Source organism: Triticum urartu, chromosome 6 (genome assembly GCF_003073215.2).
Source record: "Triticum urartu cultivar G1812 chromosome 6, Tu2.1, whole genome shotgun sequence".
NCBI classification, from domain to species: Eukaryota; Viridiplantae; Streptophyta; class Magnoliopsida; order Poales; family Poaceae; genus Triticum; species Triticum urartu.
This window is the reverse complement of record NC_053027.1, coordinates 150,337,167-150,409,255: the sequence shown is the minus strand read 5'-3', so window position 1 is coordinate 150,409,255 and position 72,089 is coordinate 150,337,167. Positions and strand designations below refer to the sequence as shown.

The following is a 72,089-nucleotide window of genomic DNA, read 5'->3' as shown; positions in this document are numbered from 1 at the left end:
GATACCGCACTACGCATACCTTAAGCTCGAAATGCCAGGCCCTCGAGGAGTAATTACGGTTAATGGAAACACCGAACGCTCCCTCCGAACGGAGGAGCACACGGCGGCCCTTGCAGCAGAAGTACAAAGCAGCCTCTCCAGGCAGTTCTCCAATCCGGCCATTAAACGACCGGACACCGTCAAGCGCGCCCGGAGTAACCTACAACAAGACCGCCTGGCACGATCCGAGCAGGCGTAGCAATCTGGCCCCAACCCCAGCCCTCGCAAAAAGGCGACGCCAGTGCTTCGCATACATAACCATCACGGCACGCCCGAAACACGGCTTAAACCGCACCAGGGGCTGCCGATTTTTTTTAATTTTCTCTTACTTTCAGGACTCCATTCTTCGGAAGGCCTGTTCGGCAGTTCAATTGCCGCACAAACGATGGAAGAACCAGGGAAGCAGACAAGACACGCCGCATTACGGAACTCCCAGGTGGTCTCTATCACGAGCAGTATACCTGTTTCGCATACCATTCCGCAGACTGCCCCTGGAACGGACATGTTAAATAGTCCAACCTTTTGCTTATCGCATTATTTGTATCGTTCTGCTTTGATCACAGCCCTTTTTAATAAACAATGCATAGCTTTTGTCTATTTTCGCATTACTCTTTATATATATATGTGTGTGTGTGTTCCTTAACGACATGTTGCACCCGTACACTTTGGTACGGCCAAAATACGCCAGGGGCTTTAGTACCCCTCAATATGGTGTGAGAAGTCCGAACACTTTAACAAGTGCGGCACCCCGAACTTATAGCATTATATGCATTGGCTCCGAATCATGTCTTGGGTCAATAGTTGGGTTTGCCCGGATCCTATGTTTTGGTGCCTTATGTTCCGCTATATCGGCTAAGGTAGCACTAGGAAAACCACTGCGATTGTGCCCCAGTTGAGCTGGGTCGAGCACCTCAGTGGAGAAAGCTAAAACTGACTGTTATGATGAAGCGAGAGCTGGTCGCTGTTCGAGAGGTTTTTCGAGTCCCTAAAGACTTATGCCGCTTAGAGCGAGGAGTCGACTCTGTCCGGCCAAGGCGTGGATAGCGCCCCGAACTCGGTCTTCCGAATACCAGGGGCTTCGCCGAAATATAAAATTATAGAATTCTATGGCTAAGTGAGAGTGTTCACGCATTATAGTCTGATTGCCTTGTTCGTTGGGCTGAGCGCCTCCCTCGAAGGACCCAAACATGGGAAAAAGAGCGCTCAGGTTTATCCCCGAACACCCCAGCACTAGCGGCACGGGGGCAGAAGCCGACGACTCACCATCTCTCAGAATTTATAAACAGCCGCACAGAAGGTAATATTTTAAATTCCAACAGCATTGCTTAGCGCATATGAACAAGTTTTCAGCGCACAGGACAAAATGAGCAAGTTTCACTCAAAAATTACATCCCTAGAACATTCATCCGCCACAAGGCAGGCACCCTTCAGAACATCCTTATAATAATTCTCGGGCTTGCGATGCTCTTTCCCCGGTGGTGGCCCGTCCTTCACAAGCTTCTCAGCATCCAGCTTGCCCCAGTGCACCTTAGCACGGGTAAGGGCCCTACGGGCACCTTCAATGCAGACGGAGCGCTTGATGACTTCGAGCCTTGGACAGGCCTCCATCAGCCGCCGCACCAGCCCAAAATAGCTCCCAGGCAGAGCCTCTCCAGGCCACAGCCGAACTATGAGGCCCTTCATGGCCTGTTCGGCCACCTTGTGGAGCTCGACCAGTTGCTTCAGCTGGTCGCTCAGGGGCACGGGGTGTCAGGCCTCAGCATACTGAGACCAGAACACCTTCTTTGTCGAGCTTCCCTCCTCGGCTCGATAGAATGTGGCGGCATCGGACACACTCCATGGAAGATCTGCGAACGCTCCTAGAGAGCTCCAGATTCGGGTAATTAGCAAGTAACTCACATTTATGTGTTTGCTTTGCATAAAGAATGCCTTACCCGCCACTATCTTCTTCACCTCATCCAACTCCCGGAGGGTCTTCTGGGATTCGGCCTTGGCAGACTTGGCATTTTCAATAGCCGCCGCGAGCTCGGACGCTCGCGTCTTTGAGTCAAGCTCCAAACTCTCATGTTTTTTCATGAGAACCTGGAGCTCTTGTTGCACCTTGCCAACCTGGGCCTCGTACTTCTCCCGCTCGGTGCGCTCCGTGGCCGCTCTCTTTTTGGCCTCGACCAGCGCTTGCTTAAGGGTCGCCACCTCAGACGTGGCCCCTACAATAGCCACGATAATCCTGTCATTTTTTGCAATTGCACCTTTTTATATATATTTAAACAAGGTATTTCTTACCTTCATTGTCCTCGAGCTGCTTCTTGGCACGCCCGAGCTCTTGCTCGAACCGCTTGAGGTTCTGCTTTAGCGTGTCCACTTCCACAGTCAGTGCGGCGGACGCAAGCATAGAAGCCTGCATACGCATATTGACTCCTTTTTGTTAGACTCCTGCGAATTTTATTTGATCCTCTATTCGGCTTTTCTTCCCGAACGCCAAACAGAGCATCAGGGGCTACTGTCTATGCGGTAATATTATTTACACATTCTTTACTTACCTCAAAGCCTGTTAAAAGGCTAGTACAAGCTTCAGTCAGTCCGCTCTTGGTGGACTGAACCTTCTGGACCACCGCACTCATAATGGTACAGTGCTCCTCGTCGATGGAGGCGCCTTGGAGCGCCTCCAACAGATTGTCCGGCGCCTCCGGTTGGACGGGGGTCACCGGCACGGTGGGCTTGCTCCTCTTGGAAGGAGGTCCCCCGCCAGACTCTGGAACCTTTGAAGGTTCCGGAGCAGTGTCCGGCCTAGAGCCGGACTTGGAGCCCTGGGGGGTTTCATCCCCTTTACTCCTGGAGTCCGGGAGGTCGCCTTGCAGCGCCTCCAGGACCACCTCCTCCCGGCTTGGAACCTATTGGAACAACACTTCGGTGTCGTCCGTAGGGCGGGGGGAGGAAGCCGTCGGAAGCGAGTTCACATCCGACGAGTCTAGTGAGCCGCTCGACGACGCGTCGAGCCGGTCTTTGGGTAGGCTGCATAAACATATTCGACATAAGGGAAAGCTGTGCAATAAACGAATACTATGAATTACTCTGGTATCTGGATACTTACGATTTTGCCAGGGGCTTGGCCCTGAGCGGCCACTCCTCTCCGTCGTCGTCGGCGTCGGTGGAGTAGTCCGGAGGAAGGGTTTTCCCCTTCTTGGACCCTTCGGCCTCCCCAGTTGGGGCGGCCTTCCTTTTCTTCCCTTCCCTCGCTGGAGGGGGAGGGGTCTCTTCTTCCTCCTCCTCGTCTTCATGGGACGAGTGCGTCTTGGAGTCGTCGGATGAGGGATCCGACACCTCCAGGCGCCGGGCACTCTTTCGAGTCCCCGTGGCCTTCTTCTCCGGCACCACATGGGGTGCCGGAACCAGCAGCTTTGCCAAACGAGCGTCCGCTGGGCCTTCGGGCAAAGGAGCCGGACAGTTGATTTTTCCGGACATCTCCTGCCAATCTTGTCAAAGGTAAGGGAGCTTAGATCCCGCATGGAGTCAAACTATGAAAAACTGATACCCTGTAAATGGAAAAAACAGCTTACTGCATGAGTGTGACGCTGCGTACTGAATCCGCGATCCTCGGTAGTGGATGCGGGGGCCTCGGCGCCCTTGAAAAGCACCTTCCAGGCATCTTTGTACGTCGTGTCGAAGAGCCTGCTCAGAGTTCGGTGCCGCGCCGGGTCGAACTCCCACAGGTTGAAAGCCCGTTGTTGACACGGGAGGATCAGGCGGATGAGCATAACCTGGACTACGTTGACAAGTTTGAGCTTCTTGTCCACCAGGGTTTGGACGCATGTTTGGAGTCCGGTCAGCTCTCCTTTTTTACCCCACGACAGGCCCGTCTCCTTCCAGGAGGTGAGCCGCGTGGGGGGTCCGGATCGAAACTCGGGGGCTGCGACCCATTCGGGGTCGCGCGGCTTAGTGATGTAAAACCACCCCGATTGTCACCCCTTCAGGGTCTCCACAAAGGAGCCCTCGAGTCATAAGACGTTGGGCATCTTTCCCACCATGGCGCCTCCGCACTCCGCCTGGTTGCCGCGCACCACCTTCGGCTTGACATTGAAAGTCTTTAGCCATAAGCCGAAATGGGGGCGGATGCAGAGGAAAGCCTCGCACACGACGATAAACGCCGAGATGTTGAGGACAAAGTTCGGGGCCAGATCGTGGAAATCCAGGCCATAGTAGAACATGAGCCCCCGGACAAATGGGTAAAGAGGGAAGCCCAGTCCGCGGAGGAAATGGGGGAGGAACACCACCCTCTCATGGGGCCTAGGGGTGGGGATGAGCTGCCCCTTTTCGGGAAGCCGGTACGCGATGTCGTTAGACAAGTATCCGGCCTTCCTCAGTTTTTTCATGTGTCCCTCCGTGACGGAGGAGACCATCCACTTGCCTCCCGCTCCGGACATGGCTGGAGAAGGTTGAGGTGGGGAGTGCAGACTTGGGCGCTGGAGCTCGAGTGTGCGAGAATGGATAAGCAAGGGAGGAATAAGGCGTAGGTGAAAAGGTGGATCCTTATCCCTTATATGGGTGGACGCAACTACGTGTCCCCACCAGCCTGGTAAAACTCGCTTATCTCCAAGCGCCATAATCAATGGCGCGGTTGGGTTACCCACGCCCATATTGATGAGAATCCCGGAATAAGGGGACACGATCTCTGCTTTAACAAGACGTGCCAAGGAAACCGCCTCGCATGACGCGCTGAGGTGGGATAATAAAACGACTCGGATAAAGGCTTGGCTGTGGTGTGTCACACTATGGAATACGTCAGCAGATTAGATTTGTGTAAATGCTATTCTCTCTATGGCAATATGTGGAAACTTATTTTGTAGAGCCGGACACTATCTTTGTGTTCAAAATCTTCTATGAAGTACTTGGAGGAGGAACCCGCCTTGCAATGCCGAAGACAATCTGCGCGCCGGACTCGTCGTCATTGAAGCCTGTTTCAGGGGCTACTGAGGGAGTCCTGGATTAGGGGGTGTCCGGTTGGCCGGACTATACCTTCAGCCGGACTCCTGGACTATGAAGATACAAGATTGAAGACTTCATCCCGTGTCCGGAAGGGACTTTCCTTGGCGTGGAAGGCAAGCTTGGCGATACGGATATGCAGATCTCCTACCATTGTAACCGACTTTGTGTAACCCTAACCCTCTCCGGTGTCTATGTAAACCGGAGGGTTTTAGTCCGTAGGACAACATACACAACAATCATACCATAGGCTAGCTTCTAGGGTTTAGCCTCTCCGATCTCGTGGTAGATCTACTCTTGTACTACCCATATCATCAATATTAATCAAGCAGGACGTAGGGTTTTACCTCCATCGAGAGGGCCCGAACCTGGGTAAAACTTCGTGTCCCTTGCCTCCTGTTACCATCCGGCCTAGACGCACAGTTCGGGACCCCCTACCCGAGATCCGCCGGTTTTGACACCGACACCCTCTATGGAGCCAGCCACTAGTGCCTGAGCTTTATGCCGGACTGCTTCCGAGGTGGTGCACCACCCCGACTGCGGGCCGATTTTTTGTCAATATTTTTGATTGGTGCAATTTATTCTCTGCCGAGATATATAGTCAGTAGCCCTCAAGGTGTGTATCGGTCTAAAACCCGAGATGCACCTAAAGGATGACATAAGACCGCTGATCCCAGTAGCCCCTGAGACTCAGGTTGATTCACAAAATCGTCCTGAAGATCAACTCCTAGCTCGGCGGAATACTTCGGGACACAAAAGGCGGTGTGCAAATTCCTCGAGACTCAGGTTGGGTGCGGCCGACCAACCCGAGGATCATAATCTCCTCGAAAGCTATATTGCACTTTAAATTTTCTGCATTGGATTGTTAATGCAGTAGACCCCGAGACATTGGTCGGGTGGCAACACCAAATCAGGGGATAGATACGCCCCTTTCAATATTAGTGAATGATAAGCCCGAAGCCCAGTAGCCCCTGAGCCTTAATGTGGGCACGGGTGGCCGAATTAAGGATTGATATCCAGAGTAAAACCACAAATTATGTGTAATGATTCTACGTATCCAAGTACTTTACATCATTAATGCTCGGATCCGCATTGTACAAAACTTTGTTGACCGACCATCAGCTTTAACCTCCTCGGCCAGAAGCCGGGGAGTGTTTGTCCTACTTTATAAAGTCGTTATAAGGGCAAAGATTTATGGAAAACAAGGCAATCCGGCCATACGATTTTATAAACAAAGGTACGCGAAGAGATATGTTATATTACTTAGTGTAAGAAACATCTTCCAAGGAAAATAGTCCCGCTATCGGTTCCTTTCTTTGGGTCGTCACGCTTATCATGATCATGAAACCTAACCTCCGATCAATGTGGGAGGAAAATATTGAGGATTTAGTTCGGGGAAAGTTCCCGAACTCTGTGGTATTAATGAACCAAATTTTTTACTTCCGTCGTTGCCGACCAATGTGATCCTTTAAGATTGCTAGCTTTCGGCTTCAGCCAATCTGAGGTACTAACTCGGATGACCCGGTAGTAACAATCACAGAGGTGCTCCCTTTACCACCTAGCCGAACAATCGGGAACGTAGGGGTAAGCACAGGAGCCAGGCAACCCAACTTGGCAAAAAATCTGAAGTCAAATTGATGCATATTTATGGCTTTATAACGATGATTACGGAAGGCGGCAATTTGTATATTGAATACAAAGGCTGATGATGTATGTTTATTTGACTATGTTGCGACCGTTTATCATTTGAAAGTGGCCCATCGTCGGCTTCCACCCCTTTGTAGATGGTATGCAGGGTGTTTCCGCAATAACAAAACAACCCTTAGCCGACGTCTGGGCTCCCAGAGGCGGTTGTGTTAGCGGAAATAAGGCAATCAGATATGCGGTCTTTATAACTTTCACTTAGTCATAGGAGCTTAAAGTTGGGAGGCTAGTTACTAGCCCCCAGTTAGTGTTCGGCGACAGCCGAGGTCAAGCCGTAAACACTTTGGCCAATGTTATGAACGGCCCGTCATTTAACATAGTCATCGGATTGCTGACCAGTTTACGCTTATTGTGACAATTAGTTTTCGGCTTTCTCCACTGAGGTGCTTAACCATGTGAGTTGGAAGCACAATCGCAGTGGTTCTCCCTTTGCACACCTAGCCGAACAAAGCGAAACGTAGGAGGCAAGCGCAGGAGCCGGGCAACCCAACTATTGATCGAAGACACAATTCGAAACCGATGCATATATAGCAATATCCGAGAATGTTTTTGCCAAATCTCTAAAGGTGTCCGACACTGCACTGCAAGACTTATGCTGGAAACACACAAATAGTTTGAAAGTGCCATAATCTTGGAACCAAAATATGTCAGTAAAAACTTGACGTCCGAACAAGATCAAGTGTTTGGTGCCAATCCGAAAATTGGAAAAAAGAAAAAATTGTGCTTTTGTCATGCTTTAACATGACACATCTGATCTCAACACTTCAAGCGGGCCAGCCTACAACTTCAAGCTCCTTATCCCAAAGGCGGAGTACTTCTTCGAGGCCAGTTTAGCGAACTAAACTTGAGCGGCTTTTTAGAGAGAAGACAGGCTATCCGGCTGTTGACCATACACTCGAGTCGAAAAAGGAGCGGTAAAAAAAGACTTTGCAACGACCAAGAAGAAAACACATTTACTATAAAACAGCTCAGATAAATTTTAAGAGCCCCCAAGTGACTTGGGTAAAAGAATTTTATGTATAATGATTGTATGCACCGATGTACTTATATCATATCTATGTTCACCCGAACTTTAAACGTGTCTTAACCGACCGTCGGCTTCTCCCTCTTCGGCCAAGGGCCGAAAAGTGTCATGTACTCCACCTGTCGAGAGTATCGACGGTGTTTCCGATGACCAGGCAATCAGGCCATAAGGCTACAACAGACAAAGCGCGCTCAAGGAACTTATGCTATATTACTAACGAAGTGTAAGAAGCATCTTTGAAGAAAATAGTACCTCCACTGATACCTTTCTTCGGTTGCTCATTGTTACTATGAGACTTGTGCAATAGATTTTTTTGTACTCATGAGTTCCGTTGTATGCCGGCCATAATTGAAAACAATAAGAGCGCTAGCTTTCGGCTTCACCCAGTCTGAGGTACTAACTAGGATGACCCGGTAGTAACAATCACAGAGGTGCTCCCTTTACTCCCTAGCCGAACAATTGGGAACATAGGGGTAAGCACAAGAGCCAGGCAACCCAGCTTGCGAAACACTTAAGTCAACATGGTGCATATTGTGGCGTAATACACGAACAAGGAACGAAGCCATACAAGTATAATCATATGCAAGAGGAAAGGCTTCATAAAGGGAGCCCCTAAATAAACGGGGTATTTGAATTTGTGTGTCACAAACAAAGTTTTGACAAGGAATTTTGTCACAAACTTATTGCCAAAAAGTATAATGCTTGGTCGAACCGAACAAAATTTAAAACTGAAAGTTTTTGAGCATGAAAGCGACTTAGCTCGTTAATGTGCTCAGTATTGATGACGCAGTCCGAGCTTACGGCGGGATGAGCTCCCAGCCCCCAAGCCGGTCTCGAGGTGGCAAAGCAAAGAGATCGACGCTCCGAAGTGGCGACATAGCACGGCCAATGCAGGCCGGCAGTGTGACGCCGAAGTACCCGGCGTGGGTTAATGAAGTGAGGACGAAGCCCCCAGTCCAGCCGAGGTGACGTGGTATGTCTGTGCACCGAGGTGACAACACTGCCCGACCCAGATCCTTTACCTGTGCACAGAAAATAGTGCAAGCCAGAGATAAATAGGAATAATAAAAAAACATTGTTGCATAATTAATAATTTACGCAAAGTGAGTAATAAAGGAAATATGACCCTTGTGCCGAACACTCGATGGGGTAGAGCTCTCTCAGTGATGTCGAATTCCCCAAGGCAACCGAACATGTCGGTATGGCGATTCGACCAACAAGATGATCATGCGAGCCGATTTATGCCGATTGGGACAACAACGTCGGCTTGCCAAAGTGATCGTGTGATGTAGTCGAAGTTGATCACCTACACACACAAAATAGTGCGGTCCAAAAAGGATAATTGCTTTTCGCAAAAATAATTTATTGAAAGAGATGTGGCCTGGCGCCGAAGTCAATGTCGATGCAGGGCGTCGGCGTGACGCGGTGAAGGCGTGGCAAAGCCTGAATTCATAGGCCGGTCTGAGTTCCGGATGCGACATTCGCCGAACTGTATACGGAAACTGACCGAACCACCACGCGACCATTGTTAATGCGGCCACCATTTGATAGACCTGTGTACAGATGATGAAACAAATCAGAGTAATAATTCCTTGGGAAAATAAACCCAAGCAAGAAAAAATACTAGGATTAATAGCACCTGGTTTATCTGTTGTAGCAATCTGAAAAAAGGTTACTCCCAAAATTGGGTCTCGATCCGCACACCCATTGCCTGATGGGCGATAAAGCGATGGGATGGCGATGCTGGCAAAGGTGGGCTCGCCGAGGCAAAGCCCCCAGTCCAGCTAATGTGACGAAGCTGGTCGGCTGGTAACGCCGAAGTCACCGGAGTATGTTGATGAAGAAATAACAAAGTCCTTGGTCTAGCCGAGATGATGGAGCGGGTCAATAGAGACGTTGCAGCTGCCATGTCAACCGAGGTGTTGAAGCAGTTCGGCGTGATGGACATCGGCTTGAAAAAGCAGCAGAGCGGCCATGCCGGATTGATGAAGTGATCGAGCGGCGATGTCGGCGCGCCTGACCCGTGCAATCCATGGGGCGATGGTGTTGGTGATGATTTATCCTTCGCGATGCCGAACTCTTGTTCGTCTTGCCGAGCTGATGATCTGATAAGGTTAGGCTCGGCTCGATGAAGCGACGATCTGTCTAGCGCAGGTCGGCACACGTGGAGCAATGTTACCGGACTAGTGTGACACCAGCACGATGGTGAAGAGTGCCTCAAAGAAGCCTTAAAATTTTATGGACACGTGTTAAAAACAACGCACAATACCATAGAAGAAAATTTCTTTAAAAAAGTTGTCCAATATCACGTTCATAAAGAAACATGAATTCTGGTCGGATCCGTATTTGCGCAGAAAACAGATCCGAAAAGTGATGCACTAATCGGAAGGTTCCCAGAGTTTGAACGGTTGGATCGAGCTAAAATTTTGAGGGGCATTAGATATAGGAATTCCGCAGCCGATCAACGGTTGGATCTTCCAAAGGACGTCCGAGCTAGGTGCTGGAGACCACGCCCTAAACTCATCCATATTCCCGTCCAGATTTGATAGGGCTCCGATATATCGTAGATTGCCGGAGATTCCTCCATCGGAACTTGACGAAATTTTGCATGGTTGTTGTAGACTCAATTCCACACAGTTCCACCAAAGGAATCGTCAAAGCGATGCTCAAGGAGGTGGTGGCAGCGGATACAAGTTTGCTGTTCAGAAAAACAGCACGGTCGCCCAAGGGCAATGTTGACGTTGAGCCCCCGAACTCCATGGATGATTCCTCCATGATCTTGATAGAGATAGGAGTTGATGTTGATGAAGGCCCCCGTTCGAACATGATGATCGGAGATGGAGCACGGTCCTCGGTAGAGCCAAGGTGACCAGTCGAGTCGGCGATGAAGATTCCGGCGTCGCAGTTGATCTGCGGGCGAGCCATTGATCCTTTGTCGATCACACAGCGGAACTCTCAATGAAAGCACCAATGTCGGTGTAAAAACTGGCGGATCTCGAGTAGGGGGTCCCGAACTATGCTTCTAAGGATCGAGGGTAACAGGAGACAGGGGACACGATGTTTACCCAGGTTCGGGCCCTCTTGATGGAGGTAATACCCTACTTCCTGCTTGATTGACTTTGATGAGTATAGGGGTTACAAGAGTTGATCTACCTCGAGATCGTACGTTGTGGTCTAAACCCTACAGGTATGATGAGTAATGTCATAATAATCTACCGACTAGCTTGGCCTCGGCTTATATAATGTACGAGAGGCCTAGGATAACAAGAGTCCTAGTCGAATACACCGGTGGAGAGGAGTCCTTGTCTTGATCACCAAGTCTTGTGAAATCTTCCTCGTGTATACATCGGCTATCCAAACTGGCCCATGAGCATATGGCTATGGGGGTCCTCGGCCCAATCCAACTGATAGGGAGACAACGTGGTGAGTACCCCCTAGTCCAGGACACCGTCACCCGTAGCGATGATTAAGTCTGTCCGAATCATGTTAGCAATTGCCACATTTTATGATTATGAAATTTGGCAAATGGATGTCAAAACTGCATTCCTTAATGGATATCTCAAAGAAGATTTGTATATGATGCAAGCAGAAGATTTTGTCGATCCAAAAGGTGCTAACAAAGTGTGCAAGCTCCAGCGATCCATTTATGGACTGGTGCAAGCCTCTCGGAGTTGGAATACACGCTTTGATAGTGTGATCAAAGCATATGGTTTTTATACAGACTTTTGGAGAAGCCTGTATTTACAAGAAAGTGATTGGGAGCTCTGTAGCATTTCTGATATTATATGTGGATGACATATTGTTGATTGAAAATGATACTGAATTTCTGAATAGCATAAAAGGATACTTGAATAAGAATTTTTCAATAAAAGACCTCGGTGAAGCTGCTTATATATTGGGCATCAAGATCTATAGAGATAGATCAAGACACTTAATTGGACTTTCACAAAGCACATACCTTGATAAAGTTTTGAAGAGGTTCAAACGGACCAGTCAAAGAAAGGGTTCTTGCCTGTGTTGCAAGGTGTGAAGTTGAGTCAGACTCAATGCCCGACCACTGCAGAAGATAGAGAGAAAATGAATGTCATTCCCTATGCCTCAACCATAGGTTCTATCATGTATGCAATGTTGTGTATCAGACCTGATGTGTGCCTTACTATTAGTTTAGTAGGGAGGTACCAAAGTAATGTAGGAGTGGATCACTGGACATCGGTCAAGAACATCCTGAAATACCTGAAAAAAACTAAGTATATGTTTCTCGTTTATGGAGGTGACAAAGAGCTCATCGTAAACGGTTACGTCGATGCAAGCTTTGACACTGATCCGGATGACTCTAAGTCACAAACTGGATACGTATTTATATTGGATGGTGGAGCTGTCAGCTGGTGCAGTTCCAAGCAGAGCGTCGTGGCGGGATCTACGTGTGAAGCGGAATACATAGCTGCTTCGGAAGCAGCAAATGAAGGAGTCTGTATGAAGGAGTTCATATTCGATCTAGGTGTCATACCTAGTGCATCGGGTCCAATGAAAATATTTTGTGACAATACTGATGCAATTGCCTTGGCAAAGGAATCCAGATTTCACAAGAGAACCAAGCACATCAAGAGATGCTTCAATTCCATCCACGATCAAGTCAAGGAGGGAGACATAGAGATTTGCAAGATACATACGGATCTGAATGTTGTAGACCCGTTGACTAAGCCTCTCTCACGAGCAAAACATGATCAGCACCAAGACTCCATGGGTATTAGAATCATTACTATGTAATCTAGATTATCTATACCAATATAAAAAGACCAAGTGGGGCAGATCCAACAGATCTCGGCCATCCATTAACATTAATACGACAGTTCTTATTGTCTTAATGGTGAGCAACTAAACACGTTTAGCACTAAACGCGTTTACTGCTAATCAATCCTTTTTCTCCCTGATGATTCCCTTCCTTACGTACACCTTTCACAAGAAAGGAAACTGCCACAACGAACCGCCCCATGATATAAGTAAGGAAGGGAATCAGGGGGTGATTCTCCGTTGGATTAGTACAATTTTTAACCCATTTGTAGGAAGACATGGACCTGTCGTTGATGGTGTTTACACAAACAATTTATTTTGATGCTACTTTTGTAAAGAAAATTCAGGTGTATCTTCAAGCCGAATTAAGATTACACATGCGTTACACGTGCGCATTTACTGGTTGACTCTACTACAAGTGGGAGACTGAAGGAAATATGCCCTAGAGGCAATAATAAAGTTGTTGTTTATATTTCCTTATATCATGATAAATGTTTATTATTCATTCTAGAATTGTATTCACCGGAAACTTAGTACATGTGTGGATACATAGACAAACAGAGTGTCCCTAGTATGCCTCTACTTGACTAGCCCGTTAATCAAAGATGGTTAAGTTTCCTAGCCATAGACATGTGTTGTCATTTTATGAATGGGATCGCATCATTAGAGAATGATGTGATGGACAAGACCCATCCGTTAGCTTAGCATATTGATCGTTTAGTTTTTCTGCTATTGCTTTCTTCATGACTTATACATGTTCCTCAGACTATGAGATTATGCAACTCCCGAATACCGGAGGAACACCTTGTGTGCTATAAAATGTCACAACGTAATTGGGTGATTATAAATATGCTCTACAGGTGTCTCCGATGGTGTTTGTTGAGCATAGATCGAGATTAGGATTTGTCACTCCGTGTATCGGAGAGGTATCTCTGGGCCCTCTCGGTAATGCACATCACTATGAGCCTTGCAAGCAATGTGACTAATGAGTTAGTCATGGGATGATGCATTACAAAACGAGTAAAGAGACTTGCCGGTGACGAGATTGAACTAGGTATGATGATACCGACGATCAAATCTCGGGCAAGTAACATACCAATGACAAAGGGACCAACGTATGTTGTTATGCGGTTTGACCGATAAAGATCTTCGTAGAAAATGTAGGAGCCAATATGAGCATCCAGGTTCCGCTATTGGTTATTGACCGGAGATGTGTCTCGGTCATGTCTACATAGTTCTCGAACCCGTAGGGTCCGCACGCTTAATGTTCAATGACGATTTGTATTATGAGTTATGTGATTTGATGAACCAAAGTTTGTTCGGAGTCCCGTATGAGATCACGGACATGACGAGGAGTCTCGAAATGGTCGAGACATAAAGATTCATATATTGGAAGTCTACATTCGTACATCGAAATGGTTCGGGTCGTTTCTGATAAGTTTCGGAGTACCGAGGGTTACTGGAACCCCCCGGGAAGTTAATGGGCCATCGTGGACCTTAGTGGAGAAGAGAGAGGGCCGGCTAGGGGTGGCTCGCGCCCCCCTGTCCAGTCCGAATTGGACAAGGGGAGGGGGTGGCGCCACCCTCCTTCCTTCTCTTCCTTCCCTCCTTCCCTCCTTCTCCCTCTCTTGGATGGAAAGGGACTCCAACTAGGATTGGGAATCCTAGTTAGACTCCCCATGGCGCGCGCCCCCTCTAAGCCAGTCTCCTCCTCCTCCCCTTTTATATACGTGGGAGGGGGGCACCCCAAAGGACACACAAGTTTCTCTTAGCCGTGTGCGGTGCCCCCCTCCACATTTACACACCTCGGTCATATCGTCGTAGTGCTTAGGCGAAGCCCTGCGCCGGTAAACTTCATCATCACCGTCGCCACGCCGTCGTGCTGATGGAACTCTCCCTCGACCTCAACTGGATCAAGAGTTCGAGGGACGTCACCGAGCTGAATGTGTGCTGAACGCGAAGGTGCCGTACGTTCGGTGCTTGGATCGGTTGGATCGCGAAGACGTTCGACTACATCAACCGCGTTATTAAACGCTTCTGCTTTCGGTCTACGAGGGTACATAGGCACACTCTCCCCTCTCGTTGCTATGCATCTCCTAGATAGATCTTGCGTGATCGAAGGAATTTTTTTGAAATGCCACATTCCCCAACAAACGCTTGCAGGATTTGTGCTCAGGTATCGCGCCAGTATCTTTCAGCCGGCCACCCCTATCGTTTTGGTGATAGACATGTTTCTATCCCGAATCATGCTTTCCGACTCGCCGCGTAGGCAACCCTTAGTGATCTTTGTTATCAAAAAAGGGAAATACAACAAGCCTTGTTTTTCACCGCTATCCTACCCTGTCACCCATTCCATGGACGAGTACGGTTTCCCTTCCATCCACTTGATGATGATGTGGTCGTGACATCCGTGTCTGGCTACATGATCACCAAGTCTGTCCTCACCTCTAAGCCCGTCTAGATGCAACTAGTGTTAAGCCAACGCTTGGTGTAGCTTCGTTTACACCAACCTTTCCACACGTGGATTCACATTCGTGCACACCGCCACAACATATTATATCGTAGAACCAGAGTTCTTGCGAGATTTGTGTGCTTAAATATGCATGCACATTATTGTTGTGTTTAGCAGTAAAATATGATATTGCTTGCATGTGATCTTGATTGCCTTGTGTACTTTTGTTTCATTTGTTTCTTTGGCTTGTTTTCTTTGGGCCCTCAGTGTTACTTATTACCCCTTATGCAAGTTTCTCATCAACCAACACCGAACCCAAAGAATCAACAAGGAGTTCAAAAATTTGAAAGCTCAACTAAGCACTACGGACTTCTCAGCCGACAGCATTGTATTAGAAATACCTAGTCTGAATGAAAATGATATCCTGGAGTGGTTATTAACATCAAGTTTACATCAATGGTGCAATCTTCACATCAGTAATTATTAAATCAGCCGGAAGACAAGTGGTGCGCAAGACCAACAATATATTATCAGTCAAAGGTATGGTTCATATACAAGGTTTGATTCTGCTATGAGTACAATTTGAAGCATGTTATACCCCGAAAGCAAGCTACAATATGCTATAAATTTAGTACTCAGCAAGAGGGATAATAGGCAAATCCTTTTCATAAAAGTAATCAACAACAGGAATGTTAAGATGATGTATAGATGGCATTCGGTACGCATATTACAAAGATAAGCTTCTGGTGTAAGCAACCCAGTCTTCCGCCGCAAGCTACCATAGAAGCTTACCATGCAAGATTCCTCAGTCCTCCCGTATACGATATGTGGATGACTTCCAGCACAAGATACTCTGTCTAGCCATACCTCAGTCTCCATAGCTACCACCTTCATCACCACCATAGTTCTTAGCCACCGAGCCATACTTTTAATCATGCGTCACATCTGACACCTATTATAAGACATATTACCAATCAATCAATCGATCTTTATGATGTGTTCTTCAATGAGTTCTTCGTGTGATCTGATCTTCATGTGTGCGTAGTTCGGTAAGGTCATGGGTTGAGGCAAGGGCCTTTCAACCCGATGTATTTGTTGGAGGATTAATGGAAGTACTTTTAATTAACTTTCTGTATGTGTAGCATAAAGTTGTGAAGGAAATATGCCCTAGAGGCAATAATAAAGTTATTGTTTATTTCCTTATTTCATGATAAATGTTTATTATCCATGCTAGAATTGTATTAACCGGAAACATAATACTTGTGTGAATACATAGACAAACTAAACATCACTAGTATGCCTCTACTTGACTAGCTCGTTAATCAAACATGGTTATGTTTCCTAACCATAGACATGTGTTGTCATTTGATTAACGGGATCACATCATTAGGAGAATGATGTGATTGACATGACCCATTCCATTAGCTTAGCACCCGATCGTTTAGTATGTTGCTATTGCTTTCTTCATGACTTATACATGTTCCTGTGACTATGAGATTATGCAACTCTCGTTTGCCGGAGGAACACTTTGTGTGCTACCAAACGTCACAACGTAACTGGGTGATTATAAAGGTGCTCTACAGGTGTCTCCAAAGGTACATGTTGGGTTGGCGTATTTCGAGATTAGGATTTGTCACTCCGATTGTCGGAGAGGTATCTCTGGGCCCTCTCGGTAATGCACATCAATTAAGCCTTGCAAGCAATGCAACTAATGAGTTAGTTGCGAGATGATGTATTACGGAACGAGTAAAGAGACTTGCCGATAACGAGATTGAACTAGGTATTGAGATACCGACGATCGAATCTCGGGCAAGTAACATACCGATGACAAAGGGAACAACGTATGTTGTTATGCGGTCTGACCGATAAAGATCTTCGTAGAATATGTAGGAGCCAATATGAGCATCCAGGTTCCGCTATTGGTTATTGACCGGAGACGTGTCTCGGTCATGTCTACATTGTTCTTGAACCCGTAGGGTCCGCACACTTAACGTTACGATGACAGTTTCATTATGAGTTTATATGTTTTGATGTACCGAATGTTGTTCGGAGTCCCGGATATGATCACGGACATGACGAGGAGTCTCGAAATGGTCGAGACATAAAGATCGATATATTGGACGGTTATATTCGGACACCGGAAGTGTTTCGGGTGATTTCGGAGAAAACCGGAGTGCCGGAAGGGTTACCGGAACCCCCCGGGGAAGTATTGGGTCTTAGTGGGCCTGAGGGGAGAGAGAGGGCAGCAGCCCAGGAGGTGGCGCGCCCCCTCCCATGGGGAGTCCGAATTGGACTAGGGGAGGGGGGCGCGGCCCCTCTTTCCCTCTCCCTCTCCCTCTCTTTCCTTCCCCCTTCTCTCTTCCTAGTTGGACTAGGAAAGGGGAGCCCTACTCCTACTAGGAGGAGGACTCCCCCCTCCTTGGCGCGCCCCAAGGGACGGTCGGCCTCTCCCCCTTGCTCCTTTATATACAGGGGTAGGGGGCACCTCTAGACACACAAGTTGATCTTCGTGATCGTTCTCTTAGCCGTGTGCGGTGCCCCCCTCCACCATAATCCTCGATAATATTGTAGCGGTGCTTAGGCGAAGCCCTGCAACAGTAGAACATCAAGATCGTCACCACGCCGTCGTGTTGACGGAACTCTTCCCCGACACTTTGCTGGATCGGAGTCCGGGGATCGTCATCGAGCTGAACGTGTGCTAGAACTCGGAGGTGTCGTAGTTTCGGTGCTTGATTGGTCGGGCCATGAAGACGTACGACTACATCAACCGCGTTGTGCTAACGCTTCCGCTTCCGGTCTACGAGGGTACGTAGACAACACTCTCCCCTCTCGTTGCTATGCATCACCATGATCTTGCGTGTGCGTAGGAATTTTTTTTGAAATTACTACGTTCCCCAACAGTGGCATCCGAGCCTAGGTTTTATGTGTTGATGTTATATGCACGAGTAGAACACAAGTGAGTTGTGGGCGATATAAGTCATACTGCTTACCAGCATGTCATACTTTGGTTCAGCGGTATTGTTGGATGAAGCGGCCCGGACCGACATTACGCGTACGCTTACGCGAGACTGGTTCTACCGACGTGCTTTGCACACAGGTGGCTGGCGGGTGTCAGTTTCTCCAACTTTAGTTGAACTGAGTGTGGCTACGCCCGGTCCTTGTGAAGGTTAAAACAACACCAACTTGACAAACTATCGTTGTGGTTTTGATGCGTAGGTAAGATTGGTTCTTGCTTAAGCCCGTAGCAGCCACGTAAAACTTGCAACAAACAAAGTAGAGGACGTCTAACTTGTTTTTGCAGGGCATGTTGTGATGTGATATGGTCAAGACATGATGCTAAATTTTATTGTATGAGATGATCATGTTTTGTAACCGAGTTATCGGCAACTGGCAGGAGCCATATGGTTGTTGCTTTATTGTATGCAATGCGATCGCCCTGTAATGCTTTACTTTATCACTAAGCGGTAGCGATAGTCGTAGAAGCATAAGATTGGCGAGACGACAACGATGCTACGATGGAGATCAAGGTGTCGCGCCGGTGATGATGGTGATCATGACGATGCTTCGGAGATGGAGATCACAAGCACAAGATGATGATGGCCATATCACATCACTTATATTGATTGCATGTGATGTTTATCTTTTATGCATCTTATCTTGCTTTGATTGACGGTAGCATTATAAGATGATCTCTCACTAAATTTCAAGATAAAAGTGTTCTCCCTAAGTATGCACCGTTGCCAAAGTTCGTCGTGCCCAGACACCACGTGATGATCGGGTGTGATAAGCTCTACGTCCATCTACAACGGGTGCAAGCCAGTTTTGCACACGCAGAATACTCAAGTTAAACTTGACGAGCCTAGCATATGCAGATATGGCCTCGGAACACAGAGACCGAAAGGTCGAGCGTGAATCATATAGTAGATATGATCAACATAGTGATGTTCACCATTGAAAACTACTCCATTTCACGCGATGATCGGTTATGGTTTAGTTGATTTGGATCACGTGATCACTTAGAAGATTAGAGGGATGTTTTTCTAAGTGGGAGTTCTTAAGTAATATGATTAATTGAACTTAAATTTATCATGAACTTAGTACCTGATAGTATCTTGCTTGTTTATGTTTAATTGTAGATAGATGGCCCGTGTTGTTGTTCCGTTGAATTTTAATGCGTTCCTTGAGACAGCAAAGTTGAAAGATGATGGTAGCAATTACACGGACTGGGTCCGTAACTTGAGGACTATCCTCATTGCTGCACAGAAGAATTACGTCCTGGAAGCACCGCTGGGTGCCAGGCCTGCTGCTGATGCAACTAATGATGTTAAGAACGTCTGGCAGAGCAAAGCTGATGACTACTCGATAGTTCAATGTGCCATGCTTTACGGCTTAGAACCGGGACTTCAACGATGTTTTGAACGTCATGGAGCATATGAGATGTTCCAGGAGTTGAAGTTAATATTTCAAGCAAATGCCCGGATTGAGAGATATGAAGTCTCCAATAACTTCTATAGCTGCAAGATGGAGGAGAACAGTTCTGTCAGTGAGCATATACTCAAAATGTCTGGGTATAATAATCACTTGATTCAACTGGGAGTTAATCTTCCGGATGATTGCGTCATTGACAGAATTCTCCAATCACTTCCACCTAGCTACAAGAGCCTTCGTGATGAACTATAATATGCAAGTGATGGATAAAACAATTCCCGAGCTCTTCGCAATGCTAAAAGTTGCAGAGGTAGAAATCAAGAAGGAGCATCAAGTGTTGATGGTCAACAAGACCACTAGTTTCAAGAGAAAGGGCAAGGGGAAGAAGAAGGGGAACTTCAAGAAGAACAGCAAGCAAGTTGCTGCTCAGGAGAAGAAACCCAAGTGTGGACCTAAGCCTGAAACTGAGTGCTTCTACTGCAAGCAGACTGGTCACTAGAAGCGGAACTGCCCCAAGTATTTGGCGGATAAGAAGGATGGCAAGGTGAACAAAGGTATATGTGATATACATGTTATTGATGTGTACCTTACTAGAGCTCGCAGTAGCACCTGGGTATTTGATACTGGTTCTGTTGCTAATATTTGCAACTCGAAACAGGGACTATGGATTAAGCGAACACTGGTGAAGGACGAGGTGACGATGCGCGTGGGAAATGGTTCCAAAGTCGATGTGATCGCAGTCGGCACGCTACCTCTACATCTACCATCGGGATTAGTATTAGACCTAAATAATTGTTATTTGGTGCCAGCGTTAAGCATGAACATTATATCTGGATCTTGTTTGATGCGAGACGGTTATTCATTTAAATCAGAGAATAATGGTTGTTCTATTTATATGAGTAATATCTTTTATGGTCATGCACCCTTGAAGAGTGGTGTATTTTTGATGAATCTCAATAGTAATATTCATAATGTTGAAGCCAAAAGATGCAGAGTTGATAATGATAGTGCAACTTATTTGTGGCACTGTCGTTTAGGTCATATCGGTGTAAAGCGCATGAAGAAACTCCATACTGATGGACTTTTGGAACCACTTGATTATGAATCACTTGGTACTTGCGAACCATGCCTCATGGGTAAGATGACTAAAACGTCGTTCTCCGGTACTATGGAGAGAGCAACAGATTTGTTGGAAATCATACATACAGATGTATGTGGTCCAATGAATGTTGAAGCTCGTGGCGGATATCGTTATTTTCTCACCTTCACAGATGATTTAAGCAGATATGGGTATATCTACTTAATGAAACATAAGTCTGAAACATTTGAAAAGTTCAAAGAATTTCAGAGTGAAGTTGAAAATCATTGTAACAAGAAAATAAAGTTTCTACGATCTGATCGTGGAGGAGATTATTTGAGTTATGAGTTTGGTCTACATTTGAAACAATGCGGAATAGTTTCGTAACTCACGCCACCCGGAACACCATAGCGTAATGGTGTGTCCGAACGTCGTAATCGTACTTTACTTGATATGGCACGATCTATGATGTCTCTTACAGATTTACCGCTATCATTTTGGGGTTATGCTTTAGAGACGATCGCATTCACGTTAAATAGGGCACCATCAAAATCTGTTGAGACGACGCCTTATGAACTGTGGTTTGGCAAGAAACCAAAGTTGTCATTTCTAAAAGTTTGGGGCTGCAATGCTTATGTGAAAAAACTTCAACCTGATAAGCTCGAACCCAAATCGGAGAAATGTGTCTTCATAGGATACCCAAAGGAGACAGTTGGGTACACCTTCTATCATAGATCCGAAGGCAAGAAATTTGTTGCTAAGAATGGATCCTTTCTAGAGAAAGAGTTTCTCTCGAAAGAAGTGAGTGGGAGGAAAGTAGAACTTGATGAGGTAACTGTACATGCTCCCTTATTGGAAAGTAGTACATCACAGAAACCGGTTTCTGTGACACCTGCACCAATTAGTGAAGAAGTTAATGATGATGATCATGAAACTTCAGAACAAGTTACTACTGAACCTCGTAGATCAACCAGAGTAAGATCCGCACCAGAGTGGTACGATAATCCTGTTCTGGAAGTCATGCTACTAGATCATGATGAGCCTGCAAACTATGAAGAAGCGATGGTGAGCCCAGATTCCGCAAAATGGCTTGAAGCCATGAAATCTGAGATGGGATCCATGTATGAGAACAAAGTGTGGACTTTGGTTGACTTGCCCAATGATAGGCAAGCAATTGAGAATAAATGGATCTTCAAGAAGAAGACTGACGCTGACGGTAATGTTACTGTCTACAAAGCTCGACTTGTCGCAAAAGGTTTTCGACAAGTTCAAGGGATTGACTACGATGAGACCTTCTCACCCGTAGCGATGCTTAAGTCTGTCCGAATCATGTTAGCAATTACCGCATTTTATGATTATGAAATTTGGCAGATGGATGTCAAAACTGCATTCCTGAATGGATTTCTGGAAGAAGAGTTGTATATGATGCAGCCGGAAGGTTTTGTCGATCCAAAGGGAACTAACAAAGTGTGCAAGCTCCAGCGATCCATTTATGGACTGGTGCAAGCCTATCGGAGTTGGAATAAACGCTTTGATAGTGTGATCAAAGCATTTGGTTTTGTACAGACTTTTGGAGAAGCCTGTATTTACAAGAAAGTGAGTAGGAGCCCTATAGCATTTCTGATATTATATGTGGATGACATATTACTAATCAGAAATGATATAGAATTTCTGGATAGCATAAAGGGATACTTGAATAAGAGTTTTTCAATGAAAGACCTCGGTGAAGCTGCTTACATATTGGGCATTAAGATCTATAGAGATAGATCAAGACGCTTAATTGGACTTTCACAAAGCACATACCTTGACAAAGTTTTGAAGAAGTTCAAAATGGATCAAGCAAAGAAAGGATTCTTGCCTGTGTTACAAGGTGTGAAGTTGAGTAAGACTCAATGCCCGACCACTGCAGAAGATAGAGAGAAAATGAAAGATGTTCCCTATGCTTCAGCCATAGGCTCTATCATGTATGCAATGCTGTGTACCAGACCTGATGTGTGTCTTGCTATAAGTCTAGCAGGGAGGTACCAAAGTAATCCATGAGTGGATCACTGGACAGCGGTCAAGAACATCCTGAAATACCTGAAAAGGACTAAGGATATGTTTCTCGTATATGGAGGTGACAAAGAGCTCATCATAAATGGTTACATTGATGCAAGCTTTAACACTGATCCGGACGATTCTAAATCTCAAACCGGATACGTATTTACATTAAATGGTGGAGCTGTCAGTTGGTGCAGTTCTAAACAAAGCGTCGTGGCGGGATCTACATGTGAAGCGGAGTACATAGCTGCTTCGGAAGCAGCAAACGAAGGAGTCTGGATGAAGGAGTTCATATCTGATCTAGGTGTCATACCTAGTGCATCGGGTCCAATGAAAATCTTTTGTGACAATACTGGTGCAGTTGCCTTGGCAAAGGAATCCAGATTTCACAAGAGAACCAAGCACATCAAGAGACGCTTCAATTCCATCCGGGATCTAGTCCAGGTGGGAGACATAGAGATTTGCAAGATACATACGGATCTGAATGTAGCAGACCCGTTGACTAAGCCTCTTCCACGATCAAAACATGATCAGCACCAAGGCTCCATGGGTGTTAGAATCATTACTGTGTAATCTAGATTATTGACTCTAGTGCAAGTGGGAGACTGAAGGAAATATGCCCTAGAGGCAATAATAAAGTTATTATTTATTTCCTTATATCATGATAAATGCTTATTATTCATGCTAGAATTGTATTAACCGGAAACATAATACTTGTGTGAATACATAGACAAACTAAACGTCACTAGTATGCCTCTACTTGACTAGCTCGTTAATCAAACATGGTTATGTTTCCTAACCATAGACATGTGTTGTCATTTGATTAACGGGATCACATCATTAGGAGAATGATGTGATTGACATGACCCATTCCATTAGCTTAGCACCCGATCGTTTAGTATGTTGCTATTGCTTTCTTCATGACTTATACATGTTCCTGTGACTATGAGATTATGCAACTCCCGTTTGCCGGAGGAACACTTTGTGTGCTACCAAACGTCACAACGTAACTGGGTGATTATAAAGGTGCTCTACAGGTGTCTCCGAAGGTACATGTTGGGTTGGCGTATTTCAAGATTAGGATTTTTCACTCCGATTGTCGGAGAGGTATCTCTGGGCCCTCTCGGTAATGCACATCAATTAAGCCTTGCAAGCAATGCAACTAATGAGTTAGTTGCGAGATGATGTATTACGGAACGAGTAAAGAGACTTGCCGATAACGAGATTGAACTAGGTATTGAGATACCGACGATCGAATCTCGGGCAAGTAACATACCGATGACAAAGGGAACAACGTATGTTGTTATGCGGTCTGACCAATAAAGATCTTCGTAGAATATGTAGGAGCCAATATGAGCATCCAGGTTCCGCTATTGGTTATTGGCCGGAGACGTGTCTCGGTCATGTCTACATTGTTCTCGAACCCGTAGGGTCCGCACGCTTAACGTTACGATGACAATTTCATTATGAGTTTATATATTTTGATGTATCAAATGTTGTTCGGAGTCCTGGATATGATCACAGACATGACGAGGAGTCTCGAAATGGTCGAGACATAAAGATCGATATATTGGACAGCTATATTCGGACACCGGAAGTGTTTCGGGTGATTTCGGAGAAAACCGGAGTGCCGGAAGGGTTATCGGAACCCCCCGAGGAAGTATTGGGCCTTAGTGGGCCTGAGGGGAGAGAGAGGGCAGCAGCCCAGGAGGTGGCGCGCCCCTCCCATGGGGAGTCCGAATTGGACTAGGGGAGGGGGCGCGGCCCCTCTTTCCCTCTCCCTCTCCCTCTCTTTCCTTCCCCCTTCTCTCTTCCTAGTTGGACTAGGAAATGGGAGTCCTACTCCTACTAGGAGGAGGACTCCCCCCTCCTTGGCGCGCCCCAAGGGCCGGCCGGCCTCTCCCCCTTGCTCCTTTATATACAGGGGCAGGGGGGCACCTCTAGACACACAAGTTGATCTTCGTGATCGTTCTCTTAGCCGTGTGCGGTGCCCCCCTCCACCATAATCCTCGATAATATTGTAGCGGTGCTTAGGCGAAGCCCTGCAACGGTAGAACATCAAGATCGTCACCACGCCGTCGTGTTGACGGAACTCTTCCCCGACACTTTGCTAGATCGGAGTCCGGGGATCGTCATCGAGCTGAACGTGTGCTAGAACTCGGAGGTGCCGTAGTTTCGGTGCTTGATCGGTCGGGCCGTGAAGACGTACGACTATATCAACCGCGTTGTGCTAACGCTTCCGCTTCCGGTCTACGAGGGTACGTAGACAACACTCTCCCCTCTCGTTGCTATGCATCACCATGATCTTGCGTGTGCGTAGGATTTTTTTTGAAATTACTATGTTCCCCAACAAGTTGTTCCGTAGTTGTCTCTTGTCTCGTTAGCGTTCTTCATCCATGCACGTACCCAGGATCATGGAGAGAGAGCCACAGAGAGGCTAAGGTTAGGGAGACCGTGATGTGTTATTTTGAACACCAGTGACAGAAAGGTTTAGGGCCAGTTCTTTTTGTGCCTTTTTGGGGCTTCTAGAATAAGCTCCCCTACCCAGCTTATTCTTTTTTAGAAGCCTACTAGTCAAGTCTTAATGAGTAGGATTTTAAAAATATATAATTGGTTGGGCTTCTCAAATAAGCTGGGTAGGGGCGGCTTATTCCAGCTTATTTTAGAAGGCGGCAAAAGAACTGACCCTTAGTATGGTAACACGGATCCTATCTCTGGGGATACAAGAGGTGTAGTCCTTAAACGACCAATGATTTTGTTTGATTATTTCTATCTTAATTATCGGGGCAAGCCCGGGCGACGAATAAGGCCTTCGGTTGGACAATTGACTCTTGATGTAGGACACGTGTCGGTCAAGACGTAATTTTCACACATCCCCCACTTCCATACGTAGCAAGCACATCTCGATGGATGACTTCTAGGACACAAATTAATATCACAATGATCCCAACACAAACATATGGTTGTAAGCATAAGTTCTAATACCCATGCCTATTTTTATTATAAGTGTTTTTAGTGTCAGCTTGATTTATGATCTGGTCAAAAGATGGAATTTAATTCTTTTACAAAAGCTTGTTAGAAACCCTTCCTTAAAGGGCGCCATCCTCACGTGGGTTCGATCACTCAGGGTTCTTTATGCTCCTTTACCGGATCACTAAAGGGACTTATCAAATGGAAGGTCCTCAGTAAGCAAAAGGAGCACAACACCAGCGACGATATCAGTTAGACTCACTCTCTTGCTCAGCGCCTGACGCCACAAGCTTCGTCGAATCTGGATTAGTGTACCCTCTATTTTTAACTTGTGTGTGTGGGCTTATTATTGAGCTGGTGCCCCAACAGACTTGATGTTGGTGTATTTTGTACCTATATTGTGTTTGAACTTGGTTGTTTGGCCTATTTTCCAAAAGATCTAGATCCGGCATCATGGCTTCATGTTTTTCCTTTTCTGACAATTCAAACGATGAAGCCCAATCATCCGATGCCATGAGAGCAGCTACCACAATCCAATCTTACCGAAGATCGAATAAACCCGCCGACATCCCTCCTCATAATTCAAACCATAGCTCACAAAGGCCGGGAAGTCGTACAAGACCACCCCTTGGTCATCCCGAACAAGACCCCAAATGAGAGGAGAAGAGATAAACACAAACACCGACCGAGCGATGAGAGAAGAGATAAACCCTTGCGAGAGGGAAAAGGCAACACCAACTACTACTTATTTCGTTGCCGTTCGGCTGATCTTGCGTAACAATCGGGGAGCCCCTAATTGACACCCTGACTCGGCCGACCCGTTGGCATGCACGCCTGTTCGCCCCTGTTGGTACTGTAGTGCAACCCCTGGTCAACCCGAACAAGACAACAAATGGGGGTAGAAAAGATAAACTAAAACATCGGCGAAGCAACGAGAGAAGAGACAAACCCTAGAGAGGGAAAAGGCGACACCAATGACTACTTTTTTCGTTGTTGTTCGACTGAGCTTGCATTATAACTGGGGAGTTCCTATTTGACCCCTTGACTGGGCCGACCCATTGGCGTGCACGCCCGTTCGCCCTGCTGATATTATAGCGCAACAGAAATTCACAAAAAGCAGTGCATGCACAAGGAATCAAATTATAGACCTCTCACCGGTTAAGGACTGTCGCTAGCCAAAGTTTGAAATTTCAAAATTTTGTTCAAAAAATGTTCGGTTTTTCAAACATTATTTGTCTTTTGAAAAATTGTTCATGATTTCCAAGAAATGTTCGAAATTTTTTTGAACCACGTGAATTTTGAAAATGCATGATTTTTTTAAATGTGATCATTTTTAAATTGTGTTTTTCTTAATTTTTAGTTTTTTGAAATTGTGAACAAATTTTACAATTCTACACTAAATTTACATGTATTGAATTTTTTTATTAAAAATGAAGATTTTTTGAAATTAATCTTTTTAAAAAGTGAAGATTTTTTGAAATTACTCTTTTTTAAAAAGTGATTAAATTTTAAAAATACGAACGGCCGTCATATAGGAAGTTCCTTACAATTGGTCGTCCCCTGCGGTTGTCGCTTGGCTGGGCTTGCGATCCAGTTGGGCCTTCTCTCGTGTCTAGCTGCTGTATACATCGGCCCGCTCGTGTATAGCCCACAACGCAGGATTCTAAAGAAAAAAGCCCCCAACGCGGGCGGCAACCTTGATCCCCTCCTTCCTCCCAGTCCCCCCACCGCCGCCACGAACCTGCTCTGACAAGAACTCTGCTCAAGCCCGCTCCATGGTCCCCGTCATCGACATGGACTCTTTTCCCGTTCCGCCAGCCGAAGGCACCACCTATAGAAAAAGGAATCGAGTCGATCGATCCAAATCCCGGATCAGACCGGATCGCGGCGATGCCACGACAGGTTGCCGGTCTGCAGTCCTCCTCACGGGACAAGCTGCGTTCGCGGTGCGCTCTTGCTGCTTGCCGGCTTCGACGGTGTGGGCCGGGACGCCGCCCTTCCGCAGATCCGCAATCGAGTCGTGCGTCCAATCTGCCGCCTCCCCTCGACGTCCACGGCTCTGTGCTCTTCCGTGTTCTCTCCTAGCGCAGGCTGTGGGGGCGCTACGCCGCTATCTGCCGGCTCCTCATACAAGAGCGATGGACAAACTGAGCCCTGTGGGAAACAATTGCATCAGCTCAGGGACGTCCAGCGTTTCTCCTCGATGTTTCTTTGCACGCCTCATCTCCAAGCATGAAGCCACGGCGAGATGTAAGTTTCATCATCATTGCTCTGTTTTCTTGGTCATGACTTGATTCCCTCTTTTGATATAAATATTCTGATTACTGCATGCCATTGCTCTAAATTTCTTGATTGCTGCATGCCGCTGGAGTTGCTGTGTATGAGTATTTAACCATAATACATGCATGTTATGCCTTCCACATGTTTGACGTAATGCCCGACCGAATTGCACACACAAAATTCGATGGGAACAGAAAGCAGCATGGCTTCCAGCTGTCAATCTTCGAATTTCTATAAATTTTAAGCCCAATGTTCCTCTATGTCCCTGTTTATTACCTCCTCACGCACCTAGCAGATTAAGAAGCAGCACCGAAGTCCCCCTGATGTTCCATCTCTCCCATTTGTGTGTCTCCTATCTTTCCATGTTTGTCTCCATCTCTCTGACAAAATTAACAAGAACTAGTCCTCTCTATCTTTCTTTCTCTACATAAGGTCTAGTACACTATTGAAGGATACATGTCTTGACGGAGAGATAAAACTCACATTATGCGTTGTAATTCAAATTATTAGTTATTTTTATTAGGTGGGTCATCAGCCTAAGGCAACAAGCCAAGAATCGTGAGGGGAGAGAATTTGACATCATAAATGACTATCTCTAGTAAGACCTTTTTCCTTATATGCTTTTTGTCAATTATATTTCAACCTGCACCTTTCAAATATTATTTCTCTGTGTCCTTACTCCTTGTACTAAGTCTACAAAAACAAAATACAGAAATAGCAAATCTAAGTATGCTCTAGATATTTAACATGTGAGACAACTAAAAAGCAGACACGGGGACGGAAAGTCGGGGATACGAATACGGGGATACGGGATACGGCATTTTCCAAAAACAGCCATTCAGGGATACGGTGAGCATATATAAAATAAAATAAAAATATGCCATGTAATATAATACAGAAATAAAGGAGAAAAAGATTAGAATAGAGATACTGCCCCATTCGGGGATCTACAGCACCAGGACCAGACTGCCCTTCACTCTCACCCACAGACGATTGGCTACCGGCTGTGCCACTCCCAGATGCCATGCTCTACCTAACCTAACAGCAAGCAGTACAAACAGCAAGCATTCATCATTCATGATCAACAGCAGCACAAGCATTGAACTGGCAAACATGACATGAGTAGCAAGCAACAACAGCAACACTACTACTACAATCTACAGGCATTCAAAGAGCAGCAGCTAGCAAGCAGCCAAGCACAACATCCAGCAGCTTAATGGAAGATCAAATCTGAATAAAACAGATCAAGAAGTGGAGGAGAGGCTGCTAGTTCAGGGATTGGGGAGGGTTACCTGCCGTCAGGAGAAGAGGCTGCTGGCTCCTGCCGGCGGCGGCCGCGAATCCAGGCGGCGGCGACTTCGTTCCAGGAGGTGGCAGCTTTGATCCAGAAGAGACTGGGACCTGGGAGCCCCACCTTGTTACGTGGAGAAATGCGTGCGATCGTGCAAAAATAGGGTTTCGTTTTGGGCCATGGCTGTTTTTTGGGCCGGGCCGTATCCCGTCCGTGTCACGTACGTGTCCCGCCGTGTCCCTGGGCTTTTTTCTTTCTTTTTAATCGAAAATCAGGGGATACTGGGGGATACGCGTATCCAGCCGTATCCCGCCGTGTCGCCGTATCCCGCCGTGTCGACACGGCCAATCGGCAATTCCTGCCGTGTCCGTGCTTTTTAGTGAGACAATAGGTGAAAAAGACCAACAAAGCATCATTCTAGAAAGAAGATATCAACATTGGATTTGAATCTTTCACATTTTATCACAAAGAAAGACAGCTAAAAACTCACTTCCAATGGATGTGGCACAAACGAAAGGAACCAAGCAGGACTGAGTGCAAGTCTTGTATTCTTCATCTGCATATATTAATCATGTAGGGTCTATGTACAGTTGATTACACTCTGACTATCTTGTATGGACAAAAAATAATCATGATTCAGATATTTTTATTTAATAATTAGCGTGTGAATTTTCTTGGGGTTGGCAGTTAGTATAGGTATATATCAGCTAAGGATTAGGGTGCAAGTGATGCAAATTCACATGAAGTTTAATATACAACGCAAGCAAACAATTTTATATACTCACAAAATAATGGAACCTTTTGTTCTTCAGGAAAGCTGGAATGTTCTTGCATCACCAGTGAATGTGCTGCTACCCATAATATTGATTTTAATTTTAAAATAAATAAGCAGACATCAAAATAAACTCATAAAATAATAGCACGGCCAGTGCCACAATTGAGTACGCTAGATGGTCTCTCCTAAAATAATTTTGTGATATTTAAATGAGCTAAATCATGAGTTTCACATATCTCTCTCTTGGTCAGAAATAGTTCTGTAATTTACAGTCATGATAAACCCAGAGCATGATAAATCAAAAATAACATTTATCTTACAAATGTGAACCATCTTTTATATTGTAGTAGTCAAACTCACATCTTTTTTATTCCATGTTTCGTAGTAGGACATCTATTTACGAAACGGAAGGTAGCATACTTGTGGCTGCACAAATTATATTGTTTACATCGAGCTATCTTTTTTACTGCATATTTGGTAGTAGGACATCTGTTTATGAAACGGAAGGTAGCATACTTGTGGCTGCACAAACAATTATATTGTTTACATCGAGCTAAAAGAATGACGGAAAAAAATATTTACTTGCTAGACTAAAAGATCGATGGAAAAAATATTTCTCGAGTTTATAACTCTTATCAATTTTACCTCGACAAAGAGGCATATCATTAATTTTGCAACCAACATTTCATTTGCATGGTACTCGGCAATCTGACCTATGTGAATCCTACATCCCATCAATTGAGTTATTCCACGACAATCTATCTGTGACCATAAAGTCCAGCGTTGCTATCTGAACTGTGTGGCTTCTCTCTACCACAAGTGAAATCCACCTCGAATTGGCTATTTTTGGATCGCATTGATGCGCATTGGTAGTAGACACAATCCAGTCTTCTACTAACGAAATATCGAAACAGTATTAGTAACTCTATTAATGCACGTAAATACAGAAAAGCAAAATATCTATCAGGCCTACAATGACGACATGCCTGCAAACTTAATTCTTGAATTTGCATTACTAAGTATAATATAACTGAAGTTTAACCAAGAAACATTACATCATTGCATTTCTTTACAGAATTAGCCCACTGTTGTGATACAATGCTTATTGTAGTAATTTTTACATTCAACTATGTTATAGAACTGAAGGTGCCTACACTAAATTTCTCCAAAATTTCTAAAGAAAGCAAAATAAGAAAATATTTGCCCTAAGATTTCTCCAAGAGATGCATACCAGGAGCAAAATTAATATATTGATGTAGATGACTTTAATCTTCATGTAAGGTGGATCAACTGCCATACAGGAGGGTCCAGGTACATACTCATAAACTTGGCTGATGTTGCTGTGGCTAATCTAGCCTTATTTCTTGATGCCGGTTCTATGAACAAGAAACCAACAAACCTAAAGTTCATTTTAATATAAAGTTTTAGCTACAACCAGAAAGAATTGCCAAGCTCTTGTATGTTTAGTCGGTGGATTTTAAAGAAAAATCATGGATAAATGAAGATGCTAGATCTGGCCATATAGTGCAAGAAACAAATAGTGAGCGAGACAAAAGCTTACTGATGAGAAAATAATACATTGGTATTGAAGACAAATACCAGGGAAGCCTTAACAAATCAATTCTCACCCTTTCGGCGGCCGCCCAACCAGGGACCATGAGAACTCCAAGAACCTCTCTTGAACCCATGGCTCATGTACAACTGGAGTAGCTGCTGCACCTTGAGTCCTGCCACGGTGCCTCTGTTCGATACGTTGGGAAGCAGGTAGAGATGAAGGTCGTACGTGACATAGAAGATGGCGAGCTACATCTTGCATCTACAATCGAGGTCGACCTAGGCTCGTGTTCGACACTGCAGTTCTTGGTTGGTGTGTCCGATAGCAACCCGGGCAGCGGTGTGAGGCGCTAACGGCTGGACGCGATAGTAACCCTAGCTGTGGCCGTGCTCGCTCTTAACAAGAGAGGAAGAAGAAATCAGATTGGGGCTAGCGAGTCGATGAGGCAGGGAAGAGAGCTGGCGGGTCCACTCGTCGATGAGTATTTGTTTGAGAGAGGAGGCGAGGAAGTGACACATGAACATGCGAATCAACGTACCACAACCTACCATCACAACCGCACTCCCCTTTAATAGTAAAGATAGTAGGAATAACAATAGTTTCTTCCTTCAGAGGTTCATGAGGTTCATGAGCTTGATGAGCTCCATCAGCTCATCAACAAGCGAAGGATTTCTATTGCTGTTTCTTTAAAGACTGTTGGCTAATATCCTTTATTTTCATACCGTGGGATGGTACTTCCAATCGGTACAATGATTGTTGGATTTGATGGAACTGCGAGTGGCCTTTTGACATATTTTAGTGTCATTAAGCAGTACTTAGGCCTATGCCTTACAATTCCGCTCTTTTTCTAGGGTCTGGTTTTGGTACTATGTTGATAGCAAGGGTGCAAGGCTCAAGGGAAGCAGTCGGTTCTGTAGTTCTTTGTATGCTTATGGTATCTTGGACGAGGGGTATGTTTTTTTATACATCTATATGTTGCTTTGCTCACAGTTCATATTATCTTGAAGTTGCATCCCTTATGTTTGTGCTTTACATTTCAGTTACAAATTCAACATGTCAGTTGAGGAAGCTGCTGAGTTAGCATGGCGGGCTTTTATCACAAACTATTCTGCGACAGAGCTAGTGGTGGCTGTGTTCCTGGTGGTATGCATTCTGTTTCTTAGTTTCTATCCTGATATTTGTTTTGTTCACTCAATAAGCACGATACAACATGCATGCAGATTTGTTAAACACCTTGCCATTTATATCTTTCTTTTGAAATCACATACATGGGTGATTCGATGGCATCGTGAATAGGTTTTTGAGCTCCGCGAAGGCCGAGATGCTTCAAAAGAACGAGATGGAGATAAGATGTCCGTGTCGAAGATGCAAGCTGAAGAGCCTTATTGCGGACCCGGATTCCGGGCAGGTGCGGGACGACCTGCTCTTGCGTGGTTTCATGGATGGCTATCGGTGGGTGATGAAGATGACTATGAAGTCGTCCATGGGGGCCGGGCAAGAAATGAGGAAGGGCAACAAGACAAGTACCACCGCGGTGAGGGCGGGCGAGAAGACGAAGAATCTCCAGGACATGATCACGACGATGATGCTGTACACAGTCATCATGTAGAAGATCATGTCGTACATGATGATGAGGAAGATCAAGATGAAGGGCATGATCATGAAGATGAAGATGCCGGAGCAGACGATGATGGAGGCTGGGTGTAGGACCCTCATATTCAAGAGCTGCTTCTCAAGCAGACGGATAACGCAAGAGCTGCCGCCAGAGAGAAAGCCAAGCTGGATCAACTGGAGATAGACGCGGTTACTCCATTGTATGAAGGATGCAGGCCCGAGGATACCCGCCTGAAAGTAACGCTCATGGCTCTGGAGATGAAGGTAAAACACAAAATGACCGATGCATGCTTCGACGAGAACATGTCATTCTGGCACGAACGTCTTCCCAAGGGGAACAAGTGCCCGACCAGTTTCGAGGAGGCGAAGAAAATCGTGTGTCCTCTGGATTTACCGCACGTGAAATACCATGTGTGCATGAACAATTGCATCATTTATCGGGACGAGCACGCAGAGTCTACCATATGTCCGGTGTGCGGCGTCACTCGATACAAGAAGAGGAAGAAAGCTCCTCGAAAATCGGCGTGGTACTTTCCGATCACTCCTCTTCTGCAACGGTATTTCGCGGACCCTAAGGTAGCAAAGCTCCTGCGTTGGCACGCGGATAGGGAGAAGAAGCGGGAAGATGACGGAAATGATCCGGAGATAAATAAAAAAGACAAGATGCTGAGTCACCCTAAGGATGCGAGCCAGTGGCAAGCGTTGAACTTCGAATACCCAGAATTTGGGAAGGATCCAAGGAACATCGTGCTGGGCGCGAGCACCGATGGAGTAAATCCGTTTGGCAGCCAGAGAAGCACACATAGCACGTGGCCAGTGTTTGTGTGGATGTACAACCTTCCCCCCTGGTTGTGCATGAAGAGGAAGTACATTCACATGAGTATGCTAATTGAAGGGTCGAAACAACCAGGGAACGACATCAATCTGTATCTGGGGCTGTTGAAAGAGGAGCTAGACACGTTGTGGAAAATGCCAGCCAATACGTGGGACGCCGCAGAGAAAGAATATTTCCCTATGAGAGCCCCACTACTCACGACGGTGCACGACTATCTCGGTTACGGATATCTCGCGGGGCAGGTAGTCCACGGATTTTCTGGATGTGTAAGGTGCATGGATGACACAACGTATCGCCAGCTAGATAGAGATCCCGGATCTTCGAAAACCGTGTTCATGGGACATCGAAGGTGGCTTCGTGACGATGACCCATGGAGGAAATGCAAGGATCTGTTCGATGGTGAAACCGAACCCCGAAAACGCCCGTGTACGAGGAGCGGCGAGGAAATAGACGGGCTGTTGAAAAATTGGAAAGATTGCCCACTGCCGGGAAAGAAGCAAAAGGCGCCAGAGCCGCTGCTGAAGGTATGGAAAACGAGGTCTGTTTTCTGGGACTTGCCGTACTGGAAGATCCACCGTGTGCCTCACAGCCTTGATGCCATGCATATCACGAAGAACGTGTGCGAGAGTCTGCTTGGTACCCTGCTCAACATGCCAGAGAGGACCAAATGCGAGAGTCTGCAAGGGCAGACTTGAAATCAATGGGCATCAGGCAGGAGCTTCACGCTAATGATGATGATGATGATGATGATGATGATGAGGCGAAGCAGGACACAGAAACTCGTCGCAAAGGCAAAAAGGCCAAGAAGATCGGAAGTGACTACCCTCCCGCGTGCTTCACTCTAAGTCAGGAGGAGATCGAGCAGTTTTTCACCTGCCTCGTAGGAGTAAAACTTCCTTACGGTTACGCGGGGAAGATAAGCAGATACCTAGACCCAGCGAAGCAGAAGTTCAGCGGGATGAAGTCTCATGACTGTCACGTGCTGATGACGCAGATACTTCCAATTGCAATCCGTGGGATCATGGACGCGCACGTCCGTGAAACGCTATTTGGTCTATGCAGCTTTTTTGACGTCATCTCTCGGAAGTCGATTGGCGTGAGGCAACTCAGAAGGCTACAGAAAGAGATCGTGGTGATACTATGCGAGCTTGAGATGTACTTCCCGCCCGCATTCTTCGACGTTATGGTGCATCTGCTGGTCCATATCGTGGAGGATATCATCCAACTCGGGCCGACGTTCCTGCACAGCATGATGCCGTTCGAAAGGATGAATGGTGTCATCAAAGGATACGTTCGCAACATGTCACGTCCAGAGGGAAGTATAGCCAGGGGCTTTCTGACCGAAGAGTGCATCTCCTACTGCACGAATTATCTAGGCATCAAGAACCCCGTTGGTCTGCCCGTCAACAGGCACCTTGGCAGGCTCGCTGGATGGGGTCACCGTGAGGGTCACCGCGAAATGCATGTCGACTTCGAGGGTCGACTCGCCGACTTTGAAAGAGCAAACCTAGTCGCACTACAACACATAGACGTGGTCGATCCTTGGGTGGTAGAGCACAAAACCTTTATTGAGAAGACGTACAATGACCGAGGCCAACAGAGGACGGACGGAGATATAATCAAAGAGCACAACTCATATTTCACGCGTTGGTTCAAGCAGAAGCTTCTGTCGTACCCTTTACATGAGGATTCTTCCGCGGAAGAACAATTCATATTCGCCTTGTCACAGGGCGCCGAGCACAACCTGATGACCTATGAGGCGTACGATATCAACGGCTACACATTCTACACCGAGAACAAGGACATGAAGAGCGATGGTTATCAGAACTCCGGGGTAACGATGGAATCCTACACCGGTAACGACAAGGACAGATAATACGGAAGGATCGAGGAGATCTGGGAGCTGAGCTACGCTGGAGAGAAGGTCCTGATGTTCCGTGTCAGATGGGCCAAGAGCGTCCTAAAAGAAGACCGGTATTTCACCACCATGGTTATACCCGAAGCCAAATCCAAGACCGCGGGCGCAAACGTCACCGCGAAAAATGAGCCATGGGTACTGGCTTCCCAAGTGGACCAATGCTTCTTCATTACCGACTCGTCAAAGCCCAGTTGTGTTGTCGTGAGGAGAGGCAAAAGGAAGATCATCGGAATGGATGGAGTAGCCAATGAGCATTAGGAAGAGAACGGAGGTGGTGGCTAGTTGTAGGCTTTCTTGACATCAAGCTGAGAGACAGACTAGCGGCGAATCGAAAGCCACATTGAGAAGTGTGCGAAGAGGCCATATATATAGGAGAAAATGTCTCTTCGTAGTCATGACCATGTTCTCACCACTAAACAAGCTTTGTTGTGCTCAAGAGTATCATCAGTCTTAGCCTTGTAGACCCATTTACAAGTGATGAGACGAGAACGAGGAGGAAGGGAAATGAGATTCCACGTGCCGATGCGGGCAAGAGCACCAAGCTACGATGCCATCACATGCAGCCATTTGGGATGAACAACCTCACGACAAGAAGTTGTCTCGGGAAGAGCTGAGCAGTAACCATAGCGGGTCAATAGGTAGAAGCGGGCGAGCTTGAAAAGCATAAGTAGGCTAAGCTTGAGGCGGTGCGTTTCCAACAAAAGAAGATACAATAGTCGAGGGAGATGGCTTATCAGAAGAATCCACAACACACGGACCATGAGTGTAGTAAAGTCAAGGAACATGAGCAAAAGAAGGAACATATAAAAAGTCAAAGTGAGTCATAACATTCCCACCAAGTGATGGGACAAACACGACGAGGAAGAGAAAGAATATCGCACGTGCCGATGCGCTCAAGATCAACAATCTTCTCTGCCATCGCAAGATGCCATTTGGTATGAATAACATCACGATAAGAAGTCAGATCAAGAACACGAGTGCCAACGCTTGGAAGACCAAGGCGATTAACAGGCGGAAGCAGACGAGGAAGCAAGCCATAAGTAGGCCGAGAGGGCAAGTGGCACATCAGTAGACACATTCACAACACGCGGACGATCTATATAGAAGTGAGGAAAAGATGGAAGAATACGAGCATAAATCATCGAGATAAACTCTGGTGATGGAGACAAGGAAGCCAAAACTGATGAAGGTGTAGAATCCTGTGATAAGCAAGGTGAGGAAATCATAGGAGATGATGGCATTGGATCTGCAATTATGGGAAAAGTAGGAGCATTACAATGAATGGATAAGGGAGTCACATGAGTGTTGGATTAAAAAAAAGAAGAGATCTCCCTTGAAAAGGCCGAGGATGATGGACGCGGGTAGAAGGGATGAGACTCATCAAAAGTCATATCTCGAGAAGTAGGCATCCGACGCCCAACATGATCCCTTATGCTCATCGTTGTATCCTAAGAAGACACACTCAACACACTGAGCAGTCAGTTTGATGCGTTCACGTGGGCAAGGACATAACAAACACAACCAAACAATTGAAGCCCTGAATAATCAGGAAAGAATCAAATAGACGGTCGAAAGGAGCGCCACCCTGCAGAGCAATGGATTGCTTTGCTAAAGGAAGATGAGATAGATGGAAGTGGAGACAGACTCGGCTCAAAAGTGTGGTGAAAGAGAGGCGATGACCAGCAATGGAGGAGCTGTCCCAAGAAGGTGACGATGCTTGCGCTCAGCCACGCCATTTTGAGCATGAGCACCAGGATAAGAGAACCAAAGTCTGCTCAGCAAGGATTCCATGCAACAGCTTGGAGATATACTCTCCACCAGAGTCACCATAGAACACATGAATAGGCGTAGAGAATTGAGTGTGAACCATGGCAGCAAAAGGCTTATAGATAAGACCTCAGTACGAGAAGAAATAAAGTATATATCCAGGTGTGTTGAGAGAAGTCACTAGCAGAGGCAAAGGGAGAAGATCCCTCGAGATCAGAGAACAAGGATGAGAGAGGAGGTAACTGGACCACATATTAGAGACATCATCGGAGATGGATCCAAGAAGATCACCCGATACTAAGGAAGAGAGATCACAAGTGACCCAAGGTTGTGATGCCACTCTTGAAAATATTTGGTAGACAAGGCAACGGAGGCAGAGACTGGCAACACTGGCAATAGAGGGACTTGATCTGGCATCCCACTTGCCTGTGCACTCTTCGTACCCCGCCGATCTGGCTAGGTGTTTCTTTCCTGTTTGCGGGTTGTGTGCCATGTGCTTGATTAAGCACCTCGGGTTGTACTGTGTGCCCTTGGCCTTGACTTTTGGTAGCGCCTGTCCACGGCCCGTCTCGTGCATAATCTAGGTACGCGTCGACTGTCTGAGCTCTTGCTCCCCATTGGTGGTGCTCGAGCGTTCGGTTATGGTGTCACACATAAAGGGAACACAAGATGTGGGATTGAGACAGTGCTTGTAGCAACTCGTAGAAAGGCAAAGGATGCCCATCAAGACTGGTAGGGAGCGAAGGTGGTCACAAAGGTGGACGTTGCTAGTGATGATCCCGGTGCCAGTGATGATCGACATGTAGAAGTGTTCGACCACGAGCCTTCACCAAGGCAATGTACATAGAGTCGTTGCCAGTGATGACCGACATGTAGAAGAAGTGTTCGACCACGAGTAGAAGGGATGAGACTCATCAAAAGTCATATCCCGAGAAGTAGGCATCCGAAGCCCAACATGATCCCTTATGCTCATCGTTATATCCTAAGAAGACACACTCAACGCACTGAGCAGTCAGTTTCGTGCGTTCACGTGGGCAAGGACATAACAAACACAACCAAACAATTGAAGCCCTGAATAATCAGGAAAGAATCAAATAGACGGTCGAAAGGAGCGCCACCCTGCAGAGCAATGGATTGCTTTGCTAAAGGAAGATGAGATAGATGGAAGTGGAGACAGACTCGGCTCAAAAGTGTGGTGAAAGAGAGGCGGTGACCAGCAATGGAGGAGCTGTCTCAAGAAGGTGACGATGCTTGCGCTCAGCCACGCCATTTTGAGCATGAGCACCAGGATAAGAGAACCAAAGTCTGCTTAGCAAGGATTCCATGCAACAGCTTGGAGATATACTCTCCACCAGAGTCACCATAGAACACATGAATAGGCGTAGAGAATTGAGTGTGAACCATGGCAGCAAAAGGCTTATAGATAAGACCTCAGTACGAGAAGAAATAAAGTATATATCCAGGTGTGTTGAGAGAAGTCACTAGCGGAGGCAAAGGGAGAAGATCCCTCGAGATCAGTGAACAAGGATGAGAGATTTGGTAACTGGACCACGTATTAGAGACATCATCGGAGATGGATCCAAGAAGATCATGTCAAACTAAGGATGAGAGATCACAAGTGACCCAAGGTGATGATGCCACTCTTGAAAATATTTGGTAGACAAGTCAACGGAGGCAGAGATTGGCGGCACTGGCAATAGAGGGACTTGACCTGGCATCCCACTTGAATGTGCACTCTTCGTACCCCGCCCATCTGGCCAGGTGTTCCTTTCCTGTTTGCGGGTTGCGTGCCACGTGCTTGATTAAGCACCCCGGGTTCTCCTACTGTGCACCCTTGGCCTTGACTTTTGGTAGCGCCTGTCCTCGGTCTGTCTCGTGCATAATCCAGGTACGCGTCGACTGTCCGAGCTCCTGCTCCCCATTGATGGTGCTCGAGCGTGCGGTTATGGTGTCACACATGAAGGGAACACGTAGCAACCTGCAGAATGTTAAAGGATGCCCATCAAGACTGGTAGGGAGCGAAGGTGGTCACAAAGGTGGACGTTGCCTGTCTACAGATGAGGCAAAGGGAGAATATCCCTCGAGATCAGAGAACAAGGATGAGAGAGGAGGTAACTGGACCACGTATTAGAGACATCATCGGAGATGGATCCAAGAAGATCACCCCAAACTAAGGATGAGAGATCACAAGTGACCCAAGGTTGTGATGCCACTCTTGAAAATATTTGGTAGACAAGGCAACGGAGGCAGAGACTGGCAACACTGGCAATAGAGGGACTTGATCCGGCATCCCACTTGCCTGTGCACTCTTCGTACCCCGCCGATCTGGCTAGGTGTTTCTTTCCTGTTTGCGGGTTGTGTGCCATGTGCTTGATTAAGCACCTCGGGTTGTACTGTGTGCCCTTGGCCTTGACTTTTGGTAGCGCCTGTCCACGGCCCGTCTCGTGCATAATCTAGGTACGCGTCGACTGTCTGAGCTCTTGCTCCCCATTGGTGGTGCTCGAGCGTTCGGTTATGGTGTCACACATAATGGGAACACAAGATGTGGGATTGAGACAGTGCTTGTAGCAACCCGTAGAAAGGCAAAGGATGCCCATCAAGACTGGTAGGGAGCGAAGGTGGTCACAAAGGTGGACGTTGCTAGTGATGATCCCGGTGCCAGTGATGATCGACATGTAGAATCCTGTGATAAGCGAGGTGAGGAAATCATAGGAGATGATGACATCGGATCTGCAATTATGGGAGAAGCAGGAGCATTACAATGAATGGATAAGGGAGTGATAAGAGTGTTGGATTAAAAAAAAGATCTCCATTGAAAAGCTCGAGGAAGATGGACACGGGTAGAAGGGATGAAACTCATCAAAAGTCACAACCCGAGAAATAGGCATCCGACACCCAACATGATCCCTTATGCTCATCGTTGTATCCTTAGAAGACACACTCAACGGACTGAGCAGTCAGTTTAGTGCGTTCACGTGGGCAAGGACATAACAAACACAACCAAACAATTGAAGCGCTGAATAATCAGGAAATAATCAAAGAGACGGTCGAAAGGAGCGCCACCTTGCAGAGCAATGGATTGTTTTGCTGAAGGTTGATTAGATGGAAGTGGAGACATACTCGGTCCAAAAGTGTGGTGAAATAGAGGCGGTGACCATCAATGGAGGAGCCGTCTCAAGAAGGTGATGATGCTTGTGCTCGGCCATGCCATTTTGAGCATGAGCACCAGGATAAGAGAACAAAGTCTGCTCAGCAAGGATTCCATGCAACAGCTTGGAGATATACTCTCCACCAGAGTCACCATAGAACACATGAATAGGAGTAGAGAATTGAGTGTGAATTATGGCAGCAAAAGGCTTATAGATAAGACCTCAGTACGAGAAGAAATAAAGTATATATCCAGGTGTGTTGAGAGAAGTCACTAGCGGAGGCAAAGGGAGAAGATCCCTCGAGATCAGAGTGAACAAGGATGAGAGATGAGGTAACTGGACCACGTATTAGAGAGATCATCGGAGATGGATCCAAGAAGACCACGTGAAACTAATGATGAGAGATCTCAAGTGACCCAAGGTGATGATGCCACTCTTGAAAATATCTGGTAGACAAGGCAACAGAGGCAGAGACTGGCGGCACTGGCAATACAGGGACTTGATCCGGCATCCCACTTGCCTGTGCACTCTTCGTACCCTGCCGATCTGGCTAGGTGTTCCTTTCCTGTTTGCGGGTTGTGTGCCACGTGCTTGATTAAGCACCGCGGGTTCTCCTACTGTGCGTCCTTGGCCTTGACTTTTGGTAGCGCGTGTCCTCGGCTCGTCTCGTGCATAATCCAGGTACGCGTTGACTGTCCGAGCTCTTGCTCACCATTGGTGGTGCTCGAGCGTGCGGTTATGGTGTCACACATAAAGGGAACACGGGATGTGGGATTGAGACAGTGCTTGGAGCAACCCACAGAAAGGCAAAGGATGCCCATCAAGACTGGTAGGGAGCGAAGGTGGTCACAAAGGTAGACGTTGCTAGTGATGATCCTGGTGCCAGTGATGATCGACATGTAGAAGTGTTCGACCACGAGCCTTCACCAAGGCAATGTACTTAAGAGTCGTTGCCAGAGATGATCGACTTGTAGAAGAAGTGTTCGATCATGGGTTGAACGGTGGACCGAAAGTTTAGGATAATGAGCACTCACCAAGAAGATCATGTCGAACTAAGGATGAGAGATCACAAGTGACGCAAGGCAATGATGCCACTCTTGAAAATATCTGGTAGACAAGGCAACAGAGGCAGAGACTGGCGGCACTGGCAGTAGAGGGACTTGATCTGGCATCCGACTTGCTTCTTCGTACCCCGCCGATCTGGCTGGGTGTTCTTTTCCTGTTTGTTGGTTGTGCTCGTCTCGTCCTGTGCATAATCTAGGTACGCGTCGACTGTCCGAGCTCCTGCTCACCATTGGTGGTGCTCGAGTGTGCGATTATGGTGTCACACAAAAAGGGAACACGGGATGTGGCATTGAAATAGTGCTCATAGCAACCCGCAGCAAGGCAAAGGATGCCCATCCAGGTAGGGAGCGGAGGTGGTCACAAAGGTGGACGTTGACTCCATAGGAGTCTCAACCGTGCGGACATAAGAAATTCACTATGATGAGCCTTCACCAAGGAAATGTACTTAGAGTCGTTGCTAGTGATGATCGACATGTAGAAGAAGTGTTCAATCATGAGTTGAATGGGGGACCGAAATTGTAGGATAATGAGCATTCGCCAAAAACTAGCCACAATCACCACTTGTCGGATTTCGGGTTCCGGCAGACCCTTGAGGTTCGAACACTGGGGTGCGTGCGGAGATTTTGCCTCCTACCTACCTGCACCCCTCCGCCTCGCTAAGATCTAAGCTATGGAAAGAACAGCACAAGAGACACAGGGTTTATACTGGTTTGGGCCACCGCTGTGGTGTAATACCCTACTCCAGTGTGTGGTGTGGTGGATTGCCTCTTGGGCTGATGATGATGAGCAATACAAGGAAGAACAGCCTCGCGAGGGTTTGTTCTTGGCTGAGGGGATGAACTGCTAGGAGGAGTTCAGTCACCCTTCTCTCTCTCTCTCTCTTCTCGATTCTCTCTTCGATTTTCCTCCGATTTCCCTCCTAGCTAGTTTCTCTCTTGGCTTCTAGATTCTCCCTTTTTGATTCCGATCTCTCTACCCTGGGGGTGGATAGTCCTATTTATAGGCAAAGGCCCTGGGCCTCTTCCCAAATATTGAGCGGGAAGGGCGCCAACAATTGGCCATTTTGAAAGGGAACATCTGGTACACTTATCCTGACTAAAGTTGGTCCTCGCCTGCCAAAGACTCTGGTGGTGACGCTGGCTTGGGCTCCACAATGACTTCCTCCCTGCCGTTGGACTGGTCTTGGTCTCGTTGCACCGAAACGGGTGCTGGCGCCCGCCTGGCACCCTTGGTTGTCATGGCTTGCGTCACGGACACCTCGTGAGGTACCCCGCCTTGATCTCTCCGCCTCCTCGCGAGCCAGCCTAATGAGGCCGTGCCTGAGGAAGCTCCGTGTCGTCCGCCCCGCGAGGCTTGGCCCCTCGCGAGGGTCTTGGGTCTGTGTTGGTGAAGACGGGCCGTGCTGGGCCCCCTTTTGAGCCACGCCGCAGGCCGCAGGCAGGCAAGTCTGGGGACCCCCGTTCCCAGAACGCCGACAGTAGCCCTCGGGCCCAAGGCGCGCCCGGACTTGGCCGTGCAGGTAGGCGAAAGGGCAAGAGCGAAGCGCCACGGGCCCTAACAGCCTGCGGCCTTGGGCGCCGCGTGGCGGTTGATTGGACGTGGGCGTCTCCACTTCCCCACGGCGCCTCGGCAACTGCACGGATTGGACAAGTCCCTGCATGCAAAGCGGGTCAGGATTACCTGCGATCGTGGGGGCCGACGGTTGGCCCTCGCCGGTTATAAGTACGGATCGGCGCGCGCCCTTCCAGTTCATTCCCCCTTGCTTCTCCTTCTTCATGGCCCCGTCGAGGAGGTTCTCGGCCGCAGAGAAGGGGAACGCTCGCCAGGTTGAGCCTGCCTCTCCCCCGCCCAAGCGCGGCCGAGGGCGCCCTCGCAAACATCCTGTGGCCATCACTGCAGCTCCCCACGGCCGTGGAGACGATTTCCAGCACGGTGACGGGCGGACTGCTGCGGCTGGAGGGCGCGCTTCGGTCGCGCGTTCCCCTAGGCCGTGCTTTCGCGCTGCAGAGGTGCTGCCGGAGTTCGTTGTGTGGTCGGCGGAGCCAACTAGCACCCGGCTTCAACTTCCTCGCTTCCTCCTCGGCGAGCTCCCGGCCGGCGCTTCGGGCGGCCTCTGGCTCCAGGCAGACGGCTGCTGCAGCCGGGCCTCATGGGCTTCACTGGAGGTCTCCGCAGCCGAGAGCCTGGCCTTGACCCGCGGTTGGCAAACGTTTGCCCGCGCGCGTGGCCTGAGCCATCGGTGCACCCTGCACTTCAAGTTTGACGGCGATGCCACCCTCTACGTGAGGGTGTTTGGGGAAGATGGTCGCCGCGCAGGGTGCTGCCCTGAGGACGACGACCGCGGCTGGGAACCCAGCCCCGGCGATGATGGAGAGGACAGCGCTCGCGTGATTGGCGGCGCTCAGGGTTCCCCAAGCTTCACCGGTTCTTCTTCAGGCGGCGACTCTTCTAGCGGTGGCCGCGGCCAGCCTCCACACCGTCGTACCTGCTTGGGAAGTGGTAGCGTGTCTGCCCGCCGTCGCGCTTCGGTGAAGCGCGAGAGGGAGTCTGCCTGAGCCCCGGAGGCAGCTTGAGTCTTCCCTGCAGGCCGGTGTGAGGCGAGCTGCGCCTGATTTGTTCTTTCTTTTCCTTTTTCCTGCGTAAAAAGACAGTAGCGTGGAGCCCTGCGAGGGCGTGTTTGGGTTATTGCTGTTAATCATCGCTTTGCTTCCGTTATCGTGCCTTCCGGCTACATGCCCGCGCGTGGATAGTTTCCGGCCCCAGCCGTGGGGGGGCGACCAACCCAGGCCCTGTGTTCGTGTCGCGGTGCCCGTGGGGCACGGACTGGAGGGGTGCTCCTGTAATGGACCCAGGTCGCGAAACCTTTGAACGACTAGGACAGGAACGCTCGCGAGGGCGCTCGGCTGCCCCCCTCGCGAGGCCTTGCATAAGAGAAATCGAGGCAGGAGAGTGAAAAGTCGAAGAACCACAAGCCAAAGACAGCAACAACTTCAATAAAAGATCGAATGAGAATGAACAAGCCAACTGCGGAAAGCAAATGAAAAAGCCGCGTCCGGCACCTAATCTAGTCTTCGACGTCTTCTCACCAGCGCGGAGCTAAGTGCTGCCACTGGGCGTGGGAGGGAGCCCCAGGGCCTGAGGCCGGCGCTCCTGAGACTCCGGGGCGTGTACAACCCCAACTCATTATTACGTGAGTGTCACGGGCGGCGAGCTTCATAGGCGTTGGCCTTCTTCACAGGCTCCGGGCCTTTCTTGGGGGAAGCAGGCTTCATGGGCATTTGCCCTCTTAACAGGCTATGGGCCTTTTCCAAAACACAATAGCTTCACAGGCATTCGCCTTCTTCACAGGCTCTGGGCCTTTTCCAAAACGCGATAGCTTCACAGGCTCTGAGCCTTTTTCAAAACGGGATAGCTTCACAGGCATTCGCCTTCTTCACAGGCTCTGGGCCTTTTTAGGGGTAGAACCTCCAGAGGTGCTGGATGTTCCATGCGTTCTGGACCGGCACCCCCCCTGAGTCTCCAAGCGCGCGGAGCCGGGTCTGGAAACATGAACAACCTTGAACGGGCCCTCCCACATGGGAGAGAGCTTGTGCAGCCCCTCCTTGGAGAGAACCCGCTTGAGCACGAGGTCTCCTACCTCGAGAGTTCTGGGGCGGATGTTGCGGCAGTGATATCGTCGCAGTGCTTGTTGGTACCTCGCCGCTCGCAGCGCGGCTTCTCGGCGACGTTCCTCCCCCAGCACGAGGTCCATCCCCCGCATGGCGTCCTGCTGCGCCTCGTCGAACGCCAGGACCCGCGCGGAGTGACGTCTGACCTCGTGGGGGAGGACCGCTTCGGCTCCGTAGACCAGGAAGAATGGGGTCTCTCCAGTCGGCTTGGTCGCGGTTGTGCGGATGAACCACAACACGGACTGAAGCTCGTCGTACCAACCTCTGCCGCAGGCCTCCAGCTTCTTCTTGAACGTCCTGGTCTTGAGGCCCCTCAGGACCTCTGCGTTGGCTCACTCGGCCTGGCCGTTGCTTCGGGGGTGCGCCACCGAAGCGTAGCATATCTGCGTTCCAAGGTTAGCACAGTATGTTTTGAAGAGGTTATTGGTGAACTGCGAACCGTTGTCTGTGATGATGCGGTTCGGCACCCCGAACCGGCTCACGATGCCCTTGATGAACTTGACCGCGGAACCCGCGGGGATGGTGCGGACGGCCTCTACTTCAGCCCACTTGGTGAACTTGTCCACGGCGACGTAGAGGTAGCGGTAGCCCCCTGGCGCCCGAGGAAACGAGCCCAGGATGTCCAGCCCCCAGACTGCGAATGGCCATGAAAGGGGTATAGTCTGCAGGCCTCCTGCCGGCTGATGGATTTGCTTGGCGTGGAACTGGCAGGCCTCACAAGCTTTCACCAGTTCGACGACGTCATTGAGTGCGGTGGGCCAATAAAACCCACTGCGGAACGCTTGGCCTCTTGAGCCTCCATGATACCCCTAATGAGGCGCTGGTACGTGGCAACCGCGTTCTGCAAGCCGTAAGGCATGCGAACGTAGCTGTGGGGTGGACCTTCGCAGCGACCCACTCGCGAGGGCCAGAGGCGCTCCAGAGAGGCGACTCGATTGAGTCCTGGTATGTCGATGCAGACGCGCAGCCCACCATCCTCGCCTGGATGGGGAGCCACAGCTGGTAAGCGGCGGCCGCCTTTCATGACTCTTGACTCCTGTAGCTCCTGAATGGCCTTGCTGACGAACTCCTGAGGGTCTGGCTCTTCTTGCCTTACTCCTTCCTGAGGGAAACGTGCTTCGAAACACGCCTCCGTGTGGTGCCCAAGCGCCTCCCCCGTGACCTTAGCCAGGTCGGTGGCCCTCCGGAGGAGAGCCCCCGAGCCCTGCCTGAGGAGGGCGCCGAGTGCGCTTTCCTATGCGATGGAAGGAGGTTCCCCCTGGGCAGGCGCGGGCCCTGAGGGGCCTACCTCCTGAGGGGCCGGGCCGGACGATGTCTTCTTCTTCTTGGGGGTGGTCTCGGGAAGCCTTCTGCTTCCGTGATCCGGGTCTTCCAGTGATGCGGCCTGAAAGGCTCGCTCCAGGGAACACACCGCGTCCTTATCTTCACAGGGCACCGTGGTGACTCCGCCACTTCCTGGCATCTTGAGGACGTTGTAACCGTGATGAGTTACGGCCATGAACTTGGCCAGCGCTGGGTACCCAAGGATGGCGTTGTATGGCAGGCGAATGTGAGCGATGTCGAAGTCGATGAGCTCGGTGCGGTAGTTGTTGCGTGCCCTGAAGTTGACAGGGAGGCGGACCTGCCCAATCGGGACCGTGGAGCCGTCGGTGACTCCGGAGAAAGGCTTGGTTGGCTGAAGCTGGCTGTAGGGCACTTGGAGGTTGTTAAATGTTTCCACGGACAGGACGTTGAGCCCTGCCCCGCCATCGATGAGGGTCCTGGTGACCACCACGTTGATGATGATTGGGGAACAAAGCATCGGGAGGACTCCGGCTGTAGCCGCACACTTGAGCTGATCTGCTGAGCTGAACGTGATGGCGCACGCCGACCACCTGAGAGGGCGCATGGCTTCGAGCTTGGGGAGGACTGCATTCACTTCGCGGGCGAACTGCTTGAAGATGCGTTGAGAGGCTGGGGCTTGAGCCCCGCCCAGGATGTAGGCGATCGCGCGCGGCTCCTGGAAGCCCCCAGCCCCCTCGTCCTGATGGCGGTCCTCGTTTCTCCTTGGCTGCGGCGGAAGCGGAGGGAGGCCTGCGTTGCCTTGCGGGCGATCCTCACGAGGCTGATCCCTCCAGTCTCCCTCGCAAGGCGGGTCTTGCCAGCAATCCTCGCGAGGTTGATCGCGCCACCCTTGGCGCGGGCCGCGGTCTTCCCAGCGTCCTGCGTTCCTTCCTCCTTGACCGTAGCCCCGGTCACCGCGGTCGGGACGACGGCCGATCCTTCCTTCTCGCACGGCTCGGAGCTCTTGACATTCGTTGGTGTTGTGGGTGTGCAGGTCGTGGTACACACAGTACCGACTGCCCTTGGAAGATTCGGGCCGATCTCTGCCCCGCTTGGTGTCTGGTTCTGCCGCGAGCACGGCAGCCCCCTTGCGCTTCACATCCTTGGCCTTGGGCTTCTTCTCTTCTGGGTCTGCGGCAGGCAGCTCGAGGAGGGAGAGACGCCCTTCCTCAGCCCTGGCGCACTTGGTTGCCAAGTTGAACAACTCCAAGGAAGTGCACAGGTCTTCATGCATCGCCAGCTCCTCCTTCATCTTGACATCGCGCACGCCGTCGGAGAAGGCTGAGATGATGGCCTCCTCGATCACCTTGGGAATCTTGAGGCGTGCGTTGTTGAAGAGCTGGATGTACTTCTGCAGGGTCTCTCCGGGTTGTTGCTTGATGCGGCGCATGTCGCTCACGGCGGGTGGCCGATCGCGAGTACCTTGGAAATTGGCGATGAAGCGGGTGCGCATCTCGTCCCAGGAGGAGATCGTGCCTGGAGCCAGGTTCAGGAGCCAGGTGCGGGCCCCGTCCTTGAGCGCCATGGGAAACCAGTTCGCCATGACCTTCTCGTCTCCGTTGGCAGCTTCGATGCCCAGCTCATAGAGCTGGAGGAACTCCGCAGGGTTGGCCGTGCCGTCGTAACGAGGAGGCAGGTCTGGCTTGAACTTGTCGGGCCACGCGACGCTGCGTAGCTCGACTTCCAAGAGGCTCAACTCGCCGGCTTGGTTATCGACTTCGTTGTTTCCTGCTCTAAACCACCATCGGGTCGTCCCCTTATATACACGGGTTGACGCCAGGTGGCCTACAGAGTCCCGGCCGGCTCATAATCGTGTCTGACTCGGTGACTTTCTTTACATGTCTTTCTGTACAAGTATTTCCTTATATGTAGCGGTTTACTTACAATATCGGGCCTCAAGCCGGCCCCAGGCCTTTGGGCCTTCCATAAGACTTAATAAACTACAAACTTGGATGTTTACTGAGCTTCTTGCGTAACCCGCCATTGAAGCTGACCCGGCTCCTCCTGGGCGGGTCTCAACTGATAGTAATATCCCCAACATTAGGCCCAGGTTGACTTTGAACTTTGTTCTTTGTCAATCTTCAATACTTAGTCAGAATCCATCCTCTGTCTGAAAACTTCTGTAACCCGCTGTGATGTTATCTTTTGAAAACACAAAAACCTTCATGACGTCATCTTACAACGGATCTTTCATTTTTTAATACCTTCCGAGAATCGAGGCATCTGTTCAGTTCGATAATTATTATTGGGTCTCCTTGATTTTCGCGCCCGCCTGTTTGCATATGCCCTTATAGATAGGCACGCGGCCGGTCCTTCCCATTCTCCTTTCTTCCTCATCTTCTTCCTCTAGCAACCTCCGTCGCTGCTCGAGCTCCGCCGCACCGCAACTCTCATCGTCGTCGTCAAGCTTGGCCGCTGCATTACCCCGAGTCCGACCAGAGGACGCGACGACTCTTCGCGGCATGCCTGCATCTCGTAAGTTTTCTTCTCTCACACACCTAGATCTGTTCTAGGTTTGCAAGTTCTTCAGTGTTCTTCACCTGTTCGCCATGGATCATCTTGTAGATCTTCTCCGCAACTTCTTTTGATCCAAAGAAGAAATATAACTCGTGCGGTAGTTGTTTGGTATTTATTTTTGATGTCAGTAGATCCCTTTTGTCTGTATAGATGCTTCTTTACAGTCGATGAACTCATCTGTACTAGGTTTTTATGTCTAGAATATTTTCCTTTTTGAAACAGCCTTTTGATCCAAAATGATAATGATAGCTTGGTGAAACTTGTTTATGCCAACACTTAGTTGAATCTGTTTTCCGAAGAAATCTGTAGTCATGGCGGCTTACCATTCCGGCTTTATTTTCCTTATATGTCATTAGCCCTTAGTTAAGCCGCCGTTACTTGTTTTAGAATTTCAACCTTTAACTGTTAATTGACCCGGCACTTTATTTTTCCTTTCCAGTCCCTTGTTCATCATGCCGTCAAAGACACCCACCATCTGCAATTGGGTTCCCTCAACCATAACTGAGGAGCATCTGAAAGAGTTCTTCCTCGTTGGGTTTCTGCCTTCAAAGAATGTCATGTCTTATCGTCCTCCTGACCCGGAGGAAGAACGTCCCAATCCAAAAGACAGAGAAGTGATTATCTTCACTGACCACATGAACCGTGGCTTTTCACCACCCGGTTCAAAATTCTTCAGAGAGGTCCTTCATTTTTTCAAACTCCATCCTCAGGACCTTGGACCCAATTCTATTTCCAACATTTGTAACTTCCAAGTGCTCTGTGAGGCATATCTTCAGCAAGAGCCCACCATAGAGCTGTTTAGAGAGTACTTTTATCTGAATCGTCAGAATGAATGCACCAATGGTTCTAGCTTAGAACTTGGAGGCATCTCGATTCAGCGCCGTCAGGGTGCTGTTTTCCCTCTCATCGTCTTACCGAGCCACCCAAAGGACTGGAACCAAACTTGGTTTTATTGTCAGGATACTTCTCCAGCAAATGAGAAGCCTCTGCCGGGTTACCGCCCTAGTCATGTTGATTCCAAGTTCACCCTTCCGGATAAGCTTACCGCCGCTGAACCGGTGAACTTATCTCCATTAGAAGAATCAACGGCTTTTTGGGTAATGGTTTAACCGGAGTAGATCTGACCTGTTGCTGGATCTCATGGCGGGTTATTCCATTAAGTCGTCGATCTCAACTGATGTATGAATATGACGGAAGCCCAGACAACCCTCTTCGTCACAGCCCAGTTGAACTCACCGAAGAAGACATTGTTTCGATGTCAACCCTTTTGGTAAATGGGAAGTACGAAGATTGCAGTATTGTTGGGTTGAGTCCCTTCTGCAAGATTAATCCGGCGCCAAAAGTAAGTACATTCTGATCTCTTTTTCTTCGTGTTTTGCCCAGCTATTAGTACTTAATACTGATCTTTCTTCTTGTCTTTATAGGCCAATTCTGACTTCTGGAAGGTGAAATATGACCACGAAGCTGCCAAGAAGGCGAAAGCCGCCGCTATGAACACCAAGAAGACGACCCAGAAATCAAAGAAGAAGAAGAAAACTACTGCTGAGGATTTAATGAAGCTTGATGACTCGTCTGACTCGGAGGTAGCCCTTGATTCCCTTGGTCAACTTTTTAACAATCTTATTGATACTGATCCTTACCAGGATGACACTGGGGCTAGTCAAGCCGGGGAACCAGAGGTAACTATCATTTCCTCCGACTCAGAGCCCTTACCAAGACACAAAGTTCGACGAGTGATCCGTAAAGTAAGGTTTTCTAATCCCTTAGCTCACTTGGATCCCAACTTTCATTTCAAAAAGCAACAGCATGAAAGCCGTCGTGAAGTTGAGATCGAAGATGAGCCGGCTGTCGTCCCTGAACAGACCCCTCGGAAACGTCCGAACGAGGTTTACTTATTACTGTCCTTACCTTTGTTTTAATGAATCCTGCTCCTTGTATTTGCTTTGACTCCTTTCATTTACCTTTTCAGGAGGTGTCTCATTCCTCGGGCAACTCATCACAAACACAATTTCGGGCTTTCAAGACTGCTCCTGGGTAATTAAAAATCCTCTTTTCTTCCGAGTTTAATCAATTGTTATCTTAATGCTGACTATCCTGCAATATTTTTCTTTAGCGGTCAAGCTAAGTCCAAGAAAGCGAAGCCAACAAAACCAGTGGAAGACCCGCCAGCACTGGCATCTGAGCCGGCTAGGCCACCTTCTCCATTAACTGTCGCCCCAGAAGACCCGCCTATTGTTCATGAAGCAAATCCTCCAGAGCCATCCCTTGTCAAGAACACTATTACCCCTTCTGCAGCTGGTCCATCAAGCTCAACCGACCCACCGTCTCCCCGTGTTCAAGATGTTCAAATTACTGGGAGCCGCTATGTTGAGCCGGGGAACCCGACGGTATTGGCACGGTGCACAGCTAAGCAAGAAGCTTTGGAGAGGTGGAAGGTTCGTCTTGATGTTGCCAACTATGACCGTCTTAATGCCAGTGATATCTTATCCGGCTATCTCAGTCATGTACACTCCAGTCGTGATTCTGAGATTGAGATGGTCAAGCAGCTTCAATTGAAGTATGAGGTATGTAGTTTCCGGTTTACGAATATTCCTTCAGCCCCCAAGTCTGTAGATTATGAGAGAAACAGAATAACCTGTAGACTTACAATATAGACCGATACCTTTACTTCTGAATATTTGCCTGATATTGGTAGAACAAGACTTCACCCATAGTCCCCAAGGACTGGTTTATTTAATCATTAGTGAATCGGTACTTCAGAATTGAACACCATCTGTAAAATACTTAACATTCCGGTTTATCTTTGATAACCTTGCTGAACTGTGTACATTAGCCCCCAAGTACCAAGTGTTGTTACTTTGTAAAGGACTTGGGACTTCTAATATGCTGGTAGAGTCATAAAAAATTGATTTGGCATACATTAGCCCCCAAGTGCCAAGTGGTTTATTCGTAAAGTACTTGGGACTTTGAATTTTGAATATGTATACTGGAATTTAAAACCAAATCTTGACTTATCTGAATGTTTCACATAATGCATTATCTGAACTGAACTCCCAATTGACTGACGCAAAGACCCGGCTAGCAAGCCAGGAGTCAGAAATCAAATCTTCCACCTCCAAATTGCAAATGAGCCTCTCTGAAACGGAGACTTTGAAGACCAACTTTGCCGCCAAAGAGAAAACTTGGGAGAATGAGAAAACACTCCTGACCCGCCGAGCTGAGACAGCCGAAACAGCTCTGAAAGAAATTTCAATATAGCTGAACAATTTGAAGGGCCGGGTATCTTAGATGGTTGCTGCGATTTTTGGTAAGCCGTCTGAATTGATCTTGAATATAATTTTTGTCAAACCGGAATATGATCCGCCAACTAACTCTGTTAAAAATATATATAGGTCCGCGAAGCAAAAATCTGAGCCAAGACCCGTTGATTAAACTGAAGGCAGTATACACCTTGGTTCAACAATTGTACATTGGTACACAACGGGCTCTGGCCGCTATCTCTCCGGTAATCAAGGATCCAACTGGCTTAGCGATGTCCTGAAGAAGCTATCCATCCTTCCTGCTAGATTCCAAGAGGTAAAACGCTCATGTGCGTGAGCCGGTGCACTGACTGCCCTAAGCCGCTCCAAAGCTTGGGTGCCAGACCTAGACCCGGCGGACATTGCAAGGGGCTATCCTACCGTGAAGGAGGACGAGTCTCCTTTTGATCAAGAGGACTTTATAGCCTGCGTCCGTGAAGTCCGGCCTCAGGTGACTAGCCTTGGAGATGATACCAACATGGACAAATACCAACCGGGTTTTGATAGTGCAAATAAGAAGATGGCCACTCCTTCATAAAAAGTTGCTGATCTAATCCCACCTGTGAGAGAAGATACCTTTGCCCCGGAAATTGACCCGGTCGGCCTGATTGACGACAAAGCTGAATTTGTCGCCATGAATGGCTTTGATTGGTCCAAATCCAACTTCCAGCAGACTCAAGATGGTGAACCGGTGAGGGAAGGACAATGATCATCTTCATGGGCTTATAAAGCCGTGTAATAGCTTAACTGTTTAGAACACCGCGTTTTTGCTTATGCCATCGTGCAAAAAACACTTCCATGTGAATCTGTGCTTCCGGATGCCAATGTTTAATGCTGTCTTAAGCATCATTTAATGCTTGTCTCTGCAATATTTAAACTATGTTCCTATGAACACAAGGAAAACCCTTGTCCTTGTTGATTCTTAGATCACCGGTTCAAATAACCCGGGTGATGAATTTGATAATTCAATGTGTATAAAAGTTAATAATCCTTGAATATTCAATAATCATCATATCTCAGTAGCTTGTACCTTCGGATCCTTAGACCACCGGCTTGGATAACCCGGGCGGCTGTGTTGTCCAATAATTGAGCCGGCGAAGAAAAACCAGGCCATCTCATTTGTAATATTGAAACAACAAAAACTCAAAGGCAAGCAACAGATAACAAATATAATTTTAACTCTGTATTTAAAAGATTGGGGGTTTCTGATTCGAATACGATCAGTAAACCGGACCAAAGGGGTTAAGCTAAGGTTCGAATACAACCATATAGCCCCCAGTGGCTTTGGCGTTGCGCCGATCAAGAGGGTACCGACAGCTATGTTCTCTTTGGTTCGAATACGACCTATGTTTGAACAGGAAGCCCCCAAATGACCTTGAGAGGTTTTTAACGACCCTGATTCAAATACGATCCAAGTCGGCTCAAAAGGGGTTAAGCTATGATTCGGATACAATCAAGAAGCCCCCAAGTGAGTTTGGCCTTGAGCCGATCAAGAGGGTTATGACAGCTATGTTCTCTTTGGTTCGAATACGACCTACGTTTGAACAGGAAGCCCCCAAGTGACCATGAGATTTACACCTAGATTCGAATACGATCATAAGCCGGACTAGAAAAGGTTAAACTTGATTAAAATATGATCAGCTCCTTTAATAGTCATTTGTGAAAAAATAATAAAGATGCATAATCTTTGAAAAGAAAAGAGACTGATGGTCTTACTTTATTGCTTATCATCATATATACAATGTGAACGTATGTACAGGATGAGAGCCGGTGGCTCAGGTATAGTACGGCCGAAGTTGAGCAATGTTCCACGGCCGGCGGGTCTCCTCTTCCGACTTACGTGAGTCTGCATGCTCTCGAACGTCAATGAGGTAGTAAGACCCGTTGTTTAAATTTTTACTGACCACAAAGGGTCCTTCCCAAGGTGGGGATAACTTGTGTGCATCTGAAAGATCTTGGATGAGACGGAGCACCAAGTCGCCTTCCTGAAAAGTCCTGGTCTTAACCCGACGGCCGTGATAACGACGCAGGTCCTGTTGATAGATTGCTGACCGTGCTGCTACTAAGTCTCTTTCTTCATCCAACAAGTCAAGCACATCCTGTCTGGCTTTTTCATTGTTAGCTTCAACATAAGCCGCCACACGGGGCGAGTCATGACGGATGCCACTGGGCAATACTGCTTCTGCCCCATAAACCATGAAGAAGGGTGTGTAACCCGTAGACCTGTTGGGTGTAGTATTGATGCTCCATAACACTGAAGGCAACTCCTCTACCCAACAACCCGGCGTTCGCTGTAAGGGAACCATAAGCCGGGGTTTTAGCCCTTTCAGAATTGCCTGATTGGCTCTCTCAGCTTGACCATTGGACTGAGGATGATCTACAGAAGAAACATCAAGCCGGATGTGCTCTCGCTGACAAAACTCATCCATAGCCCCCTGGGATAGATTAGTGCCATTGTCTGTGATAATACTGTGTGGAAAACCGAAACGGAAGATTATTTTCTTCATGAACTGAACCGTCGTGGCTGCATCACACTTACTCATAGGCTCCGCCTCAACCCATTTAGTGAACTTATCAACAGCCACCAGGAGATGTGTCTTCTTGTCCTTAGACCTTTTGAAAGGTCCCACCATGTCAAGCCCCCAGACTGCAAACGGCCAAGTGATTGGAATCATCCGGAGCTCTTGAGCCAGCACATGCGCTCGTTGTGCAAATTTCTGACATCCATCACATCTACTGACCAGATCTTCTGCATCAGCGTGAGCCGTCAACCAATAAAAACCGTGACGAAACGCCTTGGCCACTAAAGATTTTGACCCGGCGTGATGACCACAATCACCTTCATGGATCTCATGAAGGATTTCTTGACCTTCTTCGAGGGAAACACACCGTTGAAACGCTCCGGAAACACTGCGATGAAATAACTCTCCATCCGAAATCGTCATGGACTTAGACCGCCGGGTTATCTGTCGAGCCAGGGTCTCATCTGCTGGCAATTCTCCCCGGGTCATATAAGCCAAGAACGGCACCGTCCAATCTGGGATGACATGAAGAGCCGCCACCAATTGTGCCTCCGGTTCAGGAACAGCTAAATCTTCTTATGTGGGCAACTTGACAGAGGGGTTATGTAAAACATCCAAAAAGGTGTTAGGTGGTACCAGCTTATGTTGAGACCCCAGCCGGCTCAAAGCATCAGCTTCTTCGTTCTTTCGACGGTCAATGTGTTCCACCTGATAACCTTTAAAATATCCTGCAACAGCATCGACCTCTCGGCGATAAGCCGCCATGAGAGGGTCTTTGGAATCCCACTTGCCAGACACCTGCTGAGCCACTAGATCTGAATCACCAAGACATCTGACCCGGCTCAAGCTCATCTCCTTTGCCACTCGAAGACCATGGAGCAATGCTTCATACTCTGCTGCGTTGTTAGTGCACGGAAACATCAATCGTAACACATAACAAAATTTATCACCTCATGGGGAAGTTAATACAACTCCAGCCCTCGAGCCCTCCAATTGCCTGGACCCATCAAAATGAATAGTCCAATATGTGTTGTCCGGCTTTTCTTCTGGCATCTGCATCTCTGTCCAGTCATTGATGAAGTCAACCAGGGCTTGAGACTTAATCGCAGTGCGTGGAACATACTTCAGCCCATGAGACCCAAGCTCAATTGCCCACTTGGCAACTCGCCCTATAGCTTCTCTGTTTTGAATAATGTCTCCCAAAGGAGAAGAGTTAACCACAGTGATTGGATGTCCCTGAAAGTAATGCTTAAGCTTCCGGCTTGCCATGAACACCCCATAAACAAGCTTCTGCCAATGTGGATATCGTTGCTTAGACTCAATTAGCACTTCACTAACATAATAAATCGGCCGCTGAACTGGATGCTCTTTGCCAGCCTCCTTGCGCTCTACCACCATAGCCACACTAACAACCCGTGAGTTGGCAGCTACGTATAACAATAGTGGCTCTTTCTCAATTGGAGCAGCTAGGACCGGCGGCTCAGCCAGTTGTGCCTTCAGATCCTTGAAAGCAGCGTTCGCAGCATCGCTCCAAACAAACACATCTGTTTTCTTCATCAACTGATACAGAGGCATAGCCTTTTCCCCTAACCGGCTTATGAACCGGCTCAAGCAGCCACACGACCCGCCAACCGTTGAACATCATTGATGCAGGTTGGTTTGGCCAGAGATGTAATTGCCTTGATCTTCTCCGGGTTAGCTTCAATACCTCGGTTAAACACCATAAAACCCAAAATCTTGCCGGCTGGCACTCCAAAAACACACTTGGCCGGGTTAAGCATCATCTTGTAAACCCGAAGATTATCAAAAGTCTCTTTCAAGTCTATGACCAAGGTTTCCTCTTCCCTAGACTTCACTACTATATCATCCACATAGGCATGAACATTGCACCCAATTTGATCATGAAGACAGTTCTGCACGCACCGTTGGTAAGTCGCCTGAGCACTCTTGAGCCCAAAAGGCATAGATACATAGCAGAAAGCCCCAAAAGGAGTTATAAACGTTGTCTTCTCTTGATCCCTGACTGCCATCTTAATCTGATGATACCCGGAGTAAGCATCTAAGAAACTCAATCGTGCGCAACCCGCTGTAGCATCAATGATCTGATCAATACGGGGAAGAGCAAAAGGATCAGCCGGACAAGCCTTGTTTAAATCTGTGTAATCCACACACATACGCGAGGTGCCATTCTTTTTGAGCACGAGCACCGGGTTAGCTAACCATTCTGGGTGAAAGACCTCTACAATGAACCCGGCCGCCAAGAGCCGGGCCACCTCTTCTCCAATGGCCTTGCGCCTTTCTTCATTGAACCGCCGAAGAAACTGTCTGACAAGTTTGAACTTTGGATCGATATTAAGAGTGTGCTCAGCGAGTTCCCTCGGGACACCCGGCATGTCTGAAGGTTTCCATGCAAAGATGTCCCGGTTCTCACGGATGAACTCAATGAGTGCGCTTTCCTATTTCGGATCCAAGTTTGCGCTGATGATGAACTGTTTGGATGAATCACCAGGCACAAAGTCAACCATCTTAGTGTCATCAGCCGATTTGAACTTTAACTCCGGCTCATGCTCTGTTGTTGGTTTCTTTAACGACGTCATGTCCGCCGGGTCAACATGATCCTTGTAGAATTTCAACTCCTCTGTTTCACAAACAGATTCAGCATAGGCAACATCCCCCTCTTCACATTCCAAGGCGATCTTCCGGCTCCCGTGGACTGTAATGGTGCCCTTGTGACCCGACATCTTGAGCTGCAAATACACGTAACACGGCCGAGTCATGAACTTGGCATAAGCCGGCCGCCCAAATAGAGCATGATATGGGCTTTTGATCTTAACCACTTCAAAGGTTAATTTTTCTGCCCTGGAGTCATACTCATCCCCAAAGGCTACCTCCAGCTCGATCTTACCAACTGGGTATGCCGACTTACCGGGTACTACACCATGAAAAACAGTGTTGGATTGTTTAAGATTTTTATCCGTAAATCCCATCTGGCGGAACGTCTCATAGTAAAGGATGTTGATGCTGCTGCCTCCATCCATGAGTACCTTAGTAAACTTGTACCCACCAACCTGAGGTGCCACTACCAAATCCAAGTGACCCGGATTATCAACCCGGGGCGGGTGATCCTCTCTGCTCCACACAATAGGCTGCTCCGACCAACGTAGATAACGTGGAAATGCCGGTTCAACGGCATTGACGGCCCTCTTGTGGAGTTTCTGGTCTCTCTTACATAAACTGGTAGTAAAGACATGATACTGTCCGCTACTCAACTGCTTCGGGTTGCTCTGATAGCCGGATTGTTGATGCTGTTGATTCCCTTGGCTGTGTTGCTGATTATATCCTCCCTGGTGACCAGGATGACCCTGACCATGAAAACCTCCTCCACTTGAACCGGCGCCCGGGCCCTGAAAGCCGCCTCCACCTGGGCCGCCACCCGGGCCGTGACCCCCATCAAATGCGTTTGAATTTTTAAACGTCTTCATGATCATGCAATCCTTCCACAAGTGGGTGGCTGGCTTCTCCAGGGTGCCGTGTCTTGGACAAGGTTCATTCAACAACTTCTCAAGAGTGGGGCCTGACCCACCCGACTGAGGGGGTTGTCTTCCCTTGCGTCGCTGATTACCACCCTGCGCATTAGTATTAGCAACAAACTCATCAACTTTACGCTTATTACCTCCTTGATTTATCGGGTTATGCTGGTGACCCTTGCCATTGCCGTTCTTCTTTCCCTTCGTTGCTTTTTCTTCATCAGATGTCGGGTCTTTGGTGGTATCAGAATTGGCATACTTGACAAGAGCCGCCATCAACGTTCCCATGTCATTACAGTCATGTTTAAGCCGCCCCAACTTCTGTTTCAGAGGTTCAAAACGGCAATTTTTCTCCAACATCAAAACTGCTGAGCCGGCATCCATCTTATCAGATGAATGTATTATCTCCTTAACCCGGCGCACCCAATGGGTTGTAGATTCTCCATCCTCTTGCTTGCAATTGGTCAGATCCACAATCGACATTGGCTGCTTACACGTGTCTTTAAAGTTCTGGATGAACCGTGCCTTCAACTCTGCCCATGAGCCGATGGAATTGGGTGGTAATCCTTTCAACCAGGTCCAAGCCGTTCCATCCAACATCATGGTAAAATATTTGGCCATTGCAGCATCACTAACCTCCAACAGCTCCATAGCCATCTCATAACTCTCAATCCAAGCCCCCGGCTGTAAGTCACCGTGTAGTTAGGCACCTTACGAGGTCCCTTGAAATCCTTGGGCAACCGCTCATTGCGTATGGCTGGGACCAGGCAAGGTACGCCTCCGGTTCTTGTAGCCACTCCTGCCTCAACAGAGGTTGCTGGATAAGCCGGAAAGGTTTGGTGAGCTGCCTGCTCTGCTGCTATCTGAGCCGCCCATTCCGCCTCTTGATGAATCCTCTCCTGATCCGCCAAGTTAAGAGCTCCAGCCCGCACCTGCTCATACCTATATGGCCGGTTGTGACGTTGAGCATTAGTTGACATCTCTGCAGATTCCATGTGCCTACTGTAACTCGGGCTCCGGCTTGGGCGAGGAGTTGAATGAATCCTGTCTCGACTGTAGGAGTATGCATCCTGCTGGGCCAAAGCTGTCTGAAGTAGTTCTCTTACCCTCCGGGTTTCAATTGCTGCCGACGAGTCGCCTTCCATCGGGAGAGCTGCCAATCGAGCCGATGCCGCAATGAGGTTCTCCATGGGGTTGGAGAAGTGACCCCGGGGTGTTGATATATAACGAGGAGGAGCTGTATTCATGCGCGGCGGCTCCATGGTGCGTGGCTGAACTGGTGCACCGGGCGTCATGACCCGGTTTGCCTCCGGCGGGTTGCTCCCTCCAGCTTCGGGTGTATGGAACAGATTCCTCGGATCCAGTGTTAGAGGCAGAAGTGACTGAGTTTTCTGACGCCTTCTCCGCATGACTTCGTTTGACGCATTAAGATCCACCGAGAGCCGGAAGGTTTCTGCTTGAAGCTGCTGAGCACGAGTATCCAAAGCTGCTCGTTCTGCTGCCATCCGGGTTTCCTCCGCGGCCAGATTTTCCTTAGCTTGCATCATCTCCTCTCACACGCGTGCCACTTCCGCGTCATGCTGGGCTTTATCCGCCGGCTCTACCACAACGGTTAATAGAGTCGTCAGTTTATCCATGAGGTCCATGAGAACCTGAGCCGGGGGGCGCGCGAGGTCTCCTGACCCGGTAGCTGCCGACCCGGTGACTGCTGCTGTCGCTGCGGTGGAGTTCTGTCCAGGCTGCGTCCCTGCCATGAAGACTCCGGCCAGATTCGACGGCTCAAGGGGGTCCGGAATACTGCTGCCATCGGAACAACCCCCGAGCAAGCCGTCTTGCAGTTGGTACAACGAGTCCGTCTCACCTGTTGATGATGCAGTATCAGAGCAGATGGCCGTCTCCCCGCCTTCCATTGATCCTTCAGAGTATTCACCACCATGGATGCAGCCTACGAAGGCATGCTTCACGACAGATTGAACACGGGTGGACCCGGCGCGCTGAGCCGTTTCGATGAGGTCGGTGTGGACATCCGGCTCAGGTCCTGACTCGCTGATCCGGCCGATGAAGACATGAATTCCGCCGAAGGGGACCCGGTACCCATACTCGATTGAGCCGGCCTTGGGGCCCCAGCCTTCGTCGTCGATGTAGATCTTGCCGCGACGACTCTTGGTCATCCGGCCCACAGCGTATCCCTTGAGCCCTTTGAAGTTGCCCTTCAAGAACTCAAATCCACCGTGCGTAGGCCCCACGGTGGGCGTCAACTGTCGTGGAATTGACACGACAGATGTCCTAGAGAAAGGACTTAGTCATAGGGCCATCGCACTAGGAAGCTTAAAGGGGTTAATCGGGACAAAGGACATGAGAGAGTTTTATACTAGTTCGGCCCCTTACGATGAAGGTAAAAGCCTACGTCTAGTTGGGATTGGTATTGCTGAGGTTTCGACTTCCAAGAGGCTCAACTCGCCGGCTTGGTTATCGACTTCATTGTTTCCTGCTCTAAACCGCCACCGGGTTGTCCCCTTATATACACGGGTTGACGCCAGGTGGCCTACAGAGTCCCGGCCGGCTCATAATCGTGTCCGGCTCGGTCACTTTCTTTACATGTCTTTCTGTACAAGTATTTCCTTATATGTGGCGGTTTACTTACAATATCGGGCCTCAAGCCGGCCCCAGGCCTTTAGGCCTTCCATAAGACTTAAGAAACTACAAACTTGGATGTTTACTGAGCTTCTTGCGTAACCCGCCATTGAAGCTGACCCGGCCCCTCCTGGGCGGGTCTCAACTAATAGTAATATCCCCAACACTTTTGGAACATGATGTTATACTGGTAAACAGACAAGCTGCCTTGCTTCAGGTTGCAGAATTCCTCATGCTTGCCCTCAACAACACTCTGAGGAATGTGGTGAGCTTTCAAGTCTTGACAGAATTCATCCCAAGTAATCACACGACCTCCTCTGGAATCTTTGTATTGCTGATACCATTCAACAGCTTGGTCTTTCAGTTGGAACAAAGCAAACTTGACAAAGTCCTCAGGCCTGACGTTGCTGCACTCGAAATGCTTGTAGATATCCACGAGCCAATCATCAGCGTCTGTTGCTTCGACACAGTTGCTGAAGGTCTTTGGCTGGTTAGCGAGGAACTAGTTGAGTGTAGCAAACTGATTCTGATTGTTGCCATGGCCTTGGTTCCCTTGGTTGCGCTCTTGCAAAATTTGCATGATCAGCTGCGTGTTTGCATTGGTAGCATCCATCACAGCTTTCCATGCCTGCGAATGTGGAGGTGGTGGTGGTTTAGGATTGTTACGCGTTGGAGGAGCCATCCTGAAGAGGGTGACATCCATTAGCATCTTGAAAGACATACATTCAAGCTGAATCAAATGGATCGAAATTGCAACATATAGTCTTAACATCCGAACAAAATGAACGAATGCATTCCAATTGAAATGGTCACACTTCCATAAATTGAGAAGCCACTTAGATAGAGGTAGAAGAATAAAACAACAAGATACGGACAAGAACAAATACTTGGTGAGGATTACCCAATCCCAAACCAAATATTCACGGAAGAAATACTAGAGCTACATGAATTCCCACCTATGAAACTCCCGAAATTCTCCCGGTTATGCAATCATGTGTTGGGGATACAGGGGAAGCATAATATCTCACCCAAAGCTAGCAAATCCTACATCCAGCTGTATCCATCCTTCAACACATAACAAAGAAACCTTCGGAAATCATTTACCTCAAACCTTCGAAAAGCATCCGTTATACGAGTTATGGAGATACTCCCGAACTCCCGCCCCAGTACTGGGTGGCATCGAGGTTATCTCACCAACAACTGCAAGAAAGAGATTTTCGATGTCGGCAAAACTCAGGTACTCCAGAATTGCAACGATAAAATTGTGATGACAACACCTCGGAGCTCAACTCCCCGAGACACTGCCACAACCCCTAAATGTCAGGAGGCACCAAGAACAATGTTCTCATCACAAAACCATCGGAACGATTCCAAGATACCCGCGTGATCCTAAATTTTTTTAGTGAAATTTGAGAAGAGAAGAGTCAAAACTCTACGTCAGGATGCCTCACCAGAGCGACGAAGGGACTGAGGAGTAAAAAGAATCCTACTCTCCGATATATATAATCCTAAATGACTCAAAACATTTTTCTAGACTCAACAACGCTAACGATTCGATCAAGCAGGGGGCTCCTAAAGTCGGGGAAGGCTCTGATTACCAACTTGTAACGCCCACGATGCGGCCATATCTCCCACATGTCGAAGCACGACTTAGAGGCATAACCGCATTGTAAGCAATGTCGCAAGTGAGGTAATATTCACACAACCCATGTAATAAATAAGGGAAAGAGATACATAGTTGGCTTACACTCGCCACGTCACACAATAGCATAAATATCATTACATTCATCCAGTTACACTCAAGGTTCGACTATGGAACCAAAATAAAGAACAACCCCAAAAGCGAAAAAGTCCCCGATCGCCCCAACTGGGCACCACTACTGATTGTCTGGAAAGGAAACGTAGTATCGTCCTGAGTCCTCATCAAACTCCCACTTGAGCTTAGTCGAATCACCTGGAGCGGAATCATCGGTCCCTGCATCTGGTTTTGAAGTAATCTGTGAGTCACGGGGACTCAGCAATCTCACACCCTCGCGATCAAGACTATTTAAGCTTATAGGAAGGGTAAAAGGTATGATGTGGAGCTGCAGCAAGCGACTAGCATATATGGTGGCTAACATACGCAAAAGAGAGCGAGAAGAGAAGGCAAAGGAACGGTCGAAGAACTATGATGAAGAAGTGATCCTAGAACAACCTACGTTCAAGCATAACACGAGACCGTGTTCTCTTCCCGGACTCCGCCGAAAAGAGACCATCACGGCCACACACTCTGTTGATTCATTTTAATTAAGTTAAGCTTTAGGTTATCTACAACCGGACATTAACAAATTCCCATCTGCCCATAACCGCGGGCACGACTTTCGAAAGTTCAAATCCCTGCAGGGGTGTCCCAACTTAGCCCATCACAAGCTCTCACGGTCAACGAAGGATATTCCTTCTCCCAAGACAATCCGATCAGACTCAGAATCCCGGTTACAAGACATCTCGACAATGGTAAAACAAGTCCAGCAAGACCACCCACTGTGCCGGCAAATCCCGATAGGAGCTGCACATATCTCGTTCTCAGGGCACACCGGATGAACACTACGTACAACTAAAACCAACCCTCAAGTTTCCCCGAGGTGGCGCTGCAAGTGGCTCTGTTTTGGACCAACACTCAGAGGAGCACTAGCCCGGGGGTTTAAAATAAAGATGACCCTTGAGTCCGCGGAACCCAAGGGAAAAAGAGGCTAGGTGGCGAATGGTAAAACCAAGGTTGGGCCTTGCTGGAGGAGTTTTATTCAAGGTGAACTGTCAAGGGGTTCCCATTATAACCCAACCGTGTAAGGAACGCAAAATCAAGGAACATAACACCGGTATGACGGAAACTAGGGCGGCAAGAGTGGAACAAAACACCAGGCATAAGGCCGAGCCTTCCACCCTTTACCAAGTATATAGGTGCATTAAAATAGACAAGATATAATAATTATATCCCAACAATAAACATGTTCCAAACAAGGAACAAACTCCAATCTTCACCTGCAACTAGCAACGCTATAAGAGGGGCTGAGCAAAGCGGTAACATAGCCAAACAATGGTTTGCTAGGACAAGGTGTGTTAGAGGTTTGACATGGCAATATATGGGAGGCATGATAAGCAAGTGGTAGGTATCGTAGCATAGGCATAGCAAAAGAGCGAGCATCTAGCAAGCAAAGATAGAAGTGATTTCGAGGGTATGGTCATCTTGCCTGCAAAGTTCTCCGCGTTGACGTTAGCTTGATCCTCGTAAACGTACTCAACGGGCTCCTCAATCACGTACTCGTCTCCCGGCTTTACCCAAAGCTAGAACACAAACAAGGGGGAACACAATCAACCATGTGCAATGCACAAACAACATGATGCAAAACATGGCATGAGATGCGGGATGCGGTATGCGATGCATATGCGTGCTTTGGAAAGGAATGATTGAACCTGGCCTCAACTTGGAAAACCAAGAATTCCACTGGAAAGAGGAGTTGATTTCGGTCGAAATCGATATAAAGATCACCGGAATCGGATGCACGGTTTGGAAATGACAAGCAAAACAAATATGGCACCGATCTGCGATTAACAGCACGAGGCCATCTAAATGCATCAAGAACAACATGCTACAACACTCCAACATAGCAACAAAATACATGGCAGGGATCCACTCATGATGCTAGAAAAAATATGAACACTAAGCTACGGCTAATTCACTCAATAGCAGGTTCAAACAAGCATGGCAAAAACGCAAAAGATATCAGGTTACAAACTTAGTGAAAATAACATCAAGTCAGGAATTTAACATCAGGAAGCAATGTTTATAGCGAGGTAACTACAGGCTATAGGAACATATCATGGCAAAGCAAGGCATGGCATGAAGCTACTCAAAGCATACAACAAAAGTCCCTTACTGACCATAAGCCAAAAGGGATCAGAAAATACAATGGCAACCATGTGAACATAGCAATTATCGTTAACAGATTCAGACTTAGCAGAAAACTGAACATGGCAAAACAGATATCAAGTAGGCATGTTTACGAGCTCGATGCACTCACCACAAGGCATTGCATGACAAACTAAGCATACACCCAGCAAGTAGACATGGCATAGAAGCTAAACATGGCAAGAACAACAACATAGCATGCACGGATCAACTACAACAAGCTCGGCAAAAATGCTTAACACGTAAACATTCTGCCAGGAACATTTTATAGCAAAAGTAGAGCTCGATTGACTCTAGCTAGGGTGCTTCATAAATGCAAATAAAGACATGGATGGATAGAGCACCACAATATCTACAAAACATCCTTACTGATCATGCTCAAAAGAGGCTTGGATCAATCTGTAGCAACAAGAACACATGGCATAAAAATAATGACAGGGCAAAGACTTAGAATATTTCTAAGTCCCTGGAATCAGCAACATTAAGAGGGCTACTTGGCATGCTTGTGCTAGTCACCACAGAGATCACAAAAATACATGGCATACACCCCCGTAAAGATGGCATGGCATACTTCAAAACTCATGTAGAGCTCAAGATCATAGGAGGCACAAAACAATCATGACAAAAATTACAAAAGTGCATTTGCTGATAAGAATCTGAAACTAACAAGAACTAGCACTCTTCCAACAGCATTTAGGGCATCAAGATGAGCTCAAATGAACATGATGCAATGAGATGAAATGAAGTACACGTCGAGACGAACATTTCGATATGCTACACGCCCAAAACGGAGCCACGGTTGCAGAGTTATGAAGCGATGAAGTATGCAAAAATTACTGGAAACGGGGGCAAAAAGTCAACCCTAAATATCCAGATCTGGATATGAGGCGTGGTTCCCGAAGTTTGCCGGCCGGAACTGTAGCTGCGGCGTCCGGAGTTCGCCGGGGACTTGCCGGAGGAGACCGGAACCGAGGTAGAGGCAGGCGGCGTTTGAGGGCGCGGTCGCCGGCGTCGGTTGGTGGCGCGGGCTCGCCGGAGTAGGTTGGTGGCGCGGGCTCGCCGGAGCAACAGCGAAGGCGGCAGGCGGGGGCGCGGCGAGCCGGCGCGGGGTCGAGGACGGCGCGCGAGGGAGACGCGGGCGGCGCGGCTTCGGGCCGGGGAGGGCCTCCCGCAGGCTCCGCGGGCCGCGGCGAAGAGGAGGACGGAGTGGACACGTGTCACGCCCTGGTTGGGCGCAGGCGGCGGCGGTTTTGTCTGGCCGGACCGGACGTGTCCGGCGCGGCGGAGGAGCGGGGAGCTAGGGTTAGGGTAGGAAAGATCCGAAAATTTTGGAGGGGGCCTATATTTATAGGTAGGAGGAGCTAGGAGGCTCCAAATTGAGCATGGTTTTTGGCCACGCGATCGTGATCGAACGATCTAGATGATGGAGGAGGTTTAGGTGGGCTTTGGGCCACTTTGGAGGGGTGTTGGGCTGCAACACACATGAGGCCTTCTCGGTCCCTCGGTTAACCGTTGGAGTATCAAACAAAGTCCAAATGGCACGAAACTTGACAGGCGGTCTACCGATAGTAAACCAAGGTCGCATGACAAGTCTCGGTCCAATCCGAAAACGTTTAACACCCACACATGAAAAGAGGTAGAAAGGGACACCGGAGGACATAGGAGCGCCAGAATGCAAAACGGACAATGGGGAAAATGCTCGGATGCATGAGACGAACACGTATGCAAATGCGATGCACATGATGACATGATAGGAGATGCATGACAAAGACAAAAGCACACGAAGACAAAAACCCGACAATGAGGAAATAAAATAACTTAGTGCCGGAAATGGCAAGAGTTGGAATACAAATATGGCAAGTTACATATGGGGTGTTACAATGAAGGACCCAAAGGTTAACATAATCCATTTTATAAATCATCACAAGTGCATCTTCATTATGTATGAGATTATTCTGGGATACCGCCTCCATTAATTAATTATGTATTAGAGAGGGAATTTATCTTTTGCGATAAACCAAGGAGGGGAGCAGTTATGTTTGTCCTTGCAATTGTGACATGTGTATTTCTACATCTGACGTACAGCGTAACTATTTTAGGGCTTCACAAACCAGTTTTTATCCGGAAGAAAGGCCTTTAGAGTGCGTTTGGATCTGAAGAAACAAAGCAAGATATGGCTGTCATTCCTCCTAACTTGGCTAGTTACTAGTATCTCCTTGATCCTTTGATGAGGGAGTCTTGGCGAGTGTTTGGGCAATAGAGAACATAACTTGGGCAATTTCTGTACCTGTTTACTGTATCCATTTATTCAGGACTAGAAGCTTAAATTCTGAATTTTATAGTTCAGGAGTAACTACCTCCTGATGTACTGGTGTAATTTAATAGTTTCATCGAACGTGAATCAGAATATATGTTGTTAACATAGTTGGGCATACATATCATGCCATCTTTCTTTTCTAAGGTGTTTGATGAGCTCAATGCAATGAAACATATGAGCTGAACATATTTAAGGTTTCTAGCGGGAATCACTTCGTTGCCATTTTGGTGATAATGGTTGTACTCCAGGTAAAAAAACAAATAGTATAATTCTTATGTTCCACATATGTATTAGTTTTGGTTGTTGTTATATGTTGTTTCCTTTGTATATATGCAAGCTCTTATCATCGATTTCCTTGGCAAATTAACTTCAACAATCATGTTAAGCTGGCAGCTATGGTTGGTACTGATGGGAGTTTGTTTAGGTGCCGATGGTCCAAGAATTGTATTTGTGTGGTGGATGTAATTATGTTATGAGGTCAATTTGTAACTTATTATACTATAGTTATGGACCAAGCCATGATTCAGTACCAAAATTCAGCATTGGTGAGAAGAAATGTGAACTTATAATGTTTTTTTGTGAGAGAAAAGGGAATTTTATTCCAATGTAACAGGGTTACAATCAAGAGGCACAGGTTCTCAATGCAAGGACCTCTATGGATCCATACAACGGTAGTAGACTCTGTACTCTGTACGGCTGTAACTAGCCAACCGATCAGCAACCCTATTTTGTTCCCTTCTAAGCCTATGTTTAACAAACTCCCTAACCTCCATGAGTTGTTTTATTTCTTCAGCAAGATGTCCATATGAGTGAGCATATTCCCTGATAAAATGGATGGTGCCTCAGAAGAGTCAGACTGAACCAGAACCGGTTTGTTAGTGTGTTGAATGGCCGGTTTGTTAGTGTGTTGTATGACCAGTCATAGCTTGCATCAATGTGTGAATCTCGGCCTCCAACGCTTCGTTGCAATGGAACATGAAGCGGTAGGCCGCAAACACCACTGACCCGTCCTGATTCCTTAGTATCCTACTAGCCACAGCGCCGCCATCTACCGGCGAGATGCTTTTAGTACCCTAATCTTGACTTATCGCTGATGGACCACAATGTTCACGCTCGGTAGGTACTGTTGAACAGCTAAAATTATTGGATCTCAAGACACCCGCAAATTAAGCCGCTGGAAAAGAGTTTAGAGATGTGTCGAGTCTTGGTATCCCCGCAAATTTCCAAGTAATCATTGGTGTTCATTTCTGAAATACTGCTTTGTACTCCCTTCATACTGGTGCATAAGTCTATCTTATGAAAACCAAATAATCCCAAAACACTTAGAAGCGGTGCATTAACTCTCGCCTTGTTTCTGATTTCTTGAAATTAATAAAGGAATCAACCAATAAGAAACGTGGGGTGTGTATGTTTTTAATGATTTATGACTACCTAACATGGCATGCAGTGGTCAGTTCATTGCATGCAATGTTATTAATTAGCAAATAAATATTAAGTACTTTTGTTTTCCTCTCCGTCTTTAGTCATGATGCACAACGTAATATGTCTTATGCATCCGTACGAATGGAGTACCGAACATTAGGTACAAGCACGTGGCAACTCCGAAAATTTTCGACGGCAAATTTAGTGACATGAGAATGGGGAAATACCCCTTAATTCCTGGGTGTATATACACCCAGAAATTGGAAAGAATAATTAATAATTACAAAAAAAGTCATCGAATAAACTTGACTTTCTTTTGCACCAGTATGTTATTTTCTGCCAACCAAAGCCGAGCGTTGACTTTAGGGTGAATCATACAATTTTTTTGGTCAAAATAGTGTAAATAGTGTCTTAGCCTTACTAGTGATCACCCGGGAAAAACTCTAAAGGTGAATTATGTTCAACAATCAACAGTAGTGAGCATCACTATCATTATTCAAATATATTTTTGTGAGAAATTACGGGAGTGAATTTGTTTGGTATAATAATAATTTAGTTTTGTTAAAGCACATCTAGATGTGCCATAAGTATTGCATCTAACATTACTGCAAGAAGGTCCTAAGACGACACATGTATAGGAAACCAATCGATCAAACTATGTGCGATGTATCAATCACAAATGGTACTGTAATAAAATCATCGCCAATAAATGAACTGTTTGCGATTGCTGATCCATCAAGCATGATTCATATTAGAGTTGTGTGTGTCAAATCGTGGCATACAGTTGATCCATACAAACTACTTGCGACGAGCCAAAAAACACAAACAGTTACCTAGATTAAGATGTGTGCGATAAATGGCACATAGTTCACTCGGGTGAACTGTTTGCATGAGCCAAAATAACACAAATGATTACCAAGGACAAGATGTGTGCGATAGACAGCATACAGGTCACTTGGATGACCTGTTTGCAATGATCCATAAGAACACAAACGATTCATCTTAACAAGATGTGTGTGATACCCGGCAAACAAGTGAGTAATCAAAATTATGTGGGAAGACCGATAATAACTTAGACGATTCCTGCTAATAAGTTGTGTGTGTTATGGAAAAATGCTTGTAAACAATAGTCAGCGATCGATGAAATCATCATTGACATGTTTCGTCATTTAATCCGTATGCGATGTGATTTGCTCAGTCTGCACAATATCTATGCTATGTCTACTGAACAATAACATATATCGTTATAACAACATGATTGCATAACCAAAATAAATATCCAATTACATAACTGACTACAGATAACATTTGCACACCTAAGTAAACAATTACATGCATAATAAACTAGGAGAAACGATCATCAGACCATCTACTTTTTGTTGTGATGCTTGCATTGCTCTGCTTCCGGCTGGATCCCTCGTCGTCTTGGGGAAGGAGACACTTCCTCATGTCAACGATCCTCCTGTGCATCCCGTAGCTCGTGTACGCCTCCTTGGCCCCGTACACGACGTGATCTTCGTCCAATTTCTCCATCCAGGAGCATGTTCTTGTTGAAGACATCCTTCATGTCTCTGTATTAGGGGCCGATGATGGCCTTGGCGAGGTGAACTACTGAATCCTTCTTCTGCTTCTTGCTGCCCCAGATCCTGTATTAGCCCTGGTTGTCGACAAGATTTTGGCAGGCGATGCTCGACTTCTTGAGCACCTTTAAATCGTTGGTGGTGTCCACCGTAGCGAACCTGTAGTCATGGCTGTTGACAAACTTGGTGAAACACTCATAAGGTCTTGTGGCCATGTTGTAGTGGTAGACGAGGATCTGATTGCAAGCGCACATCTGGATGAAGGCGACCTTTTGATCATACCCAGCATGAGCGATGTGTACTCGATGTCGAATCTGACCACTTTGTACTTGTCTGCAGCAAGCAACAGCTCCATAGTGTGGATGGAGTTCTCCACCCAGATCGGGTCATTGGTGTACACCACTGAGAGGTCCGTGAATCTTCTCTGGGTGTCCACTACGGCACGCATGATGAACTGGCGCTCGTCGTCGGCAGGCGCTCGGACCACCATTGGAGCCGTGTAGCATACTCTTTCTGTATTTGTTGTCGTGGGTGTGCTTCTTGCAATATTGGGGCGCGATCGAAAGGTTGAAGAGAGACAAGGGTTAAAGGGCCACTATAATAAATGGGGACCGGATGACCTATAATTAGCACGTCTTGACACATCGTTCCTGATGGAGGATTCCAGTGCATGCTTGAGCACCTCACACACGTTTTATTTGGCCACGCGCGGGCTTGAAGAGGCGCCAATGTATCATTGGTGAGTTTGTTCCTGTGCAACCGTGTAGGTTACTGCACGCAACCGTGCAAGTTTCCCGCCTGGCTCGTTTGGCCATGCGTCATCTCAAAGAGGGGCAAATTGTGGGCCTTTATTGCAAAAGCTTTGCAAAAATGAAGTGTGTGGAATGACTAAAATAAGCACACTCATTCGACAATAAGTTTACTCGTGTGTGATGAGGTAAAACTTACACATACGGGTAAAGAGCACATGGTTAAAGAAGCCAATTGTGTGCAATAATGTTGAAGATCACTGTCGAGGCCGCAATATAGATCGTTTGTGATGAGATCGACAGGGGAAACACATGTGAGAATGGTAAATAAAATCAAGTCAATTACATATTAAGGTCCAGATATAAATCGTCCATTGCATATTAAGGTCAAAATAGTACTACCAATATATGAGTCTCATATGACGCCATTTCAATGATTGTATCGCAAGTGCCAGAAATATTACGAGGTTCAAATTCCAGAATTACAAGGCTCAAATTCGAAGATTACAAGGTTCAAACTGATAATTAGAAATGAAATCTAGCTTATGCAGAACCTTTGTCATGCAGCTAGACGCCTGCGCTGATCAGCTGAACATGAACATATGAGGGGTTCAAATTGTTATTACAACTAGTTTCGCCACTTCAATATTTCTGTAAAGGGATCAGCCACTAACAAGTCATGTATGGTCTTGACATAATGACTTCCGATCACTCTATAACTGAACTTCCAAAATGAAATATATCTCACCTCGGATTTCACTTGAATGCCATTCACGTATTCAGAGGGATTGATATGGATGTCCATGGTTCCGCTATTGATCATTGAACAA

The 72,089-nt window shown here is 47.6% G+C and overlaps 2 protein-coding genes across 3 annotated transcripts; both read left to right on the top strand.

Moving 5' to 3' along the window:
• The first annotated feature begins 27,193 nt into the window (after positions 1-27,193).
• On the top strand, positions 27,194-32,638 carry LOC125517467. Its single transcript, XM_048682665.1, has 3 exons — positions 27,194-27,756; positions 32,259-32,357; positions 32,448-32,638. Exons 1-3 carry the CDS (start codon positions 27,282-27,284, stop codon positions 32,486-32,488), a joined length of 615 nt encoding a protein of 204 aa, XP_048538622.1. The 5' UTR covers positions 27,194-27,281; the 3' UTR covers positions 32,489-32,638.
• Positions 32,639-48,344: 15,706 nt separating this feature from the next.
• On the top strand, positions 48,345-53,433 carry LOC125517466 (pollen-specific leucine-rich repeat extensin-like protein 2). Of its 2 annotated transcripts, none has more exons than XM_048682664.1 (6): positions 48,345-50,605; positions 50,688-50,846; positions 50,907-50,942; positions 51,069-51,149; positions 51,233-51,297; positions 51,377-53,433. In XM_048682664.1, the coding sequence occupies exons 1-6, from the start codon at positions 50,441-50,443 to the stop codon at positions 51,915-51,917; spliced, it is 1,047 nt and encodes a 348-aa protein (XP_048538621.1). In that variant the 5' UTR covers positions 48,345-50,440; the 3' UTR covers positions 51,918-53,433. The 2 variants fall into 2 exon arrangements, with proteins under 2 accessions (XP_048538621.1, XP_048538620.1); XM_048682663.1 differs by having other exon boundaries at positions 51,063-51,149.
• The last annotated feature ends 18,656 nt before the right edge of the window (positions 53,434-72,089 follow it).

Coding starts and splice junctions, on each gene's coding strand:
- LOC125517467 (XM_048682665.1), top strand. CDS start 27,282: ATGGTCCCCGTCATCGACATGGACTCTTTTCCCGTTCCGCCAGCCGAA. Junction 27,757..32,258: donor GCATGAAGCCACGGCGAGAT/GTAAGTTTCATC, acceptor CTCTTTTTCTAG/GGTCTGGTTTTGGTACTATG. Junction 32,358..32,447: donor TATGGTATCTTGGACGAGGG/GTATGTTTTTTT, acceptor TTTACATTTCAG/TTACAAATTCAACATGTCAG.
- LOC125517466 (XM_048682663.1), top strand. CDS start 50,441: ATGTATGAATATGACGGAAGCCCAGACAACCCTCTTCGTCACAGCCCA. Junction 50,606..50,687: donor AGATTAATCCGGCGCCAAAA/GTAAGTACATTC, acceptor TTGTCTTTATAG/GCCAATTCTGACTTCTGGAA. Junction 50,847..50,906: donor ATGACTCGTCTGACTCGGAG/GTAGCCCTTGAT, acceptor GATCCTTACCAG/GATGACACTGGGGCTAGTCA.